The sequence below is a fragment of the Cyprinodon tularosa genome, unplaced genomic scaffold (assembly GCF_016077235.1).
Source record: "Cyprinodon tularosa strain WSP-4 unplaced genomic scaffold, ASM1607723v1 ctg419, whole genome shotgun sequence".
NCBI lineage: Eukaryota > Metazoa > Chordata > Actinopteri > Cyprinodontiformes > Cyprinodontidae > Cyprinodon > Cyprinodon tularosa.
In genome coordinates, this window is record NW_024039140.1 from 828,391 (window position 1) to 889,714 (window position 61,324).

General features: G+C 37.1%; 2 protein-coding genes across 2 annotated transcripts; one reads left to right on the plus strand and one right to left on the minus strand.

Annotated features, from left to right (window-relative positions):
* Positions 1-1,211: 1,211 nt before the first annotated feature.
* Positions 1,212-38,091, minus strand: stk26 (serine/threonine protein kinase 26). Its single transcript, XM_038299033.1, has 12 exons — positions 37,818-38,091; positions 15,330-15,398; positions 14,990-15,151; positions 13,092-13,148; positions 12,664-12,772; positions 11,652-11,809; positions 5,852-6,037; positions 4,276-4,418; positions 4,096-4,192; positions 3,820-3,882; positions 3,177-3,304; positions 1,212-2,948 (listed from the first exon to the last, which is right to left on the minus strand). Exons 1-12 carry the CDS (start codon positions 37,836-37,838, stop codon positions 2,933-2,935), a joined length of 1,209 nt encoding a protein of 402 aa, XP_038154961.1. The 5' UTR covers positions 37,839-38,091; the 3' UTR covers positions 1,212-2,932.
* A 1,965-nt stretch (positions 38,092-40,056) lies between these two features.
* Positions 40,057-50,837, plus strand: zgc:77880 (zf-DHHC domain-containing protein). Its single transcript, XM_038299038.1, has 9 exons — positions 40,057-40,196; positions 42,944-43,064; positions 43,235-43,276; positions 45,466-45,578; positions 45,658-45,719; positions 46,044-46,164; positions 46,249-46,321; positions 48,934-49,117; positions 49,217-50,837. Exons 1-9 carry the CDS (start codon positions 40,072-40,074, stop codon positions 49,306-49,308), a joined length of 933 nt encoding a protein of 310 aa, XP_038154966.1. The 5' UTR covers positions 40,057-40,071; the 3' UTR covers positions 49,309-50,837.
* The last annotated feature ends 10,487 nt before the right edge of the window (positions 50,838-61,324 follow it).

Genomic DNA, 61,324 nt, shown 5'->3' on the forward strand with positions numbered 1-61,324 from the left:
ATTTGAGTCTCTATTTGTTGTTTTAAAATTTTATTTAATTTAATGTTTTATGGAATGAATTAATTCCTTAATGGCCTTTTTGATTCATTAATTCATCAGGATTAATGGTGTACTAAACTCTCAAAATAGTATGAGAATCCCTTAAGAAAACTCAAAGTAAGCTTTTATCAAATGATACAGCACAGTGCAAAAGCATAATGATTTTCTATTTCATTCTTCACAGTAATTTTTACATTATATATCTAAATTTCTTAAAAAGTCTTGAGCATCACTAGGAATAATTGTCTTTAACTTTGGACCAAGCAAATTTTCTGAACTTGAAGGGCTCTTCAATGTAACATAAAGCTCCTAAAACCTTTGAATCCCCCTTAGAACCTCATTAATATTGAAGAAGCCAATTTACTGGAAAGTTGCAGAAACGGTCAAATAGCAATAATGTCAAACAACACTGCTACCATGTGATCAACTGTTTCAAAAACACATAATTTTAAGCTTTACATGAACAATATTGGTACATTTACTTTGTAACTTAAATGTTATTGAATGTTGTATATAATTTGGTCATTTTATACCTAATTTATGTGTTCAAATAACAGGGCTTATACAAGAATGAGTAACTCTAATGCTCTTTTAAGGCTCTAGGAAATATATATATATATATATATATATAAACGCGGCAAAATCCTTCATCATCTTTATAGTCAACAGGCTGCAATTATGTCCTGAATTCCTCATTTTCCAGCCACTTTTGTTGACATTTTCCAAAAAAATACGGCTTTCTGATCAACAAGAAGCAGTTCAACTCAAATATATCATGATATAATATATCTGACGAAATTGTTTTATAAACGTACTTTTAAAAATAATAAAGCATTTTAAATGCCACAATAATCAAATTTGATTAATTTTTAGGCCAATTAAGGCCTTAATTAAAAAAATTATAATTTAATGATTTTTTATGACCTGCGGAAACCCTAGAAAAAAATGCTTAAATTAATTGCAGTTGTAGAAATAAGCAACTAAAATATAAAAACTTGAACATAAAAGTCCATCGGTTGTAATCTTTGGCCAAATGATTATCATTACTATTATTATTGTTATTTATATTGTTATTATTATTTTTTTTTTTTTATAAATAAAAACAAAGCTAATGTTTAGGCAGTGTAAGCCGTTCCACCCATAAACAGATAAAGCACCTTTTTCTCTTTAAATCAGGCTTAAATATTTATTCATAAAACTCTAAAGGTCCTGCTACAAAAAAAAAAACTTTTACTGTAAAATTGTACAACTGTAATTTTACAATTCCCCCTTTGACAAGCATTGTTAAATCCCTTATGATATATAAAAAGTCAAAAAAAGAAAAAAAAATGTACAGAGACCAAGTCTTATAGTGTCTTTTGTACAAACTGTCAGTAATATGTTTAATTACAGTTCCCAGCACTATCTTTGGGGGGAAACGTTCAAAACAATATTTAAGACAATGAATAGTTCCTTAAAAATATAACTTTCTGACAACATTTCTCTACATAGATGTCCAAACTCTGTACATACAGAAAGTCTGACTTTCCATAACTATGGAAGACGTTTATTTCTGAATAACTCCCTCAAACGGCACAAAACAAAGAAACTTTCACAGTAAAAGAATTATTTCACAACCCAAAGCAAAAACATAAAATAAAAACAGCAACAAAAAAGAGAATTTGTACCTACATCATTTTATGTCATTTACAAAAATACATTAACTAGTTAGCTTAGTTGAAGTTTACTAGTTAGCCTAAGTAAGCTAGCTAGTAAACCGCTCAACAAGCTACTAGCTACCTAGCTCGGCTAGATTCTCTAAGCTCTTTTTTTTTTTTTTTAACTTAATCAGTTTTCAAAAATATGGCTGTCCCTGAAAAACCCCGGACTCAATTGTCTCAAAAACTTGCTAAAGACTTAGCTTTGTTTTTCTGTTTGTGTAATTACCCTTCATTTGTTTGGAACACCTTCAAATTTTAAAACATAGGATCAAAGTCCTCAGTTTTAAAGAATATTGTTTGGGGAAATATAAAAAAAAATTAAGCCCGTTTTCTTTGCTTATATTAGCCGCGTTAGTAATTAGCTTGCGAGGCCCTGAACTATTGACTGAAGTGAAGGTTTCAGACTTTAGCGGCTTAGCTAGGCTAGTTTGTATCGGCTCCCAAAATTTTTGAGGATTTTGAACCGCGATAAGTTCTGAAATTTGCCTGTACCTGTTAAAAGTAGGGCAAAATTTTTAAAAATATTTTAAAATGTATTAAATTAAATATATATTTTTTTTCTCTGTAAATGCTTAGGGCATCTCCAATGAAGGCTAATATCAACGTCACATTTTAATCTAACTGATAACTAAAGTTAACAACCTGAGGTATTCTAAACTCCACTGAACTTTAGTTTAGGGAACTGTAATTAAACAGCATTACTAAGAACACCAAACAAATGTATTATTGGCAGAGAATCTGTCTCAAGTGCTACTAAACAAACATACAGACACGTACAAACTTAAAGCAAGTCATGAAACAAAGACAGAAGCTACTACTGCTGATGGACATAACTGTCTGTGTTGCATTTCTAGGGATTTTGTTAAAACAATGAAAAACATTGATAATCTTATGCTTAAAAAAAATGAAAAAATATTCAAGGCACTGATGGTTTTTCATTGATCTGCATATTTCTAACAAAAAAAGTCTATATTTCCTATTCAAACGAAAGGCAGGAAAATGTCCACAACCAGCAGCAGTAAATATATAAAACATAGTGTATATATTACATTATTAGTGTGTGATGAGTCATGTGTGTACACGGAGGAGACGTCGCACCGCGAGATCTTCTCCGTTTTCATCATCCAGCAGCGTCACCCCTTTAGGGAGACAGTCTTTTCCTATTTTCCTTCATTATTCCCTCCTTCCGTTCATCATTTTGTTGTATATCTAGAACAGAAAGGTTTTTACTAAATAAACCATAAGAATCATCCAGCAACTACATCCAAGAACAACAAGAAATTATCAGTTAAAATTACACATTTTATTGGTGATATTGGTAAATGAATTTCTTAAATGTAAAAATGGTTTATTTTAAAACTAAAAAGAGTTGATAAAAAGGCCATCACATCTAGGTAGCACATAGGAAGCTGAACCTGTATGAAAAACTTTGGTTACCTGGCAACGATGTGTGTGACCATCCTGTCTGTGATGCCTGGACAATTTTTTTCAGCCAGCTGAATGTTTTTCTCCAGCTCTTCAATAGCCTGTCGCTGCTCAGAGTGCTCCTTGTGCTGCAGCTTCAACTGTAGAGACAACATTTAAAAAAGGACCAACTTTAGTGTCACAGTTACAATTAAAAGCTATGAGGTGGTGAGCAAAAACAATCGCAAAAAGCGCTGACTAACAAGAACTTTCTGTCATTTTCTAAAAATCTTTTTCTTTACATTTAATTATCTTAACTAGTTTATTTAAAATAAAATAAAAAAGTTTGATTATGATCCCTGATCATCTGCATGAGCCAGATGGCTCTATTTATGCATTAAAACAGCTTAAAAAAAACAAAATATAACTAACCTACATGCTTCCTAATGTTAGATGTTACTTATTAAAATCATGCAAACTTATTTCCTTATCCAGCACTACGAGCAGTATGTGGAAAAATGACTTTAAAGTGACTAAAAATAACTATTTTCAATGTGATTATGAAACGTTAACCTTGGGGATGTACAGTTTGAATAGGTTGTTAAAAACTACAAATGCCTAAAAGGTCAAAATTGGCGGAACCCTCTCAAGCCATACCAACAGGGTTTATACAAACCTCAGAGAAGATTGGAGCGATGAGTGTGGACAAACTGGAAGATTTACTCAGCTGATCCTGGCTCTAAAAAAAGGAAAAGAAGAAGAAAAACTGAGTTTATTTATATTGACCTCATAATGACTCATTTCTTCTCAATTTACACCTAAAGCTGCATTTATTGTATTCAAATTGAGTGAAAAACTTAATTGAATGTTTAAAAATGTTTTCTTTTCTCTAACATTTCAGCATGTGAATCTAAATGGATGAATTCTTGTAGATAAAATGATGTAAACTGACCGTCCCGTTGAGAACCTTCCTGCCTTCTGGCTTCTTCTTACGGACGGTGGTGAACGACCACTCAGGACACTCGCTGTTCTCTTTATTACTGGATTCACTTCACATGTAAACAAACAAACTCCTGCTTAGTTATCCCAGCTCACAGTTTTACTAACCAACCATCTGAAAGCTGCGAATCACCTGTCTGAGTCGTCGGAGCTGCTGTCGCTGTGGCCCTCCTCGCTCCACCGCCTGTGCCGGTCGATCAGCTCGCTGAGGTAGGACGTCTTCTTGCAGTGTTTGACGATGAACTTGTGTTTGAGCAGCTCCTTGGCTGTGGGACGCTGCATGGAAAGAGCACAGAGAACACATTTACTGATGGTGATTAGAAACTTTGATTCAGAGTGGATAAAAAAGTGAAATAAAAGCAGATTTAATTTTTAATTTTTTAGTTATAAATTAGAATGAGATGGTTTTATTTTAAACCACTAGATGGCAGCAAATCCACACTTAAACCACAACACAAATAAAGTCTACCTAAACAAGTGAAACCATGAGACTTTTTCAAAACTGAGCAAAACTGCTTTTTACAGAACCATAGGAAAAAAAAGTGATATTTTTATCAGTTATTACATAGAAGTTGTTTACAGGCTTAACTTGACACACACACACACACACACACACACACACACACACACACACACACACACACACACACACACACACACACACACACACACACACACACACACACACACACACACACACACAAGGAAACTTATGCTCATTTTTATTGCTGGTCTTTTTAAACCATATTTATGCCACAGATTTTATTAACCTCGATCTATCAGAAAGAGACACCGCCCTGCCAAAATATCTAATCTGAAATGACTCAAAGATCACCTGAAATCTAGATTAGAAGATCCCTAATGACAAATACAAGTAAGATGGATAGAAACATTTCCTGTTTGCTAGGCCTCAATGGAGTTCGAACTCTCAGAATGATGTCAACAAATTTAACCTGTAACAGCTTCAAGATTAAGGACGTCATCATTGGTTTTATTTCATTTAACAACAATTATAATTCCCAGGTATATATATATATATTGAATAAGTTTTTATTTTTATTTTACACAAATAAAGAATGTTACATAAGACTAATAAAATAAGTTTTATTCAGAGATGTAATTTTATTGCCCTCCCAATCATGGGGAAAAACTGCTGACTTAACAGGTTTGACTCACTCCACAGGGAAAGAGCATCACAAATAACCATTATAGAGGCCAAATGTTCACAGAAAACCGTAAGAAGAATTTGAATTGAAAGTTTGGTGGAGGGAAAAAGTAAGACGCAAGATTGTGAAGCAAAACTTATCAACAAGTTTGAACCGGACACACATCAGAATAGTAAATGGGCATAGAAGAGGGCCCAATGTACACCTTTAAGATTGAAGTCAAATTTTTTTATATCTTTTTTTTCCGCTGACAGTTGATGTTCAGTACTGTGAAAATGAGAAATGATTTAATGGAATAAAAGCAAATCATCTACCACTGATCACACATGGCAGCCATGCTGGATTTTGATTAAACTTATGCTGATCCAATTCACCATCAGGGTAATCCTGTCCTGTCGGTTTTTTAAAATGTTTTTAAATCTTCTAAATACATAAAATATCTTTTTACTAAAATGACATGTCCATACTGACGGACTGTGATACATTAGCTGGAGGGCGCCGAGTTCACATGCTGATGACACGTGTGTCTGCAGCGTTACTTACAAATGAGGGGTCCTTGTTGAGACAGGCCTCGGTAAAATCTTTAAAGCTCTTGGAGAAATCGCCTGTCAGGATCGGAGGAGGAGATTTGGGAATGTGGAACAGCACTCTCATCGGATGCATGTCCGAGTTGGGAGGTTCTCCTTTGGCGAGCTCGATGGCAGTGATGCCCAGGGACCAGATGTCCGCCTGCAGGGAGACACGGGTTTTCTTTGAAAAAGGTTTCTTCAAGAGATCTCAGTTCTTCATGGAAGGAAGGAAGGAAGGAAGGAAGGAAGGAAGGAAGGAAGGAAGGAAGGAAGGAAGGAAGGAAGGAAGGAAGGAAGGAAGGAAGGAAGGAAGGAAGGAAGGAAGGAAGGAAGGAAGGAAGGAAGGAAGGAAGGAAGGAAGGAAGAACGAAGAAACTACATGAGGAACAAGGAAGGATGAAGGGAGGAAAGAAGGAAACAACGAAGGAAGGAAGGAAGGAAGGAAGGAAGGAAGGAAGGAAGGAAGGAAGGAAGGAAGGAAGGAAGGAAGGAAGGAAGGAAGGAAAGGAAAGAAAGAACGAAGAAACTACATGAGGAACAAGGAAGGATGAAGGGAGGAAAGAAGGAAGGAAGGAAGGAAGGAAGGAAGGAAGGAAGGAAGGAAGGAAGGAAGGAAGGAAGGAAGGAAGGAAGGAAGGAAGGAAGGAAGGAAGGAAGGAAAAGTAAGAACGAAAAAGAAAGAAATAAAGAAAAAAGAGTAAAGAAAAAGAAAGAACGAAGAAACTACATGAGGAACAAGGAAAGAAAGAGACAGGAAGGAAGCACAACAAGGTAGAAAACAAGGAAGGAACGAATGAGTAAGAGAAAATAAGGATGAAAATAAGGTGTAAAAGCAAACGCAAGGAGAAAAAAAAGACAAACAGGAAAAGAATGAGACCTTAACTAGAAATGGACAAAAGGAAAGGAAGGAAGGGCAGAAGGATGAGAGTTAGGGGATACAATGACGGAAAGAAGGAAAAGACAGGGATATGGTGAGAAAGGGCACAAGGAAGGAAGATAGACAGGTTAAAACATTTAGATAAGGGGATATGGGCTGGAAATACAAATTCCTTGCATGCCCTTAACTTCTTTTTACATAATTTTCCATATTAAAATCCAACTCTTCACTTTGAGGTGGCACAGGCCCCCTGCTGTCATACGGATTAACACACAGTCACCATATGTCAGCTTCAGTCAACTAGACACACTGAAGCTCCACAAAACGCACATGGCCCCGGCAACAGACAGAGCTGCAGCAGTTGCTCTTCCGATCCTCTTAGATTTCACGTCTTCTCCGCTTGCTTCGACAGCCGCGTGTCGTCCAGGTGAGAATCTGACTTCATCGCGCTTCCCGGCGAGATGCCGGGTGTAACATTACAGCAGGACGCTCGCTGAGTGTTCGACTCTTAGCTCTGTGGGCTCCGTTACCAAAGAACACACCCACCATATGGCAGCGGGAGGCAGGAAGCACCACACACATCCATGTGATCTTACACTGGAAAGATACGACCACCCTAAAATATACAGGATCAGAGTTTCCTAAAGGTGGTTTTGTTTGATGTGACACATAATACATCTTTCATGGTTTTATTTTACGTATCAGAGGTCCAGAGTTCTATCAGGCGCGAACCGAGCAGAAACCTCAGTTTAATATTTTGCACAGCTTAATACTTAACAGTATTAATGAGTGAATGTTTGGACTAAGAGACAACATTAAGTTAATGCTAAACTAAAACAATCCTTCAGCTAAGGAAGTGGGATCAAGTTTTATCCTAAAAAAAAAAGAAAAATAGGAAAAAAAAAAGGGCCAACCCTTATTTTACAAAGCGTCCTTTTCTGGTGCTGTAAATGTTTTACGACTCAGAGAGCCGCTCCTGCAAGACTTAATTCTGACAGAAACCACCCCTAGAAGAAGTACAAATATATATATATAAAAAAAACAGCAGAAGGTCAAAATCTCCTCTGAAAAACAACTCCAATAATTTCCTTTCCTTCAGGAAATGATAAAATATCTTAAATGGTCGCTAGAAGACGACCTGCTGAAGTTCAAGCTGAGCATCAAAATGAATCTTATTGGTCTTTTAACATAAAAACCTCCCATGGATTTATAGAAAAAAAAACCTGATAAAAATGTTTCCTGGCAATAAAGCTTTTTCTAAACCACCGAACAGCAGTTGTGTGAACAGAAAGTCTTGGGCAGATCGCTTTAAATGATACACTGCAAAAAATGTAAAAAAAAAATCAGTCAAATTAGCTTAATTTAAGTGTATTTTCCCATAATTTGAGTAGGAAAATAAGACGATCTGCCAATGGAATAAGATTTTTTACACCTAAAAAAAGATAATAAGATTAAGTTGTGCTTTAATTAAGAGACTGCAGTTGTTTTTTCTTATTTTAAATGTTAATCATCTAATTTCTTTGGTAAAGTATCTCACTCACCTGCTCAATTCAAGAAAAATCACTTTTTAAGGCTTAGATTGCAATTTTTTGCAGTTAAGAAAGAACTTTTTACAGGGAATACATGCAGAAAACAATCTCTGGATGTGGAACATGTTTAACCTTAAAGCGGGTAACCACAGGGATAAGAGGGTAACAACACACAGCCTCATCAGATTTGGACGTTAACAGAGAAAACTTTGCACTGATTAATGTAAACTGCAGCAACATCCAGGTTAGGGTCAGAGTTTGTCAGAAATAACCTGAAATCATGGATCCATCCTGCCTGTTTAAAGGATTCAGGCTGTTGGTGGTGAAATGGGAGCTTTTCTTAGTCCACTTTATGCCCATTAGCAGCATATGAGTATTTGTTTCAAAGCCCAGCCTTCCAGAGTATTTTCCCCCGATGGTGCCCATCCCTTTATAACCACAGGGCACCCAGCTTTTAATGGCTAATTCCAGCAGGATGATGATCCATGTCAGAAAGATCAAATCATCTGCAGCTGGGTTCTTTAACTTCGACAATAACCTCTTCAGAAGTCGGATCTCAGTCCAAGGTTCCCAAAAAGGAAGACATCCTAAAAAATGCATCATCACTTCACTCTATTTTTAATTAGAAATATAAAGCAAAAGTAATATCATTGACTTTCAAAGAAATGCATAAAAAAAAAAAAACATTTAATTATTTAAGTTATAATTTTCTGCATTTTGTTTTGTTCTCCATATGACTGAACCTGACCTTATGCAGGACCATAGTCCACAGTCTTCAGCCTTTCTGAATTATGGCTAAACGATTGTCAAAATCAAAATTGCATTAAAATCCAACTAATATTGCGATTTTATTACGACTTTCCTTTGCACCAATCGCAATTAACAGTTTTTTCATGACTGAGTTTTCTCGTCTAACATCCATTGTTTAAGGACTTTAATGCAACCTTTAAGGGAAAACGTTCTGACATCTATCATGCATGGATCTCCGTGCTAGCTGCAAGTCTCTTTTCTCTTCTACCTGTAACCAAGTGTATTACTGCCACCTAAAGGGCTGGAGGGAGCAATGCACTGTCTTAAGCCCAATTCGCATGTGGATGAGCCATTTTGGTAATTTGTAATTTGTTGAGTAAAATTTTCGATGTAAAACTAATTAAAACTAATCCTGTGTGAATAGGATGTGAATACTTTTGTATACACATTCACATTGTGTATATTCTTATTTAAAGCTATGGTTGGTAATGTTGGAGAGCTAGCTAGATTTTAAAGCGTTCTCCTCCTCCCCTCTCTGTTCAAAGTTGACTGAACAGACGGAATGTCAGGGATTGGTCAGAGTTTTTAAAGGCTTGCAGCTTTAACTTATTATTTTTTTCATTCCTCAATCTGAATAAGGATTGATCACTCTCATGATGGAGGAACCATTTCCCTCAATATAACAAAAAGTGTTTCTGAACAGGATTACAGTTTACTATAGCTGTAATGAAACGTCACTCAAAATGGATTCATTCTGCGATTTGACAATTCCGTTTTGCAAAATTGCAATTTCATTGCAATTGCAATAAACTTCTAAGCACTATTCTGAATCTCATTTTCTATCTGTGTTCTTTCATAAGTAATTTCAAAGTCCACTAATGCCAAAAATAATCATAAATGTGGTTTTAATTATTAAACGATTGATTTTGCAATTTAATTGTTTGTTTAATATTTGAATCATGTTATAAATAAATATAACATATATTTATTTTAAGTTTTTACATTTATTTATTGGGTCTTCCATACCCTTCAGGGCTAGAATCCCAATCATTGTGAAAACCAACCTGAGATCCCCCCGCTCTGGGAAGCTCTACATTAAAGCTCATCTGGGATGTGTTGGAAACAGAGATTCACATTAACGTGTTTTAAGCTTCCATTTTTATCTTTCTATAGCTACCCTCACTGGAAAAAAGTCATTTTTTCTTAAAATAAGTGAATTTTTTTTCTTGAACCTAGAAGGTAAAAGAGACACTTTGCCAATGGAACAAAACAATTTACATTTAAAATAATAATTCCAAGGTCTTACTTCAAGCGCATATAATCTAAATATCTTATTTTAAGAGTAAAAATACTCATTCCATTGGCAAATCATCTCGCTTACCTACTCAGATTAAGGGTAATTACACTTAATTTGAGAATTTTTTAATTATTTTTTACATTGTTTTTTTCCAGTGCTCCTAATTTATTTAGGACTGGGGTAAAAACAGAAAATAATTTGCTGTACTTAAACTTCATAACTGTGGCGAACATACATGTGCGCTCGTCCTCAGAAAATGAAAGGTGAGCCCAGAGAGAGTATTTGTTCCTTTTGTAAACTTGTTCTGACGGCTCAGGTTTTACATAAGAGGCCGTCGCCCAACTATCTGGTATTACAACAAGTTATGGTTGGTGTTCTCATGCTTTAGAAAGTGAAGGAAACACTCTTCTAACAAACGGCGCTCCAATCAATAAATAAAAGGTAAATCCATAAAACAATCCTGGATTTTATAGAACTTACTGATTCAGACAAAGTCCAGCATAATCTGAACTATGCTTTCTCTGACCTCAGTTATTATGGTTTCAGAAAGTCAGAGAAACAAATTAGGATATTACATCGTCAGACACACAAACCTACGTAAATCAAAGCACACAAACCCTGTTGAATTTGCCTGCTTTGCACACACCCTCTGCAGACGTCACTCTGCTTTGTAACGCCATAGCCTTCTGTTTACCCAGCTATTCATCATCAGAACCAGAGTGTTTGAAGCCGGTCGGTACACCTATGAATACGTGCATTTTATCCTGATACAGACTCATTGTTGTAAAACTATGGACGTATATCATGCAGCCGGCTTCAAGTCATCCAGACAAACAAAGGAGGCTGGTGAGGGAATCCCTGTAAACAGGGGAAACCTCATTATCTGCACCGCAGGGCAGCATCGGATGCTGCCTGGCGACCAGACAGTGGGGAGGAGGGAGGGAGGGGGAACCTTCTACCAAATGCAAATAAAACTGTAAACGCTTCGGAAATAATGCAAAAAAGACCTGAGGGACCCGAACACAGCAACCGATTTGCATGGTAGGGGTTACCACGGTAACAAGCAAAGTGAGAGAAAAGAAAACAGGAAACGCCCCGAGAAGATGACGTTTATTTTTAGAGCGCGTCCAAAAACAGAGTTTGTTTTAAGTGAAGGTGGACAGCAGGCAGGGGGGTAGAAACGAATCCTACAGATGAAGCACGGCTGCTTTAGTCCGGGTCTATATCGCCTCTCCCTGAAGTTCAGAATACTTCTAATTATAGGGTTTGAGCTGATGTGGCGAGACAACATTAAATCCAAACAAACGGCGATGTGTCTGACCTTTGAGTCGTACGCTGATTGCTGGATGACCTCGGGCGCCATCCAAAAGGGCGTTCCAACAAAGGTTTCCCTCTTGATCTGCGTGTCGGTCAGCTGACCCGCCACTCCGAAGTCGGCCAGCTTCACCTCGCCGTGCTCGGACAGCAGGACGTTGGCGGCTGAGGAGAAACATCTTTAATGTCACTTTCTTTTCAGTTTGGTCAAAACTTTCTGGACTTTAGAGATGGAGGTCCCATTTAAACCAATCCAGATATACATTAAAAGGAATTATGTTGTCATATATTTTAGAAAATAGTCAATATTCCTTAAAAAGACACTTGATATCTCTAAAGATCTACACCAAAACATCTATTTTATTAAGTTTTACTACTGGTAATTTGTTATGAAAATCATTTTCTCACTTTAATAAATCCTCCTCTGTCTTAAAGTTTCCTATTTTTATTAAGTATCAACATTTACTTTTCTGTTTTTATTTTCTTTATAAATTATTTTTACCACATTCCACCACATATTTAACCCTGTAATGCCAAATATATCATATTTGATACATACGGTTTCTGAAATGTTTTGCGTCTGACACATTTTGCATAATTTAATGGTAAAAACTTTGCTAAAAATCCTATTGTACACAATCAGATATACCTGATAACAGCCAGTAGAAGACTACACAAAAAATAATCTTGACTTATCGCATAGTAATAAATTATTAATATCAAAAATGTATTTCTGTTTTTTTCTTTTTACATATTTTGTTAAAAGGCCAAATAAGGACTTCAAACCAAAAAAAAGTAATTTTCTGATTTGTTTAACTCTTGGATCGGGCTTTAAAGGGTTAAGCACAATCCACAAGAAGAAAAAAAAAGATTAGATCACTTGGTTCTTTAAGTGCCAAATCAATAAAGCATGATTTAATCAGATGTCATCTGATCTCCATCATTAAACCTTTGCCTGTGAGTTGTTAAATCAACCTTAAAGTGTAGCCTTTATCATATCAGTTTATCACCATCCACACCTTTGATGTCTCTGTGGATCTTCTTCTCTGAGTGGAGGTAATCCAGCCCCTTCAGGATCTCCTTCAGCATGGTGGCAATCTGAGCCTCGTCAAACGGACCGGCCTTCAGCTGCACAAAGACATTACAGGTGAGGAAAAACGTCATTAAGCAGATTTGATCAAAATATAACTGGAATAAAAAATTTTAGTGAAGCAATAAATGTGTTCATATATTTTATTAGGTGTAAAATATATATATTCTGGTTATGAATGTCTCATTAAATACTCAAGCTTAGGCAGGAGTCCCTAGTTATACTACAAACCAAATAAAAAAAACAAAGAAACTCAGGTAAAAATTGACAACAAATCATGAAAACCAAATTCAGGATTATTTAAATCCACCTATTAGTTTTGTTTTGTAAACTTATGAAAAGTGTCTGCAGACTCACCAAGTCCAGCGCTGAACCTCCTCCCAGATACTCCATGATGATCCATAGTTTACTGCCCTGAACAAAGATACAAGCGCTGTTACAGAAGGTACAGAAAACCATCTTAACTTATGAAAATGTCTATTTAAAAAACAAACACATAACATAATATCACGATAAACTAAATATATTGATGCTGATGATCACTGATAGTCTGTTTAATGAGGATGAGCCAAAAAGCCTCCCTGATTCAATTTAATTCAATTCAGTTTATTTATATAGCAGCAATTCACAACACGTCGTCTCAAATCACTTTACAATTCAACCAGATCATACAGTCAGATTGATTCAAAGTTTTCTATCTAAGGAAAACCAGTTGATTGCATCGTCTCATTGTCGATTTAATCAACAATGAGTTGATTGCATCGACAATCAAGAAATTATTAACTTAAGAAACTGGCTTTTCACAGACAGCATATGTCAAGCAAATCTTTGGAAAATTAAGTGGAAGGAAAGAAGTACAATGTATGAAAAAATGGTCAGGGTCGAAGTGTCTAGTTTTATCAAATCTAAAGTCAGAGGATCCATCTACTAGGAATAATAGAGTACAGCTGTTGTTCTGTCAGACTTGCATACGCTGTCAGATCAGCAACACTCTTCTAATATGCATGCGCGCACATGCGCAACAGACAATTATTCCCACGTTAAATTTTAGCAGCAGTGTACCGACCAGCAAAAACACGTTTATTTAAATTTTCAAAAAAGAAAATCTGCTTGCTTTGATGATACTGTTATTTATCGGATGCAGAAACGGTCAGACATGATTGAAGTCCAGGATGTTGAAAAAACCCTCTATAGCTAAAACCATATTAGTCAATATTAATTTAAAATTTATAGTTAATATTATTTGGATCTATAGTTATACATATGCATATATAAACATATAAATATATACAGAGTTATATATGTATATTTATGTTAGTTTGTGTGGTTTTGTTGTATATATATATATATGTGTGTGTGTTTGTATATCTGGAGCGTTTAACAAAAGTAATTTCCCTCTGGGATTATTAAACTATGTCTGAGTTTAATAGTTAGAATATGTGCACGGGAACTGAAATTTGGTTAGATCTTGTTTTCATGTTTAAAATTATAGAAAACATTGGCTGACTCAGAAGTCAATCAGGTTAGATAAAAACCAGGGGTATGCCGATCTGACAGCGTATGCTGTTCTGACAGAACGTCACACTGTTAACAAGCTTTATGGAGGCCCTCATTACATTTTGTTGGCTTGGCAGCACTTAACAGTTACAATAACAACAAAAATAAACCAAAAAACTGCTAGCTGGCTCTAAGAGGATGATACTTCTGTAGTCGCCTGACCCAAACCCTATAGAGAATGTTAAAGAACACAATGAGAGACATTTTTTAACAATTAAGGCAAGCTAAAGGCCGCTATTAAAGCAATGTGGATCTCCTTCACATCTCAGGAGTTCTGCAGAACTAATTCCATGCAGGACGAGCTATAAAATGGCCCATACAAGTGGATACCTTACAGAAGACATTATTTATATTTCTGCATTAGTCTTTCTTATTTTTTTTCATATTCCAAGAAAAGTTTGGGTTTTTTTTGTTATCTTTATGTTGTAATAATTAATATAAAATAAAATACAAAAATAGATCATTTTGTGTTTGTGTGAAATAAACTGAGATGGAATTGTAGTTAAAAATTTGGTGGCAAATGGTGGAAACCCTCAGCAGCCTTTATCTGGTTTCAGCACACATTCCTTCCACGTTTCCCGTCAGCCGCTCTGCTTCCCATCAAAGATTTTCCACACTTCCATCACCAGCTGCTGACTGTAGTTCCTGATAATTTCCCTCAGGCTCAGATTCGTCTCTGAGCGGCGTCCTGTTCTCACCTTCAGGTAGGAGCCGAAGTACTTGGTGATGTACGGACTGTCGCACTGACTGAGCACCGTGATCTCCTGCTGGATGTCCTCGATCTCATCCTCGGCCTCCTCCAGGTCGATGGTCTTAATGGCGACGACGCTCTGAGTGCGATTATCGATGCCTTTGAAAACCTGCAGGAGAAAACAAAGACAATGAGAAGAGAAGGGGGGGTGGGGGGTGGGGGGGGTTAAAGGAGCAGAACTTCTACCAGAAACTGGGTTTTGTTAAAGTTCTGAAGTAAAAGACAAAAAAAGAAAGGTAAACTGTAAAAAGGAAATATGATAATTTTGAATAAAAGAAACAACTCACCTCTCCAAATGATCCCTTCCCGATTCGATCCAGTTTAGTGAACAGCTCCTCTGGATCAACTTGGGTATTCTGGAAGGAGATAAAAAGAGAAAATGTGATGAAGCTCCTCTGACAAAACCACAGTCTCTGCTAAAGGGTGGATTATACTTCAGCAACCGCACACATCAACTGCCGCTTGGGTCGGGTCGCGAACCAGTTTTGCTAGTATGCTTCTGCAACGTCGGTCTGGAATTTCTAGGGACGCACAGCAGCTTCCCACCAAAGCGCAAGCGGGGGCCTATTGGAGAACTCGCGAGAACTTTGGCGGATAGTCACGGGAACTTTGGCAGATGGCCAAGGGAACTTCGGCAGATAGTCACGAGAACTTTGGCAGATGGCCAAGAGAACTTCGGCAGATAGTCACGAGAACTTTGGAAGATGGCCAAGAGAACTTCGGCAGATAGTCACGAGAACTTTGGAAGATGGCCAAGAGAACTTCGGCAGATAGTCACGAGAACTTTGGAAGATGGCCAAGAGAACTTCGGCAGATAGTCACGAGAACTTTGGAAGATGGCCAAGAGAACTTCGGCGGATAGTCACGAGAACTTTGGAAGATGGCCAAGAGAACTTCGGCGGATAGTCACGAGAACTTTGGCAGATGGCCAAGAGAACTTCGGCAGATAGTCACAAGAACTTTGGCGGATGGCTAAGAGAACTTCGGCGGCGCCGGCAGGAGTGTTTATTTTCCAAAACATGTCTGAGGCATCGTACAAGTGGTTGTACTTCCGAACCTCCTCAATCAACCTTTCGTCGTGATTATCCATTGTTATTATTACTCCTCGGTTTTTAAAAATGGCGCGCCCCGGCACCGAATCGAGAAGGACGACCACACAGACAGCCAGAAAGGTATACCGAGGGCCAATCACAGCCGCATTTTGTCTGCCTGGGTTTGCGATGGTCCAAGTTTATGACTACGGTTGCAGAACCTCTGCGAGGGGAGCATGGTTGCGCACAGAGACAGATTTGACGGTCGCAGAGGCTATGCGTCAGAAGCATAAATTGGCCTTAAGAACTAAAGATGATAGCACTCTCTCAGTCAGGGCATCAATTCACCAGAATATTCCCCCAGAAGCACATCAGACTGATCTTCAGCTGCTTAAGCCCTTCCACAGACAAACCTAGTGTTTATCCAAGCCCTTTGATTTCTTTCACCTCTAATGTTTCTTTGTTTTTAAACCTTGTCAGGTGAGACCAGTTAGCCTTATAGTCATCTTTTTGGATTTTGTGAGGAAACTAGAACACCTGGAGAGAAAACCCCCACACATGCAGTGGAAGAAGATGGAAAGTCCCTGAAGAAAGACCTGAGGCTAGAACTGCCTCAAAGCAACATTACTAAACTTTGCCACTCAGCTCATGCATTTTTTGATCTGCATCTTCTTCTGGTCATATTTCTCCACAAGCTACACAACATTTCACACTTGATGGTAAAACAAAGATATGGGTAATCTGCATGTTTTTATATTTTTTTAAAATAAAAAAATAACAAATTCTGCAAACTTTTCAAACCTAAAAGTGTTTAATCTCAATCTCATGACCTCCAACTTGCCCCCCCCCCCATGTGAGCTTTTTCAGCAGATATGGCCACACAGAAAAGTCCATAAAAACACAGAAGGAAATGAGTGTGACAGTTAAAGATAACAGGAAGTGAAAACACACACTTATCTCTGAGGACTGGTACTCATTTCCCAAACAATTCATGCTGCAGGGGTTTTCATCAAAGTGTTCCAATTTTAACACTTTCTAAGCGTGTTTTTCACTAATCGTCTGTTAACTTTGGCCTAAATCATTTAATAAGATTTGATAATTCGTGATTTGTTCAGGTGATTCAGCCTTAAAGCAAACCTAAAGCTGTCGCTACAAATCCTGCCAGAACGTTGGTTTATTGGTCAGATGGGTCTGGGGAAGAATCTAATGTAAATACAGGAAGCAGATGCTAAGTTCCAAGTTAGTAGAAAACATGGAGAACACAATGACCTTGATCATGTGTTTCCTACCGCTATTTAATGCAAGTTTTTCTTAGAAGAGTCCCGAATGATTCAGAGAAATCCTGAAGGTAGCATTTACTTTAATGCTCAATGAAAAAGATGCACAGTGCAAGCATTATACCTCAAATTAAAAACTGCATTTGCAAAACAGAAAGTATTATTATGGGTTAGTTAGCAACATACAAAGATTGAGTTGCATTGCAATTAATGAGAATATGTTTAAATGACGTTTTCTGATCTGATACTGGAAGAATGGACTTAAACAACTGCAGGAAAATAGAGTTCTTAAATAAAAAAAAGACAAAATAAGAACCTTTAAAAAACATTGAAGTCTTTATTTTGACTAAACTAAATAAAAAATGTATTGATAAAAAGAAATTGATTTAGAAAAAAAAAACATTGTATGGTGTAGTACATTAGAGTGAAACTGTTGCTTTTATAAAATATTTCTATGGTGTCTTAAGTGTCAAGTTGCTGGCTTAGCATAGGATGCACACCTGGAGATTAAAATCCATCTGCTGAAGAAAAAAAAGTCTGGAAACCAAACTCTGAAATTCACATATACAGTGTTTAAGGTTTCATTTAGTCTGCAGACACGCTTGGTATTATCTGCGTCTGGAATCGGTGCATTTTGCAGCTGTGGTGGAGGTTTCCTCCATGTTTCTGCCAGCAGAGCTCTTGGTTTATCAACAAGAGTTTGACGGGATTTAGGTCAAAGCTCTGAGAGATCAGCTTTAAGACTCTGACTTTCTTTTGAGTTCAAAAACTTTACAGACAGCCTGATGAAGACATTATCCTGCTGCCAGATTTGGGTCATTTTTCTTCTCACTTATATGGATTAGAATCAGTTTTTAGAATTTACTTTAACTGGTACTCAAGAACTCATCAGCCAAAAATGTTATTTTATATAAATACTATATTTAGCGGTAAAGTATCAATCTGTGAGGCAATGCTTGCCTCATGTGTTCTTCAAAAAAAAACAAAAAAAAAAAACACCCAGCCCTCTCTTAACTGCATCTTGTCTTTTATTTGGTAAATTTACTGAACTAACCAACTCAAATCTAATATCTTAGTTGTGTCCTTATCGATGCACTCTTCCTGTAGCAATCAGGATCTGAACCAGGGTAACTCGTAATTTGTGTGAACAACAACTGATATTTGCTATGTTCTTTAAAATAAAACTCTGACTACACTTGGTGTTAGTCGAATAGTCGAAATGAAAAAAAAAAAAGTAAAAACAAAATAATTTCAGAGGAAAATGGATGTTTGCCATAAAAACAGTAAAGAAAATAGGAATTAAAATTTATAAGAGCATATAACAGCTTTAGGGAATCCTTTTGTTGTAATTTTCTCATGATATATCATCATCGTCTACATAGAGTGTGTTTATTTTGATGATTTGGTCTTCCTTGCAACGAAAATTCTATAAAATTAGAACAAAAACATTCAATGCTTAAATCACTATAATATTTGGGACACATCAAGATCTTATTTCACAAGATTTTGCGATATTACAAACAAATAAATTAACCTTTTCTCGGGAAGAAAAATCTAATTATCATGATTCCACGTCATCTGAATTATTTACAATATTTGCAATCTCAACAAAGAAACTATGTTTGAGAATCTTATCCTTTAGTATGATAGAAAGCAAATAACAGATGTTGCCCTGTTGTTGACAGAGATGGTGAATAAAGATCTAAAAGTTGGATCACATCAATGTTAGAAAAGCACTTAAAAAGCCAAAACCATTACTTGGGGGAAAAAAGAAGAGGAAAAACAAACAATTACATTGACAGACTGACCGACAACAACAAATGACTTGTGAAGATTGTAAGAAAACCAAAACCTGGCTGACAACAATGCAAGTATTGGAGATTCTTATCAACACTAAATAGTTATTTCATAGCTGTAGTTTTGAAGTGAAAATACTTATACTGAAAAAACCTGAATTAGGGGAGCAGCTAATGATTATGTTTTACTAATTGTCATTTGTGGAAAACCTACCTGAACACACCACTGTTTGGTTTTGCAGGAATTAAATATTCTAAAAATAGGCCAGTCTGGGCTCTGCCTTAATTTACTATGAGATGTTTATTTTCTTTTCAATTAATGCGTTATAACTATGTCTTTTGATTATTTTTTTTATTCATACAAGTGAATAATCAGACAGAACAGTATCTTTTTTAGAATTTTTTTTATGTATTTATTTATTTTTTTTTTTTTACAACATTTAAACCGGTTGAAGCTAAATTAGAGGGGTTCTGGATAGAAGTATCTACAGAAAAATACGTTTTACCCCACAATTTCAAATGCAATATGCATTTTTGTACAGTTTTGGATTAATTGCTGATTTAAGTAGGTTCATCTTTCATAAGATGGCATGTTTTAGAGTTTGAACACTCTTTTTGACAAACAATTAATTAGTTGATAATTATTTGAATAATCAATTAATCAAGAAGAAACTTTCAGCCCCACCTGAAATACACAGTTCTTCACTAAGCAGCAACTCCCTAAAACAGTTATATAATCTTAATGACATCTTAAAGATTATATAAAACATGGTCTGTGTTTAGGGAAATCTTTTTATTTTGTCCCATACAAACATTTTTCAATATTTTTCCGTTTAAATTCCATCCCCTTAATTTAATTATCCCAGTATAATGTATGTAGGATGTAATGTCTATAGCAGATATCTCCAACCATGGACACAGAGTTTATTTTCTTGTATTATCCTCATGATATACCATTTTAAGAAGAGTTTGTCATGGAAAATGTTGCCTGGAAAATCTGTTTAACAGTCAGAAATTATACACTTTAATAGTAGGCAGAAATGTTTTGGAAAGTTAAGTCCCCTTGTCTAAGCATTGGTCATTTAACCCAACTTGTGGAAAATAATTCTAGCCCAATATGCAGGATCAACCAATAAACCTACTGTGCTGCGTTGGAACAACCCAGGGTTAGTTTGGTATAAATCTGAACCAGCAATTGGTTACAATTTGAGTTAATCAAACCAACCAGATTTGAACGTTTTTTAGAGTTAAACAAAAAAAACAACCATCATACATGAAAATAGAAAATGCTCACGTGGCAGTTTAACAGTCTCTGAACAGTTTCCTGAGGATTTAAATAGAGAGGTTTCCCACAAAAATTTTTTTTATTTTCACATGTAGCCACTTTTTCTTCTTCTTTTTAAAAAAGAAATCTAATTTGCAACAGCCCACTCTGTGATACCTTTGGCAGACCTTCAAATAATTACAGTCCAAGAAAACTTAAAGGTCTAGTAACATATTCTATTTTGGACCTTATTGAAGTTACTGGCGCTGCTTCAACAGAAGACAGACTAAATACGACACATGCTCCCATTTTTCCCCTCAGATGTCCAGAACGGGAAAATAACATTTAATAAACACCCTCACAGAAGCGTATGATATTCCTGTGATGCTGCATGAGTTTCATTTCCAAGCTATAAAAAGAGCCACTAGGCAGCCACAATGCAGCCACACCCTGTGAGCAAATACAGAGGTTACTGTCTGTTGATGCTTTCAGTGGATCTAAAAAAGCGTGTTGAGGGGCAGCGAGGCACAACCAACAGAGAGATCCAGACCTGAACAATAAACTCTCAGGACAATGATTTAAAAAGCCAGTTCATGATCATTCAGAACCCCCTGCACTCTTCTAAACCTCACAAAACTCGTGCGACAGAACAAGATTAAAGATTTTGCTTTTTCTTAATAAATATATAACTGTTTTTATTGATTTTTCATACTAAAAAAAAAAAAAAAACAGACATCCCATTCAAAACAAAATAGTAGGCGCAAAATGTACATCACAAAACTAAGAGTAAAGAGTAAGACAGACCGTAATACTACCAGAAACACCACCCCAGTTATAGATACTGTTAGTTTGAAACTAAATACAGAAATTTGAATGACTATAATAATCACATTGATAATAATTCTGTGAAAAATAAAAAAAGGGGGGGTAGTTAAGACAAAGCTGCCAGTTATGCTGAAGTAGATGGAAATTTAGATTCAAAATAGGAAGTGAAAGACCTTGAAATATCTCTAAGTATTGCCCTGTAGAGTAAATCTAAGATGTTCCAATTTAGGATGTGCCATCACCTCCTCTACCTATCATTTATGTGTTGGTGGTGCTGCCTTTATCTATATAAGGCCGGGCTAACACTGTGCAATTTTTTCCCCTTTTCCGGTCGTTCAAAAATTTTTCGATCGGGCCGACTTTAAGCCTGATCCTGCGGCGTGTAGTGTACAGGGGAAAACTAGGGCCGATCAGCCAATCATGATGTCGGGAGAAAATCAAACATGTTTGATTTCCAGTCGGCTGTCGTGAGCAAATCGCTCAGTAGGCAAACAAAGATTCTTCTTCTTTCTCTCAGATGAAAACATAGAATCATGGCGGGAGTGCGATGAGTGAAATGGAGTTCTTTCTGTAACATTGACAGACTGTAGTAGCCACGTTTGATCAGCAATGTCTTTGTCTAAATGCGTCGTTGCCTTTTTCCTTTAAGGGCGTTCAGCAAAAAATTGGACAACTTGTCAAGGCAGCTCGTTTCACTCTAGTGAGCTTCATATTCCTCTTCTACTCCTTTGGCTCCTGGATAGACGAGTCCGAGTAGCGCCATCTCACTGCGACGCTTAGTCCGACACGGTTTTTAGACGTACAGTGTGAGTATGTAGATCGCATCGGGCCGCACAGTGTGAGAACATACATCATGAGCTGTGAACTCGCACTGTACAAGGAAACTTCAGGGTTTCCTGAAGCTGTAGCTGTGTGCAACAATTGAAAAAAAATATATATATATATTTTTTTTTTTATTGCACAGTGTACGCCCCGCTTTGAAGATCAGTCTCCGGGCCAACAATGAAGAAAATACCATTACTTTCCTCTGAGGATTTTGCTTTTCTTAATCTATAGTGTGAAAATTAAAACATCTGAAAGAAATCTCCCAACTGAATGTCATTCAAAGAAGCAAAAATATGTTTTTGGGTTGTATTTTCTTGCCATTAGGTTTTTACCCCACTGTTTTCACAAATGTCAACATCCTATGGAAGTAAATCCAGGCTTTCTCTTTGTGAAATTTTTAAACTGTTGGTTGTTTAAAACTGAAGCAGAGATCCAATATCCTCCATAGATATTTAACACAAACAATGAGTTTTGTTTTATCAAAAGATCATGTAGTATTTCTGTCTCTTAACAGCTTCTTTTGAGTATAAAGAGCTCTAAACAGCTCTTCATGCTGTAAAGGTTTATCTTCCATCCATTTATCTATTAATTTGTCCATCACTCCATCCATCCATCACTCTAATTGCATCTAAAACTGTTGTGTCATTTTGCAACCCCTCCCAAAAAAGAGCTCACTAATAGAATGAATAAAAATAAACAGGGATTAATTGTTAGATTAACGTGTTATTCTGTCAAAATACTGCACCACGTTTAGCTAAAATCCCATGATATTTTTTAAAACAAAACAAAGCGCATCTTTCTTTGTGTATCCAGGTCATTCAGGACTAACATAATCAGATGTTTGTTTTAAAATAAGGCCATAAGGTAAGACTTAAACCAGCTGACCAGATAAAACTTTGGAGGTAATAGTTTATTAAGCAACAACGAGGATGCCGCAGAAGACCAAAGTGTTCTCTGCTATCCTCCTGGCCCTAAAAGACTTAATCTGATAGCTTCTGTTATAAGAAAAGGCAAACTACATTAAAAAGGGCTGATTGTGAGGATTTTGTCAAAGAAGACTGCAATTAAATATAAGAAAAGGTTTGTTTTTATTCAGCTTTTTGAGTCTAGATTTGGAAATAAATACTCAAACAGGACTCCAACACTGAGGTTTTCATTGCACAAAGAATTTAAGCTACTGTAACAAACTTTTTCTAATTTTAAAATAGACTTGATCACTTTAGGCCATTAGAATCCATCCTTAAATACATTACGAAGGTAAATGTGTGTTTTCTTATCGATCTCCTCAACTGTGACTGAATCAATGGACACATTGAGGAACCGACCTCTACAGGTCGGTGTAAATATAGAGCTCTTTCTCATTACAAACACAAGAGGGTCAGTTCATTTCCTCCTTTTTTCCCCTCTTAAGAGCTGCTTTGCAGTGGTAATAAACAGTATTTAGGATGTAAACCACAACCAAAAGAAAAACACATAAATGACGAATCAGGAAACTGCAAAGTCACAGGAAGTGATTATTTTATGGAAACCTGAGGTAACACTTTGACCTTTCACCACCGCTGTAGCGCAAGAATAACAACAGTACCAGGAAGTTGCCTTTCAGTGCCTTTGTGGACACCGTTCTTTGAGCAGAGAAAGAGTTTCTGTGAAGCTCTGTCCTGCAGAATCCATGAAGCATGTCATCTTTATCGGTTCCAGTTAATGTTCCACTGCAGGCCTGGTTAGACTCGCAGTCTGGGAATTTTAATGACGTTTCATTACAAACAGACATTCAGCGACAACAACAGATGCCGGCCGTTTAATCCGCTGATTTAAAAACATGGTTCCCGTTTAATCAAACACATGTTTCTTAAATGTGTTTGGACGCCGTTACTCAGCTGTAGTTTACTATAAACCGGCAGCTCGCTGGTTTCCTGGTACTGATGCAGCGTGCGCCATGAATGCTGGTGAGCATCTGTTGTTCTCTTTGATGGACCGTTTTATTAAAGGCATTAAAGTCAGTCTTGGTTACAAATGTGGGCGATGAATCTTACGCAGACTCGATGGACAATTGTTTTAATGTGTCTCTTTGTTAAACTACATCCAGACGTTGAATGTGCCTTTATTTTAGAGCAGCTACTTTAGACTACAATGCCTCTTTAAAAAGTTATGCATGGAGGCCGTCAACTCTGACATCATTAGGACAAAGCTTCTCTGAGAGGATAAGTCAAATCTGAACTAGTAACTAGAACTAAAACTCCAGGCGCTGCTAAAGCAGGCATCCCCAACCTCGGTCCTCAAGGCCCCCTGTCCTGCAGGTTTTAGAGGTTTCCCTGCTTTAAAACAGCTGATTATAATGATTGCAGTAGACCAAAAGCCTGTTAATTAGCTTTCAATTAAAGTCAGCTATGCTGGAGCAAGGAAACCTCTAAAACCTGCAGGACAGCAGGCCTTGAAGACGGAGTTTGGGGATGCCTGCGCTAAAGAAAAACCATGCAGAAAAACACTGTAAGGCCTGCAGAAAAGTTGAAGTTCAGCTCCCTACAACTAGAAGCTGAACTCACCCATTTGCATTCAAATGCTTGACACACCTTTCATAAACTGAAAAGTAAAAAAAAGACATTTCCTGGTTTATTTAAAAAAAAAAAAATTCTAAGGCTATAGGGAAACTTATCATAATCAAAAACCTGTTTCTTTTCTCTAATCCTGTTGCATCAGTCTGTAGACGATTTCAGATAAACATATCTGAATGACGGCCACAAGCCGACGCCAAGGCCATCCGTCTAAACTGCTTTACGCAAACCACACACTTGTTCTTGCATAAGAGAAGTCTGCATAAATTAAACCAATCAGTCACGGCAGAAATGTTTGTTTTTTTAAAAGGTAGGAGTTGGCTGCCTTGCAACCGCCTTCCAATAAATGGCTACTCTGGAGCTTGTGGCGCATTTCAATGGTACTCCCAAGTTAGAGTTTTGCAATCTCAGATTTGGAAATTTTAACTGGTACGCTATAAATTTGAATTACAGGTTGGAAAGTGCGGGTGAGAAGACTATAGCCAACTGCTAAATTTAAATTTGTTGCTACTCGCATCAACAGTGGTAAAAAAAAAAAAAATTGCTATTCTTTATTAATGTGGCATTTAATCAATTGTACAGGTGTTATTTTTTATTTTTTATTAGAGAAAATGATGTAAGACATGCACAACAAGTCTTACAGAACAGCGTTTTTGCTACCGTTGTTGTTGGAGCGGTGGCCAGATATGACTAAAGAGGAATATGGGGTTTCACAAGCGAGAAATTGGAGAGCAATTGCTTTAGAGGTTACGTCACTCCGACTTCCCAGTTCCAAAGTTAAGGGCATGCAGCATTAATTGCATGATTTCCTCTCCTGGTGATAAGAAGAGTCATCAGTTTAGTAGGTTCCATACTGCCTGTATCGCCTTAGACTCAGTTTGTTGGTGATTCCAAGAATTTAATGTAGTTTTCTTCAGCCGTAGGATAATTAGAAGCTACTTTGCTATATTTCATGGAGTAGCTGCATCAAATTGGACGGTTACTAATGAGTACAAGCTTTATTCTTTGCCTGTAATGGCTCCATAGCTATTTTCAGAACTCAAAAAATATTTTTTCCTATTAAATATGCATTTATATAATTGCATTTACATAATCATTTGGCTCATACAGCAAAAGTTTTGTGCTCCCTTGATTCAGATGATGCAGCTCTTGTGTGACAAAGTTCTAGTAATCCTCCAATGACACTTTATTGTGTTAAATGTCAGTGTAAAAGTAGCTATTTTTCCACGTATAAAAGGAAAAGAAGTGCAGAAGCAGAGGCTGGGTTTTAGAGTTAAAGCATGCAAGCTGTTTCGGGTGAAAAACCAAACGGACGGAGAACTCAAACGGAGACAAAGTTGGTTTGAGAGGTCAGTCTGCTCTGCCCGGTTCATCAAACACGCAAACAAGAAGCTCCTGGGGAAACCATTTGTACTGCACAGTGACAGAGTGAGAAAGACCTGCGCTTTCACCACCGACTGATGTTCCAATATCTGGACAAAAAGCTCTGTGTTTGTTAGAGGTCAAAGGTCACAGCTGCTAAAAGAGGAAATCCAATGACAGCATTCAGAAAAATGACCTTTGAGGAGCCAAATCATGTGAAAACATCGCTGGCCTTCAACACTTCCTGTCGCTTTGTCATCATCACCCGATGTGTAAAGTCATCCTACATAACCCAAAGCAAAATATTCTATTTATTCAGGAAGGTATTCATTACTAAACATGCAACTTAGCCTAATGTTAGGCAAAAAAAATATGTATTTGGTTATAGGTTTTTTTCCAGCTTTTATTGTCATTAAACTGTCATAAGTACAGATCGATGAAATGAACTCTGCCATTGTGCAGTGCCTGGGGAGCAGTGGAGGTTAAGGGTCTTGCTCAGGGACCTGGAGTGGCAGTCTGTGGGGCTCGAACTCAGAACCTCAGGTTTCCAAGCTCTCCCGCCACTACAGTTTTGACAGGATCCCATGGCCATCCGATATTAAACAAGTGGAAGTGATTTTAAGTAAAAAAAAAAAAAAAGCAGATTTATATTACCGTAAGTAATCTGAAAACATTTGAAGTAAGTTTTTAATTCCAATGTTTTAAAATAATATTAAAACAAAAAAGACATTTTTTTGAATCAGGATTCAAACAAAAAACACAATTTAACTCAATCTTTGAACATTCATTAAACAATTTGCCTTTAAAAATGTAAACATGCATATTCGCAACAGCTTATTAAACGGTCAGAATAAACGTAGCAGAATATCTCCCCCAAACTAATGATGCAAAGGTGTTAAAATGCACAGACCTTACAGGCAACAAGTCTAAAATTACAAGCACCATAAGATAAGAGAAATGGTATTTCTGCGTACTTTTAAGACCACCAAATAGTTTACAAATTCAGAGCAAAAAGCAGAAGTCAGCCCAGACATCAGGAACAACAACATAGTGCTGGCTGACTGGTTCAACTTCTTCTATATTTGTTTTTTTGTACGAGCCTCAAAGCCTCAAAGTAAAAGATTACAACAGATAAACCTGACATACTGAATAAAAAGTCATTTTTGACCAGATTAAATGAAAATGATGGTACCTCTGTAATCAGGGGCCAGATTTTGAAAGGCTTTACCAGAAGTTACCATTTAGTTACTTTAACACAATTGCTGTATGTCCCTAACCTAACTCCGCCAGATGGATTTGCTCCGCATATCCATCTGGAAACCTTTGGTTGAAGTAATTTTGGGAAGGGGCGAAAATACTGGTTAGCTGATTTGCCTATGTTGGTGATAGATGGGCCAAATAAACCAATCAGATCAACGAAGCATATGACGTACTAACAGCCAGGCTACTCTTGCCAAAACCAGTCGGGAGAAGAGCAAAAACATCTTTTCCTCTGAGAAAAGCCTCCAGAGCAGTGTTTTGCTCTTCCTTTAGTGGAGAAATACTCTGTAATTCCGATAAAACTTGCTCGATAGCCACGCTAACGCTGGTTTCATCGGCTGAAGCCGCCATGTTCTTTAGACTGAACTGTCGCGCTTCTCATTGTGTCACACCTCAACCCGCCTCAAAGCCAACGCTGATTGGACGTTCGTTTGGTGAACGGCTCCAAATTTTCTTCAACGGAGAGTCTCCAGACTGATTAGCGAGTGACATCTTGAAAGCTCGCGAGATCAGGATGGTCTCACGAGGCTAGTATGTCCCACCCTGCTAACATGAAACTATTGTGTTAAAGTAACTATATATGATTAAGGTAATGCCTAAAACAGTTGCATTATTTTTTCAGTGTTTCTTCTTTAGACTGTTTTAGAATTAAAAAAATCCTTCTCTAAATAGTAAAGCTCATATTAAAGATACTTTTTCTACACATTAAGGGGTTGAAAATGCTTCAGTGTCAATATATATACCGCGATAAACAGTGATGTTACTTTTAAACACATTTCTGATCTTTCAATAAACATCGGCTTATGATTAGAGCATTTTTATGATTTTTATTTTTCATAGGAAATATTTCTAGAATCCTACATTAAAAGGAGTTTTATAAACTTTTTGGCACTCTTTGTAAGGCTTTTATCTTGTTTATATCAGAAATATCTCCCAAAACGAGCATCTATAATAGAAGCTTTGCCAGTATGGTCCAGCCCTACATATAGATCTAAATAATTACATACATGCTGCGAGGCATTCTTGTTCATAATACAAATATTTGAACGGCACCAGTATTTAAAATATTCCAGAGCAACTCCTTAGGGAATGTCATTGATCTACACTGATACACCCAACTGTGGAATATAAACATTTTTAAGACATATGTTGGAATGCATGAGCAACACACTCAGAAGTGGATGTTAACATTGACAATGTACCAGGGAAAGTTTTGTTTTTACTTAAAGCAGTGCCTAAATTACATGTTTTCTATTAAATATATATTTATTTTTAATGATAAGCTGCTTTCCATCAATTTCTCCAGCATAATTATCAATAAAGGAGTCTTACCCCTGGTGATTAAAGCACAAAAGATGAATTTAGGACCAAGACTGAGGAAGAACCAAGCTGATAATCTGTTGATTTCTCACTTTTCTTAGTTGTGAATGATTGATTTATCATATTTATCATATATAGGGTGGCCTCAGCTGTATAAGCACAGAAAATGAAAAAATAAAAATCTAAAAATGATATGTAGATACTTGAAATCATATAAAAACTAGTATCTGTCTGCTGGAGCAGGAATATTAGCTCCTGATTGTTATTATTTCAACCTTCAAAACGTGACTTCACGTTTCATCTTATGCTTGAACGACAAGTGAAACCATCAGTTTAGGTCGTCTCACTTCAGGCTGTGGTTTTGCTACAAGTCCACCCGACTTGTGTCAGGAGGTAGAACCTTAGAGAAGAGTCTAAAAATGACTCCCCACCGTCTCTTTCACCCCACAGAAAAACCGACTCACCCTCCATAATCAAAACCTACAGGCAGCTGGCTGCGGCCGGCTGATAACTTCTCAACCAGGAACTCACAAGGCTTTAGAGTTTTAGGTTTAGTCAGGCCTATGATTACATATGTGATTATTAGCTCTGCAGTTTCCAAGAGATCAAGGAAAGAGCAGAAAAAAGCGGCGAACGCTCCCAGGCCTGACTCCGTGAGCACGCCCCGAGCTGGTTTCACAGCTGCGAGCCTGACGTCAAACTGAATCCATCTTTATCAGAGCTGCAGAATCACGCTGGATTAGTTGAGTGTAGGACTGCAGGAAAACCCAACTGAAACTACAGAGCCGATCCTTTCCTGGAGGTCCACAGCAGGTCATGTTTTCTTTATCAATATCCTGGAGAGTCAAGATCTGCAGAGAGAGCAGGACTCAGCTTTTACTTCTCTGCTGGAATACCAAATATCCCATCTAAGGAGTCTTTATTGACTGATGCTAAACACAGTCATCCTGCCTTGATGTCTTATGCTGATATATTTTGCAGCTCTAATTGAGACCTGCTGTGTGAACGTAGCCTCATCACATTTCGCAGTAGCTGTTATTGTATTGCTGATAAGAAAATCACAGACGGCAGACATGTGGAAACTGTTAACAGAAAATGGAAAAAGAAATCCAGATAAGCAGAACTCCAAGGATCTTTATGATTTTAATATGAACAAGAAAACATTTGGTCAGCTCATTAAAGAACCAAGACATTGAGTGGATAGCATCTAAGCATTTATGGTAAACTGACTCATGACCCGTCAGCTTCTGCTTTAAAGTTCACATTTCTACAATAAATGATGTCATAAAAATTAATCAAATAATTAGAAATGGGAATTTAAAATAAAATTCTGGGGAACTATGAGGTGAACAAATGGTTAAAATCTACAAACATGAAGCGAAAATGTTAGCTTGGTGCAAAAAAAAATGAAAACATAAAAACAGGAAACTCCACTAACCACGCCTTCAAGATCAATGAAATTAACAGACTGTTTCCTGTCAGCCTATAATCAATCAGTGATACCATGAAAGCAATCTCATCATCATATTTCAGCACATCAGCTGAATCCTAATGTTTTACTATGACTAACAGGTCAGGCCATGTTTCCTGTAAGCAGCTTCCACATCAACCTGCAGCTCTGCGTCGGTTTCAGTTCCAACAAACCGAAGCGAGACGTTTTTTTTTTTTTTTTTTACTCAACCTGAAGGTTTGAAAAGAAGAGCTTCAGAGAAACCAAGCCATGACGGCGCGTGTGCGCGTAGGTGGAGCTCACTACCACGGTATTTTGGTTTTGCTTTGCACAGAGACAGGAAACGGTAACGCATATTTCGATTTTAAATGCAGCTTGTGCAATGTCTCCAAGGATTAAGTAACTGAAAAACGAGTCCATCCAGCATACAGTTATCAATTTACTCAGAAAAGTTCCTACCTACAAGTTGTTTTGTACATTTTTGACTGTTTAAGCATCAAAACAGAACATTTAACTTATAAAATGTTATAAAATGAATAATCCAGTTCAATCACATATGTCTAAAGGCAGCTGTTGTTAGAGTTCAACAACAAACCTATTGATAAAAGTCCATAAATGCATAATTACTAATGGAGTGGTATAAAAAGGTTCTACTATGACACACCTCAGAAATGACATCAAGTGATTTTTGTTTTGCTAAGATGATGAATTGCCGCTGTGAACCAAAGTTAAACACTGTACAGCATCGATCATTGTAAATAAAAACAAACCAAGCAGCTGAGTGACGTTATAACAGAGTTTGGTGACGCCTAAGGATAGACTAGCATGAGTTTTATAAGGCTTTTAGTTACAAACAGAAAGGCGTCTAATTTCTAAACCAATGTTTTCTTCTCATTAGAAAGTATATTTAACGTGTGACAGTAGCCAGGGAAAATTTTAAGTGAATCTAGGAAGGGAGCTAAAGACTAGGGTGATGGCAAGGCGCTTCAGATAGATCATTAAAATACCAAATGGAAAATGTTGAAAGCTGCCCACCAGTTATAAACAGGGTTTTATTGCTGCTGCGCTAATTAAAATTATTTACACAGAGGTTGTAAATCATCGTCTATACTAGCTTATCCTTCTGTGGGGGTAGAGCAATACATCAGCTGGTCAATACTAGCTTTCTTTTTCTATTGGCATTGGCCGGTACATGCAGGAGTGGCGGCCTAGTGGTTAGGGCATAGGGCTTGGAATCCTGAGGTTAAGCCCCACTTCCACAGACTGCCACTCTCTCAGTCTCTGAGCAAGACCCTTAACTCCCGATTGCTTCCTGGGTGCCGCACAATGGCAGCCCACCGCTCCATGAGAGGATGGGTTAAATGCAGAGGCAAGTTCTTCCAATGTGAGATCAATAAAGTTCACTTATTATTATCATTATTATTTATTACAGGAAGCGCACGCACTGCCACTCCCTTCATTTGCCATTTACTGTTAATACCCAATGTTTTATTTGTTAACACTCATAGTCATTGCCGTCTGCTTTATTCTGGACCAAGGCGTGGAGGTAGCAGTCTCAACAGAAACTCCTGCTCTGCTGTGGGAAGCCTGAGGTGCTCCCAGTCCAATCAAGAGACATAGTCCCTCCATGGTGTCCTGGGTCATCCCCTGAGCCTTTAGGATAAGCCGGGAACACCTCCCGAGGGGGTTGTCCAAGGGGTATTCAAAAAACCTTGAAGTGGCAGAGGAGTTTCAGTCCCTGGAAGATCTTAGAGGCTGTTGTTGGGATTTAAATGCCCCTGGTAGGGTCTGCCAAAGCAAACATGTTCTGCCCACCAGTTATAAACAGTGTTTTATTGCTGCTTTATTCTGGACCAAGGCGTGGGGGTAGCAGTCATGACAGAAACTCCTGCTCTGCAGTGGGAAGCCCGAGGCACTCCCAGTCCAATCAAGAGACATAGTCCCTCCATGGTGTCCTGGGTCGTCCCCTGAGCCTTTAGGATGTGCCAGGAACACCTCCCGAGGATGTTGTCCAAGGGGTGTTCAAAAAACCTTAAAGTAGCAGAGGAATTTCAGTCCCCGGAAGATCCTAGAGGCTGTTGTTGGGACTTAATGCCGCCGGTAGGGTCTGCCAAAGCAAACATGTTCTGGCTGATTGGTCAGATAAAGAGCGTTTCAAAAATGCCCTCATGAAGACTTCACATCGCAGAGTATGGCAAAGCCCGACCTCATCCTGAAGCCAGAGCAGTAGAGTGACAAGAGGCCCTCTAACCCTGATATATTAACAAAGGCTTTTGCATCATTTTTATCATCTAATGCAGGGAAGGATAATTCCAGTTGGTCCAATACACCTGAATCCAATGGACGAATCATCTTCTCCTCTATATACAGTCAATATCTCCAAAGTCTTCTTAATCATATAATTACGGTACTTGAATCAGGTGTGTTGGACCAAGGACACTAAAACTTGCCTAACTTCAAGAACTAGAACTGCTCATATCTGCTGAAATAGGAGAAAATAAAAAGCAATATCAGCTTAAAGAAAACCGTGTACCCCAAAAAAAATCAGCATCACATATGAGGGATTGGTTCGACTAATGTCCAAATAATCAGTTTCTGCCTTAAAAACCTGCATCTGTTGATCTTTAGCTGGAAACTAATTATAAGAGTCCTACAGCTGTCCCCCTCACAGTAGAATATGAGCCGATTATCCAGTTTTAATTTAAACTGTTGGTAATCGCAGTACGACAAGTTTCTCTGGGCAGTAGGGACTAACCGTTGGTTAGGAACGTCCCACAGTTGGTGTGACAACCGACTATCATGACATGTAAAACTGTACAAACAATGTACAAGGAATTTAATCTCTTCCGCAGAAGATACCCATCCTGCCAGACCTGAAACACCTCATTTGTAGTCCACAGCTTTAAGCCATGATGACGTCACAATGAAGCAAATGAGCCTATATGACTGTTGAAGCTGTCTGAGCAAACCCCCTATAGGCATAAAACGGCCAACTGCCGAAACGATACAGTTCCCAATCAGAGCTGGAATGGTGGTTCTTAAAGCGACAGTAGGTAAAATGGAGAGAAAGTAATAAGAGGTGCTCGTTATCCATCCTATCCTAACAGATGCAGAGCTAAAAATTTGTTATGTCTCTTTCAAATATACCCAGGCAGAACCTTTCTAAAAGAATGACTCCCATGTAATTTTACAATTATATACCTCTTAAATTTGACTTATCACCAGAGATTGCCTATACTTCTACCCACTAAGCCAGCTAGCTTAGATTTAGTGCTTTAGCCAAACAAATCCGGTTTATTTCTCAAATAATAAACCTTGTTCTGTTTTTTCTAAATTATTTTATCAGATTGCCGCTCACACTGAGCCTGGTTCTGCTGGAGGTTTCTTCCTGTTAAAAGGGAGTTTTTCCTCTCCACTGTCGCTACAAGCATGCTCAGTGTGAGGGATTGCATCCGAGTCAATGAGTCAATGCAATCAACTGGTTTTCCTTAAATAGAAAACTTTGAATCAATTTGACTGTATGATCTGCCGAACTGTAAAGTGCCTTGAGATGACATGTGTTGTGAATTGGCGCTATAGAAATAAACTGAATTGAATTTTGATAACATTTTGTATATATAAATAAATGTAAATCCCTTTATTGTCCAACAAGGCAATTAATCCATCCCCTTGGGGAACAGGGTGCCAATGAGTGGCACCCAGGGAGCAGTCTGAGGTTAAGGGTCTTGCTCAGGGACCCAGAATGACTGAGTGGGATTTGAACTCAGAACCTCTGGGACCCAAGCACAATGCTCTAACCACAAGGCCACCACTCCCCTCAAATACATTTTCTTTTAAAGTCTGGTTGTATATTACCTCCCCTGTCATCTTGTTGTCACAGTCACAGCAAATTCAAATTCTGATTGGCTAATCAGTCCCATGTGACCAGTCCTCTCCCCAAAGCTAAACCTGTCAAAGAGCTGTTCTCTTTTCAATAAGAAGGTACAAACCCAGAGACCTCTATGCTAGAACCAGTACTGATCACTGATTATTTGGTTTGCAGATAATTCAACATCTTCTTTGGTCTCAAACCCACGCTGTGTTGTACCGTTCTAAATGAACGGTAAGGCTTTGGCGACAGTCTGAACGACTTAGTTTATGCTTTCAAGTTTTGCACCTAGTAATTTATGTCCAGCCTTCAAAGAACAAGGGAAAAAGAGAAACCCATTGGAGCTGGGGTGGGGTAAGAGAAACCACCCAACCCAATCCTGAAAAGGCAACCAAAACAGAAGCATGTTTTGGACAAAAATAAGAAAAGAATCATATAATTCTAAAAAGAAGATGGTTTTATTGTTAATTTTAGTTAAATTAATAAGCAGGTAGGAGAATGTTTTTGTTTTGTTTCATTTTTCTTATTTAGTTAGTCAGTAAAGAGTAAAAAATAAGCAGGCTTGACTCTTATTTGATGGTTCTTCTAAAGAGGAACCTAAACATTTTCAATTAGAATACCATCCCTAAAAGAAAACTAAATACATATGCATATAATGAGATATATAGATATCTTTAGTTTGATGTGTTTTAACTTAATACATTTTTGAAAATTTAGGATACAAATAATAAGGCTCAAATAGTTTATTTATGTAAGGCAATACAGATCAATGTAAGTTATCAATACAATAACGTAGTATCAGCCTGGAAAAAAAGGCAAACAAGGTGTAACTATCTGCTCTCCTGCTGAAAGTCATATTCCACTTTATAGCAGTGATACAGAAGTTATAGGTGTTATAATGAATGCACTTGGGCTTCCTTTATCTGCATCTATAAAGGCATAAGTCATTCTGTCATTTCCACATCCATCCCTTCATCCGATGCTGCCAAACTTCTGCAACGTCTCTCGCTCTCCTGCTGCATGCCTGTTCATGCACATGAGTTCTATAAAAATAACCTGGTAAATTCGTCAGCGCAAAGTTGCCCGATTGCTCATCATTGGGTTTGGCATTATGAGAAGGAGGAGTTACAGCAGGCCCTGACAAATGTCCAGAATCAAATGCAGGGAAATACTTATTGCAGAACATTTCCACTAATCTGACTGCTGGCATCTGTCACCTCATCATTTTCAGATAACACAAACATATTCACTACATTTACACAGATATAGAAGGAAAAAATAGCTGTAGCGGCACAATACAGTCCATTTACTCTAAAAATAAACTACTGCAGAGTATTCCCGTCACATAATTAATAGACTCCACTAGGCATGACTGCCTTCCTTGGCAGCTGAAGGAGTTGTTGTGCGAGCCTCGACGCTGCAGCAGCTGCCGGGTGTCAGGTGCGTGTTGACAGCATATCCGACCCACCCACCTGGAACAAACAGAGCAGGCAGAGCGAGCAGGTCCCACAGGTAGACACACCTGAAAGCCGGCCAAACAGGAGGATAAATAAAAGCTTTGATGCTCAGAGTTCCTATCCTACACCTTCTTACTGGCAGAAACACCCACATCATCACTGATTTACCACACAAACCTCTACCTAGAGTACATTTTGTAACCTATACAAGCAAACTATGTAAAGATATATAGAGCAGTAAAATCCCAGAAGGTCCAATAAAACGATTTAACAATGCAGCAGAGGAGCATGGACACAAACGGTGTTACTGCCCTCAGACACACCTACAGTCTTATCTTTAACCCATATCATGGAGCAGATACAGATTCTGAGCTATAAATACACCAGGTGATCGCTATGGAAACATTACCAACAAATATTAAGATGCCGTGAGGTCATTTCAGCCAGATTACAGGATAACACCATAAAAGAAGGAATGGAGATAACTCCCTTCAGATGACAAGTTCGTTTAAGATAATTAGTGGTGTGACTTTAAAATAGTCAAGCAAAGCCAGAGAAAGCAAACTTCAAAACAAAAGCACCAGACTTTTGTATGGATGAAATATATGCTCAAACATTTGGAGGTGCACAGCCCATCAACGTCATGTTGCTTTGCATTGCAGGTCAGCTGTCAAACTTTTTCCTCACGTGCAAAGAAGACAAAGTTTGTTTGGAAGAACTTTCTGAATATACTGAATGACGGGATGACCCAATCCGATATTAACAACAGATATCAGAGCAATATTAGCCAAAAACTATCGGATTTTATCGGTCAGAATCTAAAATCTCCCATATTTTCATTCTAATAGAAAAACTCTGCTTCTTTTAGAAGTTTCTTTGACTCATTGGTTAATTCTACATCGGTCAGTGGTTTTCATACCTTTTGTTATTGACTTTTTTCCCTGTTTTACCAAAATTACTTGATCAAGCCTTTTCTAACATTATACAGTATAAAATAAGTAATAAAAGCCGGTATGGTTCAAACTAATATCGTAGGAAGGTTAATATCCATATAGGCCGATTCTTAAAGCTGTAATATCACAATCGTATCGGAAATGAAAAAGTCGTATTGGGACACCCCTAACTGTCTTCATGGGACATTTGTTTCATTTCTGTTTTAAATCAGAGAAATTATATTATAGCTAATATCTTTTGTTTTTAAATCCATGTCTAAATCCATTGAAAACTTGGTTAGGTCAGTTTATACCAAGCTTATTGTATATATTTAAAATGTGGTCAATCAAGTGTCAAACCCTGAATACACACGTGAACTCAAGATCTCTGTAATAAAAATGGCCGAAAACTATGAAATCACTAACCTCTATTTATTCACTGGATTGCTGATAGGCCAGTGGTAGTACATGGTGCTGTGAAGTCACCAGCCGCCATATTGGTACTCCATAGTTAGACCGGTCAGAATGTAAACAATACGTGCCCTACAGCGTCAAACGATGATATTCTCATTTTTAGGGGGGCATAAGACTTTTAAAATAAAGATAAATTCGTCACTTCCACAAACACTTAGCATCATTACATTACTGTGATTTATGGTAAAAAATAGACGCATCACATGATGATATGCCAAATGTGCTAAATTACATCATAGATTTTTATGGTAATTACATTACATTACAGGTCTTTTTTTGCTGCTGCTCCATGAAAGCTGGGAGTACCAAGATGGCGGCAGGTGACTTCAGCTTTTTCAGCAATCCAGTGAATAAATAGAGCATCAAATAGCAAGAACATATAATTTAAGTTAAAGAGTAATCTGATGTCAAATCATATGGCACCACAGTAAAGCTACTGGAAATTGACCATGGAAAGCCATCTAGTCCAACTGTTAAAATCGAGTTGTTCCACCCCACTGTCATCATGTGCATGCTTTTATTTAACGTAAGCTGTTTGTTTTCTGCGAAACTGCTTTTAAAAATTGGTAACTTGAGATTATCTGTACTGTAAAATGACCAGATGGAGAAGTGTTTTGTACCTGAATGTTAATCTGACAGTAAAACAATGTAGTGGACAAAAATAAACTAACTAGACCCGTTTCTTCTAGTCAGTCCAACGCCATGATGTTTGTTGTGAATTGTTTCCATGTAGATAAATTAGATCAAATTGAAGTAAATAAATAAAAGCGTAGGGTTTTCACGTTAAGTGGAATTTATAAACGAAAACAATAGCTATTTAAGGTATAATTATGTCTGCTTTAAAGACGGAAACATTCAGAAAGCAGTGAAACGTATAAAGTGGTTTATGAATGGAAAACTTTATGTTCCTGTTGGGTGTGGAGTTTGATTTCAATGCAGGTTTTGTCTTCAGGTAATGTCAGTGGAAACGGCCTGTAATTGCACAATCCTTCTTCCTTGTCGCCAAACTGCTTCGCTTTTCTCCTTTAAATCCAGACCTTTAAACGATCATCTGAGCTCAGATCAAACACCTTTAGACTTACCTGCATACCAGGGACGTCCATAGTTACTTCGACCTCTTTTCCTCCTCCTGGCTCCTCTGCTTTCTTTTCTTGTTTCCCCCCCCCAACTTCTGAATTCTTATTTCTTCTCTTCGGCTTTTCCGCCTCAAACTTTCCTCTTAAATAGGAGGAACCGGTTGGACTTCGAAGTGAGGAAATATTTCCAGCTTTGTTTGCAGCAAATTGAGGCGAACAAACTCCAACTTCTGAGTGTGAGATAGACTCTGCAGCCAGGAGGAAAAAAATGCTGTTGAGCAAACAAACGAGCAGAGTGAGGAGTTGGTTACCTCCTTTCTGAGGGAGGAGCGACTGAAAGTTCACTGGAGGAGGCCTGCTGCCACCCTCTGCTGGTTTCCACAGGATTAGTTTACTTTTTTTTTATACCTGAAATGCTCCAGGTACAGAAGAGGATTAGGGCCACTGAAAAAAAAAAAGTTAACTGATTTTTAAATTTTATTTTAGTTTAACTTTATTCTCAGAATTCTGAATTTTTTCTCAGAATTCTGAGATTAAAGTCAGAATTCTGAGAAAAATGTCAGAATTCTGAGAATAAAGTCAGAATTCTGAGAAAAAAGTCAGAATTCTGACATTAAAGTCAGAATTCTGACTTTTTTCCCATACTATACTAAAATAAAATTAAAAAAATCAGTTAACTTTTTTTTTTCCAGTGGCCCTAATCCTCTTCCGTAAGAAGCGGAGTTGGGCCACTGAAAAAACAAAACAAAAAAAACTTAACTGATTGTTAAATATATATATATATATATATATATATATATATATATATATATATATATATATATATATATATATATATATATATATATATATATATATATATATATATATATATATATATATATATATATATGTGTGTGTGTGTGTGTATATTTTTTTTTTGGGAAAAAGATCAGATCTCTGACTTTGATCTCAGAATTCTGACTTTATTTCTCAGCATTCTAACTTTTATCTCAGAATTCTGACTTTTTTTCTCAGAATTCTGACTTTTATCTCAGAATTCTAAATTTAATTTCAGAATTCTGACTTTTTTTTCAGAATTCTAACTTTAATCTCAGTATTATGACTTTTCTCTGATTTCATACATTTTCTCTTTACCCAATATAAGACAAAATCTAGTTCTGAAAAGAGCATGATTTCTGTATTATCATCTTTAATGTTAGTATATTGATGTGCATAATTAACCACAGGGTTTTTGTTGTCATGTAATTGTTTACATATAGAAAATTAAAAAGTAAAATAAGTTAAAATATACCACTTCAGAGCATTACTGCTGCCACCATCTGTATTAGAGGAAAAAAATGGTAGAGGTGGCCACAGGGGTGGCCAATGATTGGCTAAGGGTGGCCATGGCCACCCCTGACCCCCCATCTTGCTCCGCCCCTGATTTCAGTGTTTTCGATGTAGTGTGGATTTATTTTGACCTCCTGGATGATCCTTTGATGCTCTTGGATTAGTTTTTTATTTTTATTTTTTGTGGTTCCAATTTTGTTTTTATTTGATATTTTTGTATTTGTAAGCATGCTATACATGTGAAGGTTTACTGCTACGAAACTTTAATTTTATTTATTTATTTTTTCCAGTTGCAGATAAGGGCTCTCATGGTCATTTACCTAACAGAGGAAAGACATTGTAGACCTTGGTAACTCTGCTTCATCTATTCTTAAACTACTTTAGATTTGGTACAGGATGTGAAAATTTGTTTAGATCTTGAGTCTTTTTTTCACCTGATATGTACTGAGTAAAGTAGCTAAGTTCAGGTTGTAAATCAGGCTCAGTTCATTTGGATTTTCTGCAGTCCTGGCAGCCTGTGGGCCTGGGTGTGGTTGATGAAATTTAATTTAGCTTTAACAGATTAGTACATTTTTTACAGTAAAGCTTTTGTTTAACATTGTTCTGTTTACTGCTTAGTTTAGACTGGTTTCTTTCTTTCTTTCTTTTTTTTTATATCTATCGATCTGTCTGTCTGTATAATTTTGTCAACACTGAAGAAAAAAAAGACTGATAAACAAACAATTTGAAAAGACGGCTAAATACCTATTTACTTTAAATTCTTACTTTTTCCAAAACAGTTTAAGATGCTGTCCTTTGCTTTAATAAACGTAAAAAAAAGAACCACTTTTGAACTTCTTCCTGGTTTCCTACAGTCCATGAACGCACAGCCAGGTTTTCCTACTGACGTCAGTTATAAACGTTGAAAGGGGCGGAGCCCGGAAGAAAGATGGCGTCTTTACGCTGTAGAAGAGATCCCTGCGGTGTAATTTGCCTCATTTTAACTTACTTTAGCGTTTTTTACGCGGACTATGTGGTCATCCAGTATGTTCTCATCCCCGCCTATGCTGACAGGTCAGTATTTTGAGTTTTAATACCTAGAAGAACATTAAAAACAGCCGGCATGACGTCTGGCTCTGTTGCCTCCATTCATTTAGCCAACAGGTACAACAGCAGCCGATGTATTCTCCAAAAAAACAGTCAGTTTTGATCACCAATACTAGAATTTTTCTCCGATTCTAAGGGTGATATTTGTAGCAGGTAGAATCGGTTTACACATTCTCTTGTTTTATTTATTTCCAAGGCATTTGGTTTGCTAAAAACAAAACATTTAGCTTTATGCTAATTGGGTTTACGCCTGTTGATGTTATCATGTTTGTATGTTGATAATTTTTTTATAAAGCTTCAAAAACGTATAAATACGTGAAAAAAAAGCAAAACAATGTGATAGTTATACTCACTTCTAATATAATTAAAAGAATGTTTAGCTAGTGAATAATATTGCGCAATATGTTGTTCTTCTTTTTGACACGTGACTTAGTGTGGGATGATAAGTCATGATAGAAAGACTGCAAATCAAATATTTTTGATCCAAATATAGTTTTAAAAAAACACATCAGTTTGGGTTGGTCAATATTTATTGTATGTAGAAGCGATCACCACTGGAAAAGCTATGTGGAGAACAAATCAAACCTTATTTAGGATGTATAGGATACTGGTCTGGAGTCTAATAATGTGCAATTTGATGTAAAGAAGGAAAAACATTTTTTTTTTTAGATTTTATAGAAGTTGTTGCAGCTAATCTATTTAAAGAGAGTCATCAAGAAAATTCATAAATTTCATCATGGGAGAGAAAGATCTTTCACATGGTAAATAATCCTCTGTGGAGTTGATGTACCTGCAAATTCACAGGAAACTCCAACCATGAAATGCAAAAAATAAAATAAGGGTTATTTAAATAAGTCTTACTTCTTCATACCCCTTTTAAGTCAACTTTAATCATAATTGAATCAATAATCCATGTTCGATCTCAGGCCACATATGCTGGGAAGTTTATTACATTTTGTTTATTTTATTAGCTGCTGTCAATGTTCAAATTAATTTAATGTATTTGGAACTGAAAATATAATTTATTTTAATGTTCAACCTTTAATCCAGGGTTCCTGCGGATCCTTAAAAAGTCTTAAGCGGCATTGAATTGTTCAATATAAAAATAAGGCCTTAATTGGTATTAAAATGTCTTAAATCAGTCTTTCATGGGTCTTAGAATTGTCACCAAGTCATAAATAGGATTTTATTTTTCTAATTCATATCAAAAATTTAAATAATTCACCATCATTTTTTTTGACATTTGCGGAACAGCTTCACTGGAACCATTATTAGTTCCATCCTGACAGCTGAACCAATCAAAATGATGCTGCAAACGGACCTTGGGGTGATGCGCTAATAACATGGGAAGTGTAAATTCAATGAAAACTCTCTATCCAGCCAGGAGTTTTCAGCATGGCTAAAAACAGAACCAGGTGATAATTCAAGCTTGGCGTGATGGAAATCAAAGCTGTGGAGTCAGACATGTGAAGAGTGAAAATTCAGGTACAGAGAAGCAGTTATTTCTCATTTCTGTTCCGCGTCTCTGCCAGGCCTCCACAGCATCGTCAAAAAAAAAAAAAGCTCTGGATAATGTTTGGTGGTTCGCTCACAATGGAAGCAGAGCTATTATGGACTTAGAGTCAGGATCAAAGCAAAGTCTGTGAATTCCTTTCATTAGTTGTTAAAAATATATCTGTTATTAGTGTGTTTTTAGCTTTCTTCCTATATGAAAAGTTTTTTTTTTTTTTTATTGTAAACAATTCTACTGGGCCAGAAAGTAATGGTTTATGTTAAAATAAGAATCAGGTTAAATTTGTTGCAACCAGGATTTCTTCTATTTATTGTGAAGTTGGTCTTAAAGTTGTAATTCAAGGGACAAAAAAGTCTTAAAAAGTCTTAAATTTAACTTGCCTTATGTTGTAGGAACCCTACAATCACTTTTTTGTGTGGTACAAGGTTGTTTGTTTCAAATATTTTCTGAAATTGATTTATCTATTATTTTTATCATTGTTAATTGTGTGAAATAAATTTCCTTATTTAAAATTCAATTCAAAAGCTGCATCTTTGACTCTACAGGCCTCAGTCTGTATGATACACCTAAACACCAGGACTCTAAACAAATATTACATGTTTAAAAGAGGTTTCAAAAGAAAGAAGAGGAATTTTATTGGCAAACTATTCTTTTGTACAGATGAGACAAATTCAGTGATGTTTGGATGAAAACACCTAACATCAGCTGATAAGCTTGGTGGTGCAAGGATAGTAATCTGGCTTTGTCTGCAACACACAGGAAATGTTACTTTGTAGCTTTTTTAAAATAGCTATAAACTCCAACATGAAACCCAACATTGAATCCAGCACAGGTTGGCTGAGAGAAAGAAGTATCAAGGTGATGAATTGGCCAAATTAAAGTCCACGTCTCAAAGAAACTCCACAGTGACAAATGTATGCATACTTTTATGACCGGTGATTTAAAAAAAAAAATGGATCAAAATCTGTCTATTAAAAGCAAGACTGATTAGAAAAAACCTGATGCAAATTACTGCAAATATTATGTCTACAAAATTGTTAATGATGGTGAGTAAAGGGTGCGTTTACCCTGATTCTCTGTGAGAATTAATTTGATCTTTCTTCATAACGTTATTGATGCTAAAAAGGAGGAAGATTTTGCAGAAAACTGAGTTTTTTTCTAAAAGATGACTGAATTTCCACCTGACTGGTCTCTCTGACAGCGTGTGGGGAACTCTTCATGGATCCTTCTTCAACCTGATCCTGCTGCTGCTGCTTGCCTGCCACTCCAAAGCTGTCTTCTCAGATCCTGGTTGGTCACCTTCAGCTTACGTCGTCTGTCAGATTTATACTTTTTAAATATTTGTAGTTTTACATGTTTTAAAGGGAATTCTTAGTGGTTTGGCCAATAAAGCTACCAGAATGAAGCTGTTTTACATGTGAAGATTTCTGGATAAATGCATGAAGTGGTTTTAGGTTTAATGTTTCATATTTGTGTCTCCAGGCTTCGCCACTTCTCTGACCTGCGCTCTCAGTCTTCTCGGATGAGCGAGCGGGTTTGTTTATTTCATCTGCCATAATAATAATAATTAAACTGTTACCTATTCCTGAAAAATAATTGCAATATATATATATATATATATATATATATATATATATATATATATATATATTAGGGGTGGAACGGTTCACAAAATCCACGGTTCGGTTCAGTTCACGGTTTCGTGGTCACGGTTTTCAGTTCGATATATGTTGATTGTTAGCCTGATATGTTGGTCATGTTGATGTTAGCATAAACAAAACGTGTTGCACAATGCTTGCACACTGTTGCACTTTTATCCACCACTTTCTTTCCGCCGTCATCGTAGGTCACTCTAAATGCAAAGTGGTCCCATACAGCAGACCTATAAAGTGCTGCTGGCGCGTCTTCCAACTCCTGTTCTTTCCCACTCGCCAGTCCGACACAATTCTCCACAACAGCTGATGTTTTTCTGCTACACCCGGCTAATCTGCTTCGCTTCTTCTTCTTCTTGTTTACTACTGGTGGTTGGCTTTGGTACTTTTTTTTTTTCTTTTTTACATATTCATTGTAACTTATCAACATGTTTCTTTTGCCTGGAAGGAAAATAATCATTAAAGTAAATAAAAAAGCTTTAATTGAAATGCTTTTAATTTTAATTCATTTGATAAAGTACTTCCTGGTTTAGATTGTCATCTAAATCAGCCAGGGATTTAACACCTTTAGGCTTTATTAGATATTAGTCTTTCCTTTTGACTGCAAAATGTACTGTATACACAGGGAAAGTCTTTGAAGTGAGTTAAGGTTTCTGTATAGGATGTACGGTGGATAAATTGTACATAAAATCAGTTTGTTTTTTCTGTTCAGTTCATGTTACAAACCTAAAAGCATTAAGTTTATTGCGATTATACAGCAGCAGGATGACAGATGATTGCAGCCTTTTTCTTGAACTCAGTTATTATCAGCTTTGAGCAGCGGCTATCTGAGTATCTCCGTGTTAACAGCCGCTCTGTCTGTTTAAAGGCAGTTATTTTGTGCTCATACGCTCCTGTTAGAGGCTTTGGGTACCTTGCAATTTTTAAACTTTAAAAAGGTGACTGTATTTTTTTATTTTTATTTCTTTCTGTATGTTTTGTTTTATTTTGTCTCTAACTGGTTATATCTTTAGCTTCTAAAATTAAGAAAACATGCAGCTTTAAAATAAAATGCATAAAATAAAACTCAGACTAAACATCAGACGCTGCATTTGATTCTCCCACCTAGAATGGTTCAAGTATACCATGCAGTCAGGATGCAGCAGCTGTCAGCAGTTTGGTGCTTTCACTTTAATCTGAAATAAGACTTCTCAGGTTTCCGTAGCTCAGGATGACATTGATTCAGTGTTTTTTGTTCTAGATGAGTTCTGATAACTGATAAACTAGCTACAAACTGCAAACATTTAGTTTGTTAGGTTTTCATTGAATGATGTGCAACATTGTTTAACAAGGCTTGAATTTTGCTTCCCTTTAAATTTACTTGACTTACCACAAAGGAAGATTGGAATAAAGCTAGTTTTTATAAGTGAGGCATGTTATTCTTCATTTTTGCTATCAAACTATAGTGAGCAAGAATTTAGTTACTCACATTTAGTTGAAAAAGAAATGCAGATTAGATTTTTAAGCCCTAATCCTAATCAGCCTCCGGGTTCAGAGTTAACATGAAGACAGATGTTTGAAGCCTGAATACGTCTGAATGCTGATAAGTTCGGCTGTTTGGTCTGTTTAAGGTTAAAGAAGCAGCAGCCGCTGCAGTTGCTCTGTCGCTCAGTGCTGCAGAACCTCAGTGAGATTGAATTTGTTCTTGTTCTCAGTGCAGCAGAACCTCAGTGAGCTTTGCTCTTGTTCTCAGTGCAGCAGAACCTCAGTGAGATTGAATTTGTTCTTGTTCTCAGTGCAGCAGAACCTCAGTGAGCTTGAATTTGTTCTTGTTCTCAGTGCAGCAGAACCTCAGTGAGCTTGAATTTGTTCTTGTTCTCAGTGCAGCAGAACCTCAGTGAGATTGAATTTGTTCTTGTTCTCAGTGCAGCAGAACCTCAGTGAGATTGAATTTGTTCTTGTTCTCAGTGCAGCAGAACCTCAGTGAGCTTCTCTTTGTTCTTGTTCTCAGTGCAGCAGAACCTCAGTGAGCTTTGCTTTTGTTCTCAGTGCAGCAGAACCTCAGTGAGATTGAATTTGTTCTTGTTCTCAGGGCTGTGAGGGCTGGACGGTGTGCAGCCGCTGTGAAACCTACAGACCTCCCAGAGCTCATCATTGCAGGGTCTGTCAGAGGTGCATACGCCGCATGGATCATCACTGTCCCTGGTGAGCCTCCCTTCCTCCCTCCCTCCCATACCCTCCCTCCAAATCTCCTGATTATTCTTCTTATTTTTTCATTACTCAGGATCAATAACTGTGTCGGGGAGCTGAACCAGAAGTATTTCATCCAGTTTCTGTTTTACACTGGTGAGTAGCGACATAAACTTGTTCCTTTAACAGGTGTAAACAAAAAAGAGGCAGTTTTTCTTCATCTCCTCAGTTTGCCTTACAAAGGCAGACCAACCAAACTCACCAACAGACCAACCCTCAATGTAATAAGCCACTTAAGGCTCCGTGGGTTTGTAGATGGGAGTAGAAGGGACAACCTGTCCTCTCTATGGACAATAGGAGGTGGAAAAATGTTCCCATCTATAAATGATGAGATACGACTAGACTGAGGAGCAATGTTTCAACGATTAAAACGCTGCTTGGTTGTAGCTCATTATCCAGTCTGCTTTTGTCTGCATGCAGGCATTGCCAGTCTGTACTCCATGGTCCTGGTGGTGTGGGCCTGGGTGTGGAGGATACGGAACGAGAGGGACGGCGAAGCAGACAAAGAAGGGGAGGAGACACCAAGCAAACATCTGATAGTGTGAGTAAAGATGTCAGCAGGCAGTTTAATTTTAGAGTATTACCCTGCATGTTTACTTTTTATTTTCCTCTCTCCATGTGTCAGCGCTCATTATATCATCCTGCTGGTGGAGTCGGTGCTGTTTGGGGTGTTCGTCATGGTCATCTTCTACGATCAGGTAGGAACTGAAAGATCTGAAAACTGGAGTTACTAGAACTGTTGACTATTTTATTTAATTAAGCTTGATGTTAGTTGATGTTTGCATCCTCTCTTTATTTTGGGAACTCATTAATAAAATGAAACCAATCTGTTGCATCTCTTCGGCTGACACATCAAAGAGCTGGAAAATAATTCAATATTGTTGGATAATTTAATCAGATATGGTGATATGATATTTCTAATAAGTTAATCACAGTCTATAATTACTGCTTTTGTCACTAACTGATGTTCCAGGTTTTATTTACTTTTATGTGTTTTGTTTTTTAAAGCAATTTTTTTTTATTTTATATTAGTGGAATTTTATAAACATGATAAAATAAAATTCCATTAGTTTCAGACGTTCTTGGCATTCTTTCTGAGGCTTTTATTTTATTTATGTAAATATTTAAGTTATATTGTAAAAACTAGAGATAGATGGATATATCAGCCGGCTCGGGTTGGTGTTTATTTTTTCCTTTATCGAAAGATTCGTCCAACAGGGATATTGAGATCAAGTGATCACACACATACACTGCTGCTCATGCCATTTTTTATCCACTTTCATTGTTTTATTTGATATATTAATAAATGTTTTCTTTTTTCGTTTCAATTAAGACTTGTTGAACCTTTTATTGTCATTGAGTCATTTTATTATGAAAATAAAGAAAAGAAGCAAAAATATCAGCAGCACACATCAGATATATGTTAGACTGATGTAAAAAAAAAAAAAAAAAGAAGAAGAATAAAAAGAGAAATTTATATGTGCCTTAAAAAAAAACTAACTGTCAATCTCTAGTATTAAGCAAAATAAAAAAGTCAATTAGCATTTACCGTAATTTTCGGACTATAAGCTGCACCTGAATATAAGACGCAGAAGCTATATTACATGATTTGTACACATACAAGCCACACCGAAGTGGCCTGCTCCCAGTAAGGAGCAGGCCACTTCGTGCTCCTTGTCCTTATAATTCCAGATTTCCCTGCTGTGGGAGGCCTCCAAGGAGGAGTGGCTTTTTGGACCTCCTCTGGGAGCTTCTAATTGGTGGATTAAAGGGATAGAAAATCAAGCTACTGTTTGTTAGTTTAGATCTGATTGAGTAAACTATTAGGTTGGGGTTTACTTTTCCAGCTGGAGATAACATACAACAGCTTAAGTCAGCAGTATACATAGACCTTACAATGTCATGATGTCTTGATAATGTCAGCCATTTTTGTTTTTCATAATGAGGGTGTCAGACAAACTGTCTTGCGCTCACAATGTCCGTCTTTCTCGCTGTCGTTCTGTCTCATACCACTCGCGGTAGAAGTCTGCTTCCGGAGGACCTCCGCAGTCACGCACGCGCGGCTGCGTGACTGCGGAGGTGACGTCAACATGGTGGATGGTAAAATCCATAGATTTAGGTAATACCCTAGTGGCCGTTAGGCGTAAAAGTCCATAGATAAGCCACATTGTTATGTAAGCCGCAAGGTTGAAAAATGGGGAAAAAGTTGCGGCTTATAGTCCGAAAATTACGGTAAGTTTTGGCTATAGCATCCCACCCCAACCCGTTATTTGAAAAATGTCATTTGCTAATTTTTCCAGTTTCTACAATTTAAAACCAGACATCAGCGCATTTTCTGGGATTATTTTTTATAGATTAACACAAGTTAGATCATAACTGAGCAATAAAATAAAAATGGTGCATGCTTTATCTAGGCCTTATGACAATGAAAGTCTGATCTGATTTATGGTTCACATTTATATCACTCCTGAGCTAATGCTCTGTAGCATCACCTCTGGCTCTCATTACAGCTGTGCGTCTTTAGGGTTTGTCACTTCCAGTTTAGGAACTTTTTTTTTCTTTTCAAAACATCTCAAGCCCAGTTAGGTTGAAGGGAGATCGTCTTTAATTTTCACCGCTAAAGTTCTGTCACAGATTCTTAAATAAATTGATGCCTGGACTTTGACTAAGCCAGGTAAAGAGAACGCCTCTCATCTAGCGCCACAGTCCTGTCGCTTTTGCATGAATCCCTGCTCCAACAAAATTCCCCCCTGAGCATGTGGGTAAGTTTAGCAGAGGCCTGGCCTTTAATCATGTATCTTTTTCAGGTTTGTTGAAGAGGGGATGCATAAACCTGCAGCACAGTAGCACTCGATGACCGACATTGCGTACCCCTGGATTAGGCCATTCTAACACAGGAATGTGCTTTGCTACTTAAGCAGTTGTAGATTTAACCAGCTCCTTAATCCCTGTGGTAGCAAAGCATCCCCAGAAATTTTTTTGCATGTTTAGCCTTTGCCACACCCAGTGTTTTGCATGTAGGTTAAAGAGTTCAGTTCTTATCTGATTTCCAACAAACCTCTACAGCCTCCACCGAGCAGCTGGTTTATAATGAGGTTAAATCAAACACAGATGGGATCTGTTTGCCATTGATGTGTACTTTTTTTTTTTTTTTAATGGCAATCAGTTGGCTGGATTTTATTTAGGGGTAACAGAGTAGTAGGGATGGAAAAAAGCAGTAAACGCTTTAAATATTTTCATCCCTCTAAATCAAAGTCGCTTTAGGCTGCCAGGAGCTGTAATTTCTGTAACGGCTGCTATCTCCCCTCAGCTGGTTTCCATCATCACGGACGAAACCCCCATCGAACAGATGAAGAACAGGCTGATGATCAAAGACAGGAGCGCCTCCTCCTCCTCGTCGTTATCCTCCTCCTCTTCACAGCAGCCGCCTCATCACCTCCCACACGGCACCTGGAAGCCCAAGATGGCTCTTCTGAGGGAGGTGTTTGGGAGAGGTGTGTGTCTAGGTTGACGTCCCGCTCGTCTAATCGCTAAAACTCTTTCTGACTCATCACTTTCCCCCTCCTTCTTTCTTTTTCTTTCCACCCGTCCAGGGTCGGTGTTCTGCTGGCTGCTCCCGCTCCATTCCAGCCCTCCATCGGTCGGGGGAATCATCTACTCTGCCCTGCCCGACTACGACGTCTGATCTATGTGAGCATGGGGCCATCCTTGTGTAAAGGAATGGCCGCTGCCTGAAACTGATAGCTCGTCTTTTAACTGAGAAGTTACATATAGAAGGGATGATTGAGTAGTTTGTGTGTGTTTGCATCCAAATGATGAATGAAAGAATGAATGAGTGATTGATGCACTGAGTCCTAATGATTTTAACCCTAGGACGTAAAAAAAGCACTTCAGCTCCAGACCTATGAGATACTTTTTGCTAACTTTATTGTGATGAGGAGACAGAACTGAGCTTCTCGTGGCATGACTGGAAGTTTTCTGACCAGCGGCTCTCAAATCTTTTTATACTTATTCATGGCAGCCTTTTTCTGAAAACTGGGATTTTACTGAGCTTTACTCGGTTCCTAATAACATTTTCCTTAACAAAATGTCAACTATGTGTTTGAAAGGATCTCTTTGATCCAAACAGGTATAGAATAGTCAGCATTGGGGTATTAAGGGTTAATGCAGTATATACAAGCTCTTCATGGGCATGTTTGTGTGAGCGTTGCAAAAACAGCTGACCTTTAAACACCCAAATCACCCTAAATGTTCAGTTTTGTATATTTATTTTTTAATACAGAAACAAAACAATTTCATTCTCATCGCATCATTGTAAATTTTAGTTAAAAACCAGGGTAAGTAATCAGGTGGGCTTTATTAAAAAAAGATGCTTTCCGACTCTGGTTAGGATGACGCCATCAGCATGGCAGGGAGAGAGAAACACAAAGCCTTTTATTTTTACATCCAGTCCTTTACTTTTGGTTGTAAAACAGCTTATTAGCCACTGAGAATCTGACTTATAATCATGTTTCTGAGGTTTATTATATAGTTACCATGAGTGGCTTTATGAGCGTTTCCTTTATTTTCTATTCAGCAGCCCCCCTGGTGTCGGTCACAAGTTTCCTTTTGGATTTTTCTCCCCAGGGAAAACATACATTTTTCAAATTTAAGGTTCAGTAAACTTTTATAAGATAAATATATATTGAAAAAAATATTCATTTTGAATAGAAGTAAAACAAGTATTTAAAAAAACAAACAAAAAAACAGTCGATATTGAACTTCACATTTGCAATATTTCCTGAAAGAGTTAATATTTGAAGCTAATGCTTGTTTTACTGGAGGAAAAGCTCACATGAAAACGAAATCCTCAAGATTATCAGCATTTCAAATAAAAATTTGAGGTTTGTCTTCCAGTAAAACCAAAGGTACCAACCCAAACCAGCTGTTTGTGGACGTCTGGCACTAAACCTGAACTTAAATCCCAGAAGTTGGTCATTTTAAATATATCTCACTATCAAAGTATAATTAACATCATTATAATTTCAGCACAGATTATTTTCTTTGGGGGAGCTGACTTTAATTCCTGGAAAAAGTCATTGTTTTTTAACAAGATAATCTCCAAAAAACATCATCTTTTGTTGTTGTCCTCAATTTTTTGTTTAAATAGAAACAGTTTATTTATGTTACTAACTTAACTGGGTTACATTCATATATTTACATTAACACTGAAAACCTAAACAAACACATTTTTAAAAAATACAGTTTTGGGGTCAATAAGATGCTAATTTTATCATATTAAATACCAAGGAACATAAGAAAGTTATTTTGCTACGAGCCAGCTCAGGCTATAATCAGTTAGCCATTTAATGGTTCTCTATTTTTCCTCCAGACCATGTTCTGTTTTTTGTTTTTTGTTTAATGCTGATATTTTGTAATATTAATATTTTGTTAAAATTACACATTTTGTCTCCCCCCACAATTAACCCGAACATCTGTTGGTATTATCTAATATTTAGGCAGTTAACCTGCTTAAAAGTAACACTAATCATCAGCTATGAGGCAAAGACAACTTCACCTCCATTGTGTTTTTGTTTTGAAGCATGTCCAAGCATGGGCCCAACAGTTTCAGATAAACAGGTGCTTTATGGGATCATGTATCAGTTTAATCTGTTTGAATTACAAGAAGAAGTGTTTGTTTAAAGGATATAACCCCAGATTTCTTTTTTCTTTTTTTTGATGAATTATTCAAATTTGATCACTTTAATTAGACTTTTGTCACTACAATGGACCTGCAACCAGCTGCTTGGAGCCAGACATGGTCCAATGTCTTCTAATATCTTTTCATAAAAGGCTTCTTTTTAAATGTCATATATTGTCAATTGCTCCAAACCAGATTTATTTGGCTAGACTGAGGGCCAAAAGGGCTCTTTAGACGCTCAAGGTTGCAGACCTCTGATTTCTGTCATATGCATGTTAAATTAAAAATGTGGTCCCTAAAATTGCACGAAATTAGGAGAAACTTGACATTTCACAATCCTGATTAAGTTGTTCTCAGGCTGCAAACACAGGGCTGACATTTGTCAAGTTATAAATTTACATCAGGCTTCCAAACTGATGGATCTGATATTGAATCTGATATAAAACAAATTGGGTTCTGTATCTTTATGTGTGATAGAAATATAAATATTAGATTTTTTTTTAAACAATGATCCAATTAAGTAAAAGACACTTTTATTTTTTGTGGAGAAGTTAATGTACAGCGAACAGACTTGAGCATTGGATTCAGGCGTCAAGTTTTGATTCTCACTAACTCCTACCAGACTACAGCCAAGTCCTGACTTAAAATACTCAATCCAGATTACTGTAGTTGGATTATTAAAACTGGACACTACATCTGTCGGCTCATTCAGCCCTGAGACAGTTTCCCAATATAAGTCAGATGTTATCCAACAAGCTGAAAAAAATAACATCCTAAGGGCATTTTATGTACTAACAAGTGTAACTTTTGGTATTCATTTCAGTATAAATATATCTGTTTAAATTATATCTCATAAATGGAAAAATGCAACATTTAAGGTGCAAAAAGTTCAGGCGGAAATTTTAGATTTTAATTTACTGAGCAGAATCTTTCATTTAAAGCAATGGATTCTTCGTCTTTAGTGTTTTTATATTGTGTTACATTAACAAAAGGGAACGGAAGCTGCCTTGCTGTCTTCAGTTTGTTTCATTTCTACATGGTTGCTTTAGGAATGAATGATGTTTATGAAGGTTTCTTATAACTTCTCCACCGTGCTGATTCTGGTCCAGGTGCTGGTTCTGTCTACATATGAAGGTTTATCTACTGAACATGTGCAATCCTAATGAAGGGAAAAGTTCCTAAATATCACAAATATTTATTATGATTTCTAACATTATTATGGTGTAAAAGGTTTGAAAGGTTTTCAATAAATGGAAGGGAAACCTAAGGTTTCATTATTGAAGTTAACTGATTTTAAGATTTTTAGTCTTTAAACCACCTCATTTAGCCAGGCACCTAAAATATTTCAGGCTATGGTTTTTGTCCAGATTTGTGTTTATTTGTGTGTAATTATCAGGGTGCTGGCTTCCTTGGTTTTAATAAATGCAGTTGATCTGTTTTTCCAATTAATTCTTTGTTCGATGAGAGTATGCTTGTTTTGTCTTATCCCAGCTGCCTTTTGTCCACAAATTCTGATGGAAATCAGGCACAGGTGCACAAAGCAAGCGCACTCTACCTACTGTTTTAGTAGACAGCGTGAAGGAATGTCTGCAAACCGAAAAGGCCTGAAGCTAACTGAGCTGTCAGTCAAATGCATTCAAATTCAGCTCTGTGGTCTTTGAGCTCACAATGTTCTTGTTTTTATATTTAGTTAAGATATCACGTCTATAACTGTTGTCAAACAGTAAAACCTGTAAAAAAAAAAATTATACACGATTAATACAGGGAAACCAGGAATTAAAAACTGATGTGCAAATTTAAGAAAAGTACTTTTAAAGTTCACAGAATGTCTTTTTTTTATTTGTCAGCATTTATGTTTCTCCTGCTCATTTGATTGGCTGCAACAGTTAATTTCAAGCCACACAAACTAAACAGAGTTTGATGTCATGTGGTTTCTTGATAGACAAGTTTACAGCTGAACTATGTTTGCTTTATTGTGGTATTGTTACAATCTTGAAACAGTGACCTGTGTATTCTTTCTTGGTCATTTGCTGCTGGAAAAAATCCAAATAAAACCATTGTCTTTTAATTGATCAAGCTTTTGTCGTCTTTTTTAATGTCTTACATAAAATGGCTTCATGTACTTAAAACACTCCCGATTACAACATTCAAAAGTAACTCATATAATACACTGTGGTTAGCTGCACATTTTATATAGAGAATAGGAAAAAAAATTGCTTCAAGAGGCTAACATATAAGCTCTTCTACATAGGTGCTAAGTAAAGTGGATTTGCTTACAGTTCTTTAAAATGCACATTTTGAAGTAATACAACAGTACTCACCAAGATACACCATGGTTTTACATCAATAAAATAAAAAAAAAATAAAAATAAATACTTAAAAGACAACAGAATAAAAACTCTAAAATAGCCTGATACTCTTTCTCAACTGGAATTTCTTGGGATGGATTGTTCTTGAGTTTACATGTTTCTTGTTAAGATTTGTAGCCCAATTCATATTATCCTGAAGAATTTATTGAAGAAATGTGTTGATTTTATAGATCTGGCATTCATCGAGCCTAAGTGAAAGCTAGAAACAGTTGTCCACTGAATTATTTCATCGTTTATCTGGGTTAACAATCATCTTTTCACTTAAGTCCAGTCTAGTTTAAGATCTCATCCTTTTAAGATATCCAAAAAATTTTTTAGATCAGACAGCAAAAGAGAAATGGTGTGAAAACATTGCTGTGTAGGACTTCATAGTCAATCTACAAGCATTTAACATATTAAATGGTAATGTTTTGTTTTTTTTATTATTGAATAGACACCTTTGCAATATCAGATTTACTTCAATAGTTTTTAATTATCAGCTATTATTATTTAAAAACATAAAAAAATGTAGAAATGATTAGTTTATTTCTAAAGGACAATATAAAATGCATCACCAGGCATTGGAATGGACAGCAATTGGCCTTTCTTTTGTTCAACACCAAAATGTATACTAAATTTAACCTGTAAACCATCACAATCTGTAATTAATCTTCTTGAGGAAATTCCAATTTCTTTGATGCATTATAAAAAGTTTTAATAGACAATTATTTCTATCTAAACTCTTTACCTCTAAAAGCAGCAGAATGGGTTGAGATAAAGGAAAAGTGAACAAGCTTAGTCCAGCTCTTCAGTGATGGTTTCAGAACTGGCCACAAGAGGGCAATGGTTAGCATTTGAAAGAAAACATCCCTCATATACACCAGTATATTTTTCTAGTCATTGTTCACATGTCACCTGCTTATTTTAACAAAAGGTGCAAGGTTTTCTAGATGAATTCGGGAACACATATCTTGAAGATTGTGTCCAGTTTTAAATATCTTTTACACAGAGAGTTTAAGGATGACATTTGCTAGACTGCACCTCTGTATGAGGTGATGGGATCAATTGAACATGTTTTTTTTTTAATAACATGTTTAGATCAGGACATAAAGGGTAAAGCAAGACTGCTATCTGACCCTTCTTTCATGGTGAAAGTGTTGCCACTGTTCCTAGGAGTTCTGTGAGGAAATCCCCCCACTGGAGTGGAGATTTGCAGGATTCTTGCACGCAATGACCATCACATATCTAGCTAAAATCAATAACAAATTGCCTGGAGGCAATGCAAGACTGATAGTTTAGATTGATAAAGCATATCCCACAAAGATCAATATGACAAACCTAAACACCATTGATATACAGGTGCTGGTCATAAAATTAGAATATCATGAAAAAGTAGATTGATTTCAGTAATTCCATTTAAAAAGTGAAACTTGTATATTATATTCATACATTACATACAAACTCATATATTTCAGATGTTTATTTTGTTTAATTTTGATGATTACAAATGACAACAAATGAAAATCTCAAATTCATCATATCAGAAAATTAGAATATTACTGAAGACCAATAAAAACAAAGGATTTATAGAAATGTTGGCCAACTGAAAAGTATGAACATGAAAAGTATGAGCATGTACAGCACTCAGTATTTAGTTGGGCCTCCTTTGGCCTGTATTACTGCAGCAATGCGGCGTGGCATGGAGTCGATCAGTCTGTGGCACTGCTCAGGTGTTATGATAGCCCAGGTTGCTCTAATAGTGGCTTTTAGCTCTTCTGAATTGTTGGGTCTGGTGTATTGCATCTTCTTCTTCACAATACCCCATAGATTTTCTATGGGGTTAAGGTCAGGAGAGTTTGCTGGCCAATTAAGAACAGGGATACCATGGTCCTTCAACCAGGTACTGGTAGCTTTGGCACTGTGTGCAGGTGCCAAGTCCTGTTGGAAAATGAAATCTGCATCTCCAAAAAGTTGGTCAGCTGGAGGAAGCATGAAGTGCTCTAAAACTTCCTGGTATGTGGCTGCGTTGACCCTGGACCTCAGAAAACACAATGGACCAACACCAGCAGATGACATGGCACCCCAAACCATCACTGACTGTGGAAACTTTACACTGGACTTCAAGCAACGTGGATGAAGTGCCTCTCTTCTTTTCCTCCAGACTCTGGGACCTTGATTTCCAAAGGAAATGCAAAATTTACTTTCATCAGAGAACATGACTTTGGACCACTCACCAGCAGTCCAGTCCTGTTTCTCTTTAGCCCAGGCAAGACGCTTCTGACGCTGTCTGTGGTTCAAGAGTGGCTTGACACAAGGAATGCGACAGCAGAAACCCATGTCTTTCATACGTCTGTGTGTGGTGGTTCTTGAAGCACTCACTCCAGCTGCAGTCCACTCTTTGTGAATCTCCCCCACATTTTTGAATGGGTTTTGTTTCACAATCCTCTCCAGGGTGCGGTTATCTCTCTTGCTTGTACACTTTTTTCGACCACATCTTTTCCTTCCCTTCGCCTCTCTATTAATGTGCTTGGACACTGAGCTCTGTGAACAGCCAGCCTCTTTAGCGATGACCTTTTGTGTCTTGCCCTCCTTGTGCAAGGTGTCGATGGTCGTCTTTTGGACAACTGTCAAGTCAGCAGTCTTCCCCATGATTGTGTAGCCTATAGAACTAGACTGAAAGACCATTTAAAGGCTTTTGCAGGTGGTTTGAGTTAATTAGCTGATTAGAGTGTGGCACCAGGGGCCATCAATTTTGAACCTTTTCACAATATTCTAATTTTCTGATATGATGAATTTGAGATTTTCATTTGTTGTCATTTGTAATCATCAAAATTAAACAAAATAAACATCTGAAATATATGAGTTTGTATGTAATGTATGAATATAATATACAAGTTTCACTTTTTAAATGGAATTACTGAAATCAATCTACTTTTTCATGATATTCTAATTTTATGACCAGCACCTGTATTTGAGAGAGTGATAGATCATGTTACAAGAAACAGCAAAAAGGCAAGGCCTGAGGTTGTGGATGATGATCCTGGTCTATAGGAGACAACAGTATGTGAAAGTCTTTTTTCCACACATTGTACAGCAGCTAAAAGTTGAATATGTCGGCTTAGCTGAGTATCTGTGATGTTTGCCGGCATTCAGGGATGCTCAGCAATTTAATAATAATAATAATAATAATACATTTTATTTAACAGCGCCTTTCTTGACACTCAAGGTCACTTTACAAATAATAAATACATTTGTGGAAGGAAGGAAGGATAGAAAGAAAGAGGAGGTCTAAAGATACAACAGATTTCATTATGACCCTGATGTCTGTTTTATCTGCAGTGAGAGGGGACATTGGAGGCTTGACTGTCCATCCTCTCCACCAAAATGCGGACTGACTGACAGAGTTGAATGGGGATGGACCATGCTTTCAGGCAAAGTATCCACTGCATGAAAAGTGGGATTTTCGTCAATATACGGCACTGTAGATTGTCGTGGAACTTCAGGTTAGCGGCAGTTTACGGCAATTTGCAGGCTTCGACGAAAACTCCCGTAAATTGTCAGAAATTGACGTGGACTCTCTTAGGCAGTGTTCCCCCCATGCCTCCCCCCCATGGAATTCTAGGGGAGGCTTTAACATGTAAATGAACATGCTGTGAGCTATACAAATGCAAACCAGGGTTGCAGGGGGGGGTAAAACCCCCCCTGCAACCCTGGGTAAGAAAATCTCTGATACAAAGAGATCAGGTATAGCCTCTTACATTTTAGCTTGAATTGATTTATTTAATTAAAGTATAGAGACCAAAACAGATCTTTAGCTGACAGAGCAATACATTTAGAGCAGTAATTATTTTTTTTTTTAATTTGCATTTAAGATAAAAAATAAAATGTTGTCTGTCAATATGCTCAATTCACAATTACTTAAGTGGAAAAGTTTCAAGAAATGATTCTGAGATGATTCACTTTATAACATGGCGCATTATCCTGTTGGAAGTAGCCATCAGAAGATTGGTACACTGTGGTCATAAGGACATAGGTCAGCATGCTAAATTGGTATTAAGTGGCCCAAAGTGTGGCAATAAATATCCTCCAAATAGATGGTAGAAATAGATCAGGCTCAGTATAGCCTAATTATAGACTCTTACATTTTAGCTTGAATTGATTTATTTAATTAAAGTACGCTAGATTACTGTGTATGCAAATGTTATGTAAAAAAAATACACAAAATAATTTACTTCAAAAATTAGTTTTAATCAGAATCAGTTGGCTGTAATGGTTAATTTTTTTTTTAGATTTCCACTTTTTTTTTGTTATTGAATATATAAGAAAACAATAACAATCTCAAATAACAAGTCAATAACAAATATTTCAATACAAGAAGAAATATCACAACTCCGGCTTTTGAAAAATAAAATTAAATGCACAGGCTGGAACAAAGTATAAAATAAAATAAAATAAATAAAAATAAATACAATAATAATAGTAGTTAAAGTAAATTAATCAGTGGGGACTACCAACTGAAATTCTTCAATTAACTCAAACAATTTAATTGCATTTAAATTCTGCATCTTTCTCAGACATCTTTTGAAAAGGGAAAGTTCATTTTTGAGAGCAGAGATTGAGAGGGAGCATTTTGCATAGCGACATTTATGGATATAATACTTTGTTACAATTATTAGAATACTGATTAAAAATTCCAAATTTTTTTTTCTTTAATGGATAAACCGAATTGAATGTTTTGCCAGGAAATAAAATCTAAATTTATTGTTTTAGTTTTTGGGAATATATACAAACTATGCTCTAATTTCTAGATACCGATCTGTTTTTACTATAATTTAATTTGACAAACCGGGTCTTCTCTACATTCTTTTTTCTGTTTGGTGCGATTGCAATAGCGGGTCTTGATCTGGACGGACCGGAGGGGAGCAAAAAATAGCTCAGCTCCGTATTTTGACGGTGAAGGACGGAGAAGACGTACGTGGGCGGTGACGAGCGGAGGATGTGGAACAGCTCTCATTGATTTACATGACAGACAAGTAATACAGATAGTAGGATGGACATTTTATTAGAAATAAATCATACACTGTTCAGAATACGAAACATGGGGCTGATAGTTACATTTGTGTGGGTTCCAGCACATATTGGGGTGGAAGGAAACGAGAGGGCAGATAAAATGGCAAAAAGGGCAATTAAACATTCTATTAGTTTTATAGTTAAAATAAGTAAATCAGAAGGAAAGAGTATTATTAAAGAGAAACTTATGGAAATTTGGCAAAAAAGGTGGGATGAAGATAAAACAGGAAGATGGTTTTATAAAATTCAGAAGATGGTAGGAGAAAGAAGAAATGGAAGAAGAAATAGAAAGGATGAAAGAGTGATAACAAGGTTAAGATTTGGTCATACAGGACTTAATCATACACTTTTTAAAATACAAAAACATAAAACGGGCAAATGTGATTTATGTGATAAATATGAAACCATAGAACATGTTATATTAGAATGTCATAAATATGAAAAAGATATATGAGAAGAGAGTTTGAAGACATTAAGGAGAAGGTTAATTTATTAGATATACTGAGGAAAAATTTAGGGAGTAAACACATACAAATAATTATTCGATTTCTAAAGAAAACGAAATTATTCCATAGAATTTAATTATAGTAAGTGTGTTTGTGAGTGAAGGAATGATATACAAAGCTGTGCACAAATATGTTTATATTTTTAAGTGTGAATGTGTGAATGTATGCTTAGAAGAAGTTAGGGTAGAATGTATCAGGATCAATATTTAAACCATCACGAACCACACTCCATACCAGTAAGTGGCGGTAATGCTACTAACAGTTTGTTGCCAACCGCCATAAAACTCGACAAGAAGAAGAAGAAGACAGACAAGTACTCCGTACGTGAGCGGGGCGGAGCGCTGACGGAGTATGTGGAATCTGGGGGTAAAGGAGGACAAATACACGTCCGGCTGGGTGCAGCGCCGGACGCCGGACAGTGCAATGAAAATCCGGACTGTCCGCCCTAAAGCCGGACATCTGGCCACCCTATCTGCAGTCGAGCAACTTTGCGGGATATACGAACTCGAGGAAGAGAAGACGGGTGCACAACGCCACGCTAGCGGTAAATATATGTTCGATTACTGGAAGCTATGCTAAAAGCAGCCTAGCTTAGCTAGGCAAGCTAAAGACAACCTAGCCTAGCTAGGTAAGCTAAAAGCAGCCTAGCCTAAAGCTTTACTAAAGTGTATTTTTTGTGATTCACAGGAAGCATTATGCCGTCTTAACAACTCGGAGACTAATTGCAGGCGCTATGAACCGGCAGGGGTAAGGTTTAAAGAATATGCTTTCATTCTGCGGTAAAAGGACATGGATACGGATGGATACCGACCATAGCTGTACTTTTTTTTTTTTTCACAGACTACAGTCGCCTCACAATGAGGCGGTGACCTCCTATTTGCTCGGATTTGCACGATGTTGATAAAGACGACATTGTGTGTAAGTGACTTGTTTTAATGTTTTCTCCTTCCTTGTTACTGTGACTTGCGTTTGATTTTTTTAATTTTTTTATTCATACCACTCTCATTTAATGGGCTCTATGCACAGCTCCACTACTTCCTGAATTTAATGCAGCTCCTTTGTTTCCTGTCTTTCATTACTGGACGAACTGATTAATCCAGGTGTGTCTGGCCAGTTACTTAGGTCATACACACCTGGATTAATCAGTGCATCCAATCATGAAAGACAGGAAACAAAGGAGCTGCATTAAATTCAGGAAGTAGTGGAGCTGTGCATAGAGCCTATTGTTTTCCAGCTGCCTGTAAGACGTATTGAGACGGTATGCAGGAGCTTCAGATACACGCTGCTAGCTAGCACGCTACGTCCGGAGGCTGCCAGGCTATCTGCTCGGAGTCGGGCCACAAGAAAGAGGGTAAGACTTTATTTGGTGACTATTTTTCGGGTGCATTGATAGATGTGTTGTGTCCATACGCAGTGCGCTGATTCATTGTTTTTTTTTTCAGCTGCTGAAGGCGAGGCAGAGTGTGCTGGCAGATGAGGAAGTGGAACTCTGTAAGTCCGCCACCGTCGACCTCATGTCCAACGAAGAAGAAGGCGTCGTTGGCGGTGTCTCTGGATGGATTGTACGGTCGTCGCCATTTCGTAGGCCGGATCTCACTGAACTCTGTGTTAAGCTGCAGCCCCGGTTAGAAGCGATGCCGAAGTACAGAGCCACGCACAGTAGGCGTCTGCACATCGGACCTGCCTCGGAGGGAATGCTGCCTGTTACCTCCAACCCCGAGGAAGCAAACGGACCGTTCACGGAGTTGTAATTTTTAGATACGCATGTGTTTGGATACGCGTTGTTTATAGTTGTGTGTGTTTTAATAAAGCTCTTTCTTTGCATAAACAGCTTCCTGGCAAATGTTCATTTCCTGTATAAATTCATTCATGTCCTTGATGGTAGCATAATAATTGTGTAGTAGTGTAGGATAACATAAAAACACAGCATATGAATGAATAAATATATGAATGAATAAATATATGAATATATGAATGAATAAATATATATATATATGAATAAATATATATATGTAAATATATATATATGCCAACCAATCACGAGCGACTTCCCTTGTTTAAAAAGAAGTGGTTCCGTCCAATACTCAGTAAGAAAAT

Bases quoted from the DNA above. Each gene is read 5' to 3' on its own strand.
- stk26 (XM_038299033.1), bottom strand. From the start codon at position 37,838: ATGGACGTCCCTGGTATGCAG. The intron at 12,773-13,091 runs GTGAGTCTGCAG...GTCTTTGTGCAG, and splicing joins GAGGTTCAGCGCTGGACTTG to CTGAAGGCCGGTCCGTTTGA. The intron at 6,038-11,651 runs GTCAGACACATC...GTCTCCCTGCAG, and splicing joins AATCAGCGTACGACTCAAAG to GCGGACATCTGGTCCCTGGG.
- zgc:77880 (XM_038299038.1), top strand. From the start codon at position 40,072: ATGGCGTCTTTACGCTGTAGAAGAGATCCCTGCGGTGTAATTTGCCTC. The intron at 43,277-45,465 runs GTTTGTTTATTT...TCTTGTTCTCAG, and splicing joins CTTCTCGGATGAGCGAGCGG to GGCTGTGAGGGCTGGACGGT. The intron at 45,579-45,657 runs GTGAGCCTCCCT...TTCATTACTCAG, and splicing joins ATGGATCATCACTGTCCCTG to GATCAATAACTGTGTCGGGG.